The sequence below is a fragment of the Anoplolepis gracilipes genome, unplaced genomic scaffold, assembly GCF_047496725.1.
Source record: "Anoplolepis gracilipes unplaced genomic scaffold, ASM4749672v1 Contig18, whole genome shotgun sequence".
Classification (NCBI taxonomy): Eukaryota; Metazoa; Arthropoda; class Insecta; order Hymenoptera; family Formicidae; genus Anoplolepis; species Anoplolepis gracilipes.
In genome coordinates this window covers 260,651-332,739 of record NW_027328669.1, presented here as the reverse complement: position 1 = coordinate 332,739, position 72,089 = coordinate 260,651, and the positions used below count along the sequence as shown (strand labels likewise).

Below are 72,089 nucleotides of genomic sequence, written 5' to 3'. Positions count from 1 at the left end.
TCTCTTTTTCTCTCTATATTTTAACTTAATTATATGTAATTAAGTGTAAAATATCATTTTACATTTATATTAGCAAAAGTTAAAATTTAACTGTATTGAAATCAAATTATATGCGATTATTTTTCACACATTACAATTTATTAATTATATTTAATTAGAATTGCTTTTGAATTTAAGATACTTATAACAAATATATTGAGCATTGCATATATGTTTCCTTCTTATATCAAAACATCTGTTCTTTTGATGAACTCATAATTAAATACATCAGCGAAAGGATTACGTATTCGAGAAGTGTATTCCGATGTGATTACGTTTCATACGATGACGTCGTTTGCAATGCCTTTACTGGAGATATTTCCATAGTTGTCAAAAGCATCTCCCGACGCAACTCGCGATTATTTACGTTACGCGATCTCAATCGAGTCGAGAAATAATGTCAAGGTCTCGGCATTGCGAATAAAGTTGCTCATTCTTACGTTTTACATTCATAAATGCCTCTCACGTATGTTAAAGGCAAACAGGAATAAAACGTGTACTTCATAAAAGTTTTAAAAATCATGTTTCAAAGATAACGATATATACGAAATAGGCAACATGAAATATTTTTTATATCGTGCTTCCGTTTATTAATATTTCTTACAATTAGTAATATTCATAAAATGAATATCCAACTAAAACTTAAACAGAATAATTTAGTTTTTTTAATAAGAATTAAAAATAAATGCTGTCATATACGTATAGGTAAATTAAAATTGGTAACTGAATTAATTAAATTTTAAATTGAATATTATATATAAATTATTAAAATAAATTATTAAAACTATATTTTATTTAGGTACTTATCAAATTATTTGTATCGAATTTAGCTTGTATTTTATTAAAAAATTTATTAATCAAAAATTAATATGTAATTTATAATATAATGCTATATTATATATTATAATATATTATATTAGAAACACAATATTATATTATAAATATAAAAAAATGTACTAAAGCTTATTAATAAAAATTAATCATAATTTTAATTTAGCAACATACATAAATATTTAATAAACAGAAAAATGCCTTTTAATTCAGAAAAAATTATTTTGTAATTATCGTTATCTTGCCTTAAAGAATGTGGAAATTTTTTTAACTAAAATATGACAGTTTACGTTGTACATTAACATAGGAATGGCGCACCGTATTTGTGTGTGCTAAATATTTTCTTTTGTGTTACAAATCCAACAGAGATTGAATGTTGCAAGCTGTTATGTAATAGCACGCGTAGTATTCGCCAACGCACATGTAAACGTAGTCCGATGCCATCAAGAAGGAAAAAGAACGGAGACGAGAGTTTATTTGCACCTGCTACTGCATTCTCAAGAAAAGCGCATGGAATATTTTATGGAAATATCTTAATAACAGAAGCCCACACAAAGTAAAGTCATTATACGTTCATTATATTGCCGATTTAACATAGATCGTTTAAAAGAATGTTTTATTACTCACATTATTAATTTAATATGATTGCATAAATATATATATATATATACAGGGTGAGGAAAAAGTATAGAAATCCTGAAAAATCTTGAAAAATTTAAGTTTAGTAAAAAGAATGTAAGGCAAGATCTATTTATTTTTTTCATTTATTTCATATTTTATATTAAAAAGTATCATAACAAACTTTAAAGCCTAATCTACAATGTGCTCTTTGCTTCTTGTTTCTATAGAAATTAACCAATTATAGTTGATTTTAAGAAGAATAATCGAACAGGATTGGATTAATTATATTGGATTAATTATATAATAGATTAGGCCTAAAATATCTTAGGAAATTCTTAACCAAAAGACGTTTTATTATAGTGGAATTTTGGAAAGCTCTCAAGGTAAGTTACAAGAATATGCAATTAAAAATAGGGTCCATTCAAAAAATTGAAGGTGATCTTCACGTGACCTTCAAGCAATTATTCAAGGTCGAATCAATGACACCATCTTATGTCCTTCTCGAAACTATATAACATTTGTCTGAAACATTTTTCTAAAACTTTTATTTTTCGAGATTTTTTAGAGTTTCGGTACTTTCTCTTCACCCTATATACAAAGTGTCTCATTTTAAAGGACCCAGCCAAATATTTCAAAAACTATAAGAGTTATAAAAAAACGTTTCAAATAAAAGTTATATGGTTTCGAGAGTGACATAAGTGATATCATTGATTTGACCTTGAATAATTGTTTGAAGGTCACATAAAAGTCACCTTTAATTTCTTAAATGGAATCCTCCATATTTCATTGCACATTTTTGTAACTTACCTCGAGATAGTGATGGGCGATTTTTTAGAAAGAATCAATTTTTGAATCGATCTTGAATCGAAGTAACTAAGATCGATTTCCTAAAAAACGATCTAAAAAATCAAAACTACATAACAAAAACTAAAAAGTCATGATTTTGTAAGATGGATTATATTTGCATAACTATAATAAATTATGTTTTACTTTAAAATAATTTGATTTATAAAATTATTTGACATTAGTTTCGGAGACACTCAAAAATATTTCAAAAAAGAATAAAAATATTTTAAAACATTTTTTTTTTTTTTAATATATTTATTCAATTTTCCATTCGTGTTCAGATTGAAAAGCGCAACTTCTGGCACCACTAAAACGTACGTGTATCAAATCAACAGATTGAAATTCGATTTTCTACAAAAAGAATCGATTCGTATAAGAATCGAACAGAAAAGAATCGATTTAAACAAATCGATTTTTTGAGGAGAAAGATCGATTTTCTGAAAATCGAATGGAGATCGCCTATCACTACCTCGAGAGCTTTCCAAAACACTATAATAAAGTATTTCTTCATTAAGTACTTTTCGAGTTATGAGGCTTAAAAGTTACAATATTTTGATATAAAATACAAAATATCTTGTAAAACATTCAGTTTTCAGTAATCTTATTTTAATACTTATGCATAAAATAATGAGACGAATCAATTAAAGTAAAAAAAATACATAGTTGGCTTAAAAATATAGCTACTTGTTGCAAATTCATATTTTGTTCTTTAAGACAATATATATATATATATATATATAATTTATAAGTAGTATTTTAATTTTTAATTATTATAAGTAAGTTATTATTAGTAAAATATAATGCTCTTTATCTCTATACTATTACAAGATTAAATAGTCACTTTTATAATATTTAAGTAGAAAAATTAGATAAATTATATTATTTACATGTTATACTATTACTTTAGATTCTAACATCTCCGAGTATAGTAACATTCGAGTATTAACCAGAATGGAAATGCCTGCCGATGCGGCAGACAAACTATCTCTTCGTGCGTTTCACTATCACTTTGGCGCGCGTAGGTAGGTGTATATCGCTCATAAAGCGCGGTTAAATCGTCCTTTTATTTCGTTCCACGGAAACGGCGTTTATACTGTCTTCGCTTAATAGTGAACTAATCCTCGGGCAATTACGCTGGCTGTGTAATCCGGTTTGCGAGGGCACTAATTATGGAAAGAATCACATGCGTGCCGGAGGCTGCACGTCGCCGTGTTTCTACAAAAAAAAAAAATATGAACGCAAGCGAACGCCACGAGATATATCCGCATACTATTTTGCGACGTAGTGCATTTACAATAGTTTTTTAGTGTTTATTATAATCGATGATCTCACATTTTACATGCACTTATATTATTTAATATAAAGTATTTTCGCATTAATAAAAGTATCCTTGTAATTTTTTTAAGTCGAATTTTATGCTACGCATAATTGTGATATTTATTAATTAATTTTCTTAGTAAAAAATTTGTCATATTTTATATATAACTCTATACATATATTCTTAAATTTTTATATTATACTATATTACATTATATTATATTATATTTTATATTATTTTAAGTATTATATAATTTATAATATAATTATTAATATAAATTATATTATATAATTATCTTACGTACATACAAGTGTATATACATTCTCCTCGCACAATTTTTGAACCGCTTTCGACAGTTTAAAGAAAAATTTATAAAGTGAATTTTCATTTGCGTCATGCAAGCTACTACAATGCAATAAAAACATGTTGAAAATAATTTTTTTTTGTAGACAAATTAATATCACCTTGAATTTATTAAATAGCACCATGAAATTTTTTCATAATATTATATTATAGAGGACTTCAGGAATTCGCATTATAAGTGTCACTTTTATTGATATTTAATATCAAATTTGCAGCATTATTGTAAATAGCAGTACCTATAGGCTCTGACTAAAAATGAATAAACAGAATTATTGAAACTTGTTTCGGAACATTATAATTACAGAATATTCAACATAGCCTATAATATGCACGAATAGTTTATCTTCAGGATATCTTTGGAAATCGTGTTTAAGTATGAGTATAAATTTTTTTTATAAAAAAATAATTTTTTATCACATTGTACTTTGCATAAAACAAACGAAAATTCACCTTACAAACCTTTCCTTAAACTTTGTCGGAAACATCTGTGACCATTACGTCGAATATCCTATATACAGATTTATACGCAAATATTAAATAGCCACAGTAATTTGACTGTGCTAAGGTAGCATATATATATGTGTGTGTGTGTGTTGTGTGTGTAATTATTTTTCGCGTATATATATATGTATATATATATATATGTGTATATATATACAGGGTGTCTCAGAATGACCGTATCACCTCTCGAGTGCAGGTAGAGCGGGTTAAATGGAATAGAAAAGTCCTGTACCATTTTGCGATTTTCGGAATAATTATTGAAAAATTAATTTACAAAGATCGGCAAATCCGGCGCGAGTATCAGGCCGCTGCAAAAAAGATGGCGAGAAGGACGATCCTAAGGACGGTCGCTAAGCGCGCGCGGCGTAAATAGGCGCCATTGCCTCGCGGTTACCAGGGGTATAGACGAGAAGCGTTGATAAGAACAATAGATTAGCGATTATTATTTAACGACCGGCCTAGCGGTGGACCGTCTTTCTCGCCATCTTTTTTATGGTAGGTCGTCCTTCTCGTCATCTTTCTTGCGGGCTGATACTCGCTCCAGATGTGCCAATCTTTGTAAATTAATTTCTCAATAATTATTCTGAAAATCGCAAAATGGTACAGGACTTTTCTATTCCATTTAACCCGCTCTACCTGCACTCGAGAGAGGTGATACGGTCATTTTGAGACACCCTGTATATATATATATATATATATATACATATATATAACGGATAACGGACTTATACCAGACTTCCCTCGGGATTGCCGGGGGTGTTTTTCAGGTACACCAACCCCTTCCATCCTTCTCTACACCTCCTTCCAAAAACCCTTTCCATTCCCTCTAATATATGACCGCAAAGAGCGTCTTATCTGCAGTCATAAGGACCTACTGTTTAAAGCCGGTTCCGAACGGCCTAAATAGAGGGAGTTCTTTTTGCGGCAAGATACTCTCGGTAGTTTTGCCATTGCCTTTCGAGAGGTGGCGATCAAATAACATCGAATAAAAATTCGATGGTTCTGTTTGGATTTGAATCCGAGATCTTAGACACAGTGAGCAGACGCTCAACTCACTGCGCCAGAACCGCACACATATATGTATACAGGGTGTCCCCGAATTGGCGGATCAACTCTCGTGGGTAGATAGAACGTGTTAAACTCAAGAGAAAAATCTTATATCATTTTGCTAAATTCGCAATAATTAATGAGATATAAATTAATAAAGATCGGCCAATACGTGCCAGGATAAGCGCGCGGCACGAAGAAGCCTCCTACTTGTTACTTGATACTAGGCGCGCGGCGAGACAGTAGGCGGAGCGCTCTACAAAGGACATACAAAGGACGTACAAAGGGCGTACTTAAAAAAACACGTACAGTGCGTTCTGCGTTTACGTCTTGCCGCGCGTCTAGTATCAAGTAACAACTGGGAGGTTTCTTCGCGTCGCACGCTTATACTGGTACAGATTGGCCGATCTTTATTAATTTAAATCTTATTAATTATTGCGAATTTAGCAAAATAATATAAGATTATTTTCCTCAGTTTAACATGCTCTATCTACCGACGAGAGTTGATCCGCCAATTCGGGGACACCCTGTATATGTATAAAGTTATAGAAAATACACATTTATATAAATATGAAAGATTTATATAATATAATATTGCAGTATTTTATTTTCTCAACTTTTACTAAAGTGAAATTGATTGAAATAATTCTTTTTACCAAATTTGGTCAAATCAACTAGAATGAAAATTACTGGTTGATCATGTTGACTTTATGACATTTTATATTCACACGCTTTCGTTCTCGAATAAACCGTTTATCAAAAGGCGAAAGTATTTAATAAATATCAATCACTTATGCACGTCGCTCTAACCGTTAATAATGTTTCCTGCATTACGCTCGCGGATATGACTACACGCTGTCAATCGTATAATGATCGTGACTCGATGCTTAGCATGCGCGCGCTCTCAAAATGAGACAGCGCACGCGTCATAGATTTATATGCCGCAAAGATTAGCGTAGTTAAACAACAACGTGCTCGAGACGTCACTCATGCATCGCTTTTGACACGCCCCTGTGTTACTAAAAATGTTTCTAGCAAAAACTACACGAGACATTGCATCAATAATAAAATGATGAGAGCAAAAAATGCGTATCAAAGTTAACGTTTAAAAATAACGTAAGCAATCGCAAGGTGTCGTGATAATACCGAAAAATTATCTACGTCTATCGTATCCAGAGTATCCGATAACATACTCGCTACATATAAAGAGATATGAGTTGCGATCGGGCATAGCTAGAATATAAATAACGATGCAAGCGTTCATAAATAGACGTTCCGTAACGCCGCGCAATATGCAAATCGGAAATTATTGTGGGTGTCTCTCTGCCTGCGATTCGACACGATAATCATATCGTGACAAACTGCTTACTCTGATATCAGCTCATTTAACCCAAACTAATGCGATAATCAAATGACTTCACGCAATAATATATTATTAAACAATTAATATTACTGGCAAAAGGATATAATAATTTAAATTTGAGATTGTAAATCCGAATTGTAAATATTTAAAACGGATTCTGATTTTTTTGGATGTGGCAAAAACAATGACTTTTATTTTATTACTTTAGTACCTAATGTGAGTGACACGTCTTTTTACATCACATTTCTAAAACATATGTAAAATAAGACATAAGAATACGGCGTTCTTAGTGGTGACTTTTGGTACTAAGGAGTGGCCATTAAAAAATGAAGATCATCATTTTTATATCATGTCCGAAAGGCTCAGAATCCATTGGATACTTAGAATTCGCGTTCCAGGTTGAGACATCCTCTTTGTAAAAAGAAAGAAAATGTTTTTTCATAATAAATTCATCAAAAAATTTGTCAATATTTTTACTAATTGTTTACACGTTTTTATTATAAAAAAAGTTGAAAAAATTGATTCAATATTTCTTAATTAATGAAAAAGAGAATAAAAATGTTAATAGTAAAATTTTATATAATAAAATTTTATAAATAAATTGTTTTTATTATTATAAATATTTTTAAATTTTATTTAAATATTTATTCAATTTTTTAAATTTTATAAATACTATTTTTATTATGTAAAAAAATTATATCATAAAAAAGAAATAATTTTAAAAATGTAACAGTGATATATATCGAAAACTGTGTTATCAGTGCGAGTATGCGGTATAAATATCTCTCATTTCATTGCAACATTAGCATGTTATTCCTAACAAGGGTTTATCATTAAAAAACAATCGACCTTTTATAGTACGGGTTATTGACTCTTTAGTTTGACGTCCAGTAACCGATGCGTTAACAAAGCGCACTACATGCGTGAAATAATTATTCAATTAAATCAATAAACACATGATTAATGAAACTTGTGCTACTGATTACGGAATAATAACACAACTAAAGTCACCATTGATTTCGGATGTATTGCCACAACGAATATGGCTCCGTAACGCCATATTGTTACGTCAAATAATTAATAAACTGTAGATATTGTTTACATTCAAGACTGTCTATAGATTTAATTTAAAATTCTAATCATTTCAGAAATTAATCTAAATTTTTATTGCTGCAGGGATAGCATGCATAAAGTATTTAATGGAAATATTATCTTTTCTCTATATGTAATAAAAATTTACGAAACCTAATATATATATATATATATATATATATATATATATATATATATATACTATAATAAAAATAATTATTTAAAATTTTGTGTATTTAATTTTTAAAAAACATGCTTGTGTATAAGTACAACAAAATATAATTTTTTTTATCGAATATACAAAATTTTAAATAAATAATTATTTTTATTAATTTACATTATTTTTATTATATATGTACATACATATGTATGTATATATAAGTATACATGTATATATATATATATATATATATATATATATATATAAGTAAAATTTTTTTTTGTAAAAAGGCGAGAATAAAATAAATAATAATTAAATAAAGATTTTTATCAATTATATAATATTTATAATTTAATTATCTATTTTATTTTCGTTTTATATATATATATATATATATATATATATATATACCATATATAATATATATTATATATATATATATAGTATATATATAATATATTATATATATGTTGAAATATATTGAAACTGAGAGAGGGAGAGGGGGAGAGAGAGAGGGGAGATAGAGAAAGAGAGAGGGGGAAGAGAGAGAGAGAGAGAAAGAGGGGGGAGGGGAGAGAGAGAGAGAGAGAGAGAGAGAGAGAGAGAGAGAGAGAGAGAAAGAGAGAGAAGAATGGAAATTGCGCGATTAAATACACATGCAACATCTCTATAATAACCATCTCTTTCTTACTCCACGGCTCCTTTGGATAAATTGTTCACATGAACCGATCTGTCTATCTACCTACAAGTACAAAAATGATCCACTAACTTGTCAGCCCTTTAGATTTTCGCGTGTCACCAACCGTGTCATCGCTGAGCCCACAATCAGACCGACACGCGCGCGCGCGCGCGTGCGCGCGTGTATCGTACACTACGACGTTACGCTGATTGATCCTGCACAATCACTGGTGAGATCGCGCGCGACAATTTCCACGTACACTGAACGCCGCACAGACTCGAAGAGGTGACTGGGAGATTCTGAGGACCGACGGTTCTGGTTCACGACTGGTTCTTCTCCTTCCCCTTCGGTCTCCGGCCCCTTCCATCGTGCAGACCGTTCGAGAGACGCGGAAAAAGAGATACGGGTAAACGTGCGGAGGTTCGAAAAGAGAAAGAGAAGACGGAGAGGATGTTGAGGCTCTCAACAGGTTGCCCTGTGTACCTGAGAATAAGACGGACATGATGGGGTAGAAGCTCTCGGACCCAGCTCGCGTTTGCTTGCCGTAGGGGAGTTGATTGTCAGGGACGGATTTTAAGTTTCTGCATAATTCTCTTTCTATGTATTGTTCCATTATATAGGATGAGAAAAAAGTATAGAAGCTCTGAGAAATCTCGAAAACTGTAAGTTTTACCAGAAAAAGAATCTAAGTCAAGACCAAGGAAGGATCCGGCCACCTAAAACAAGATCTATTCATTTTTTTCATTCATTTCATATTTTATATTAAAAAATATCATAACAAACTTCAAAATGCCTCATTCTTAACCAAAAGAAGTTTTATTATAGTGTTTTGGAAACCTCTCGAGGTAAGCTACAAGAATATGCAATTAAAAATAGGGTATTCCATTTAAGAAATTGGAAGTAACCTTCAAGCGATTATTCACGGTCAAATCAATGATATCATCTTATGTTCCCATCAAAACTATACGACTTTTTGTCTGAAACATTTGTCTGTAAAATTTATATTTTTCGAGATTTTTCAGGGTTTCCATACTTTTTCCCAACCTGTATATAACAATATATGTATTTTATATATCTATTATTCATTAATTTTGCGAATTTTATTCATTTATATTAATAAAATATTTTGTTTATTGTAAATTTAATTTCAATGTTATTTACTTTTCTGTTTATGGCAAGAAGTGTAATTTCAGTAATTCTTATATTTTATCTTTGCAATAAATTTGCATTTATCTTCACTATCTTTTAATCACATTAATTAATATGTGTGTGTAAATTTATAGTAGATATTTTGATTTAATGCATATATTCAACTCCACAAAATTTGAATTTACTTCACAAAAAAATTACAAAGTCAGGATTGACATATTATATAGCATTGAAAAAAAATAATAGATACTAAGAAATAGACAAGGAGAAAATAAAAATCTTGTATAAAATTACACACAAGATTTATTACCTTCTTATTATATAGCAGCGAATTAAATGAATAAAAGCTTAAAAAAATTAATTCATTCAATAAATTGTAAATATTATGTATTAGATTTATTTCAAGTATTAATCTATATATACATAGTTGATGTCTTGATCAATCAATTTGATGTAATTAGCTTATTTTTATACTCTTTTGAAAATGATTTGAAACGAAAAGATCCGATAACGCTAAAGTTCTAGTAAGAAAAAAGAATTAAGCATTTAGCCAGCATCTTCGGCCCTGAATAACGCCTTTCAAACTTTACATTGCACTACCTGAACATTGATGCGATTCAACAAAATCCGAGAAGGTCTGTATCTTTGTCTCGCATAAAAAAAGGTCATTAAAAAATCTCAAAAAAAAATTTTTAACTTGTGTTCTAAAGTAAAAATCTTCATCGTTCTATATGTGTAAATCCATTGTTGTAAAATTTTCATAAAAAATTGCATTAAAATTTTTATATAATTTTTTTGTTAATTATTAAGAACACAAATATTTTTTTGTTAATTATTAAGAACACAAATATTTTTTTGTCAAAACATACTAAAATATAATAATTATTGGTTAATTGGTAATACACATTATATAATATGTATTTTTGATAGCAAGATATTAAACACAAATAATACAAAATTACATTGCAAGAAAGCGACGTCAGATTGAACAAATTTTTTAAAAGTTTGTCCAACAATACTGCATTAAAAAAAAATTCTAGCACGATTTAATTATTTGAGTGTTAAAGTGCAGAGTTTTAGCTTTAATTTCTTTTTTTAACGAATGCTCTATAATTTTTTTCGCCGAGATATTCATTATTAAAGTAAAATCGAGCTATTAACTTTGAATTCTTATAACTAGTGAAAAAATAATCGTACAATAATCATTAAAAAAGCAATTTAAAGAAAAAAGTTAGCACTTTAAAATACTCTTATCCTTTTTTCAATCATTCATTGTTAAAGCATAATTGTTACGTAAAAATTGCACTTTTATCTTTTTTTATTTAAACCAATGAAAATTAACAAAAAATGCTAAAATTTTTATGAACTCTACAACATTTACAAGTAAAAAACATTCCAGTTACTAGTATAAAAGGCCGAAGTGTTAAGTTATTTTCTGTACATTTCAAAAACTTAAATTAATGATTATAATGATAACGAAGCGGACTGGAAGTCAAGATGCGATCGTTAACAAAATATCATGTCGTTTAGAGTGCCAAATGATTAAAGTGACGCTTAAGTGTTAGTGCGTTTGAAGATAGTCACAGACGCTCGGCCCCGCCCCCCGTTCTATGTCCACAGTAAGTTCAGGCAACTTTGTAAAGTAAGGCCTATAGTTGTAAGAAGAACTGGTCGATAGATGGATCCAAGAGAAGAGGAGAGCGTCTGTTGTTGGAATGTGAAGCTAGTCAGCTGTTCTTCGCTACCGAAAAGCCTCCTTACGGAATTCGCGCGTAAGGGTTAACCCGCTAGCGACGATACCGTGAGTATCCAATTTTAATTAATCGCAACAGAAAAAAAAATTTTTTTTTATATAATACAATTTTTCAGCAAGCGAATTTATTTTAAGAGCGGACTTGAATTGTTTATTTAAAAAAATATAATATAATTATATAATTTTAAAAATATATATATACATAAGTCCCGTTGGTGGGCGCTTAAATTTGTACAAAGTTTAAAGTGCGGTCAAGGTAAAGGGCTCGATGTCACTTCCCCTTTTCTTTTGCAGGGGGTAACATCGTTATTTTGAGATCGCGTAAGTGAGCTACGGGCGATCCTTCGCTTGCTTCTCTGCGGAGGCACTTTCGCAGCTGACGGGCAGCAAGACCAGCTTCATCACCGGTCGGGTGAACTCCGAGGTGGCAGCGCGTACGGTAACGACCTGGTCGTCATCGCCGGGGTACACGTGAGTGATGCGGGCGAGCGAGAGGACGGAGTGTGCTCGTGCCGGAGAAGACCTACTTCGGCCTACTTCGTAGCCGGACTCCTTGGAGCGCCATTTGGGCCGGTGGGAGCGGGAGTGAAGATACTCCTGGGACCAGCGTTGCCAGAAGTGGTCTCGCATCCGCTGCAGAAGTTGCCATCGTGACAGTCAGTTGAGCGGCTGCTCATTATTTTTAAGGAAGTTACAATTATTTGAAAATTGTCCTTTTTTTATATGGAAAAAAGTGGCTCTTTAATTTTTTGCTTAGTGTATATAAAATTCATAAAATGTGTTCATAAAACATTAGGAACATAAATAAATATGTGTAATACCTAAATATCGTTGACTAATCTTTGAGACAACACAAAAAATAAAAGAGTTTGGTAAGTATAAGTATACCACTTACATACAAAAAATCCAATATACAAAAATTTAATATACAATTTTAAATATAATTGAGAGACAAACTTCAAATTTCAAAAATTGACTTCAAGATTGACTTGACGAAAAAAGCATAAAATGTTTACAACAATAATACGATATTTATAATACGAACAACATAATTACTTCAAATATCGCTTTAGGATTTATTTTATTTGTTTGATAAATTATTATAATTTAAATTTGGTTTAATATTGGCTGAAGAGACAAAAGTAATTGTCGAAACATCCTATATTTTATTGTATGCATTTAACTAATCCATGTATTTGAATATAATAAGTCAGAAAATATCTAAAGTATAAACCTATTATTTCGTTAGTTAAATTTATTAAATACAAGTTTTTATATTAATTAGATAAAAGTAGTAATATCTTGAGACGTAAAATTAATCATCAACGACTTAATATATATAAATATAATAACTTATTTTCGAAGTGCCAAAATCAGTGTAAGATCCAATAAAGCAACTATGCAACAATGGCAATGACCTGGCTGCGTAAGAATCCAAATTCCACAGCTCGATTGGTTCCAGATGGTATATTTATATAGGCAAATGGATTTTCTTTACATCTCAAGTTACTACTTAATCACTATCTTCATCCGTATTTTGCAACACATCCGAATTAAATACATGTTAAGTTTTATTATTATTTAATTAGTCGATATATACAGCGTTAATCATCTGTACATAATAATTTATAAACAATTTATAAAATTACTAGACATTACATATCGCGTGCTATGCGTGCGTCATATATATTTTACTATGTAATATAATTCAAGAAAAAAAATCTCTTTTTTTTTACATGTATATATACACTTTTCGTACTCTAAAAATTGAGCTATTTTCAAATCGCTGCAATTCGACGAAAAATCATCGTAGAAAACTTAAAAAAAGAAAATTTAAAAAAACTTTTTGAATTTACAATTTCAACTTTAATGTTCTATTGATAATTTATAAAAATTTTAAATCAATTATTTAAAAATCCTTTTAACTCTGTACCTTGAAAAAGGACATCCTGTTTTTCTTTAAAATTATGTATTTTTTAACACTCTGCTCAATAGAAAAATTTAAGTCAAGTTCCTTAAATTATAATATTTTAACTATAAAACACTTTTTAAAATTTTTCTATTTTTTTGGCCGAGTTAAGATTTTAAAGATAAACTGTATTTTTTAAAAAGGAAGAAAATAAGCAATTTTTAAAAACAATTGATATAGCATCAAAAAATTGAAGTTTCAAGCTTTAAAATACTTTTTTAATTTTTATCTACAATGATTTTTCGCTAAGTATCAACATTCTAAAAACATAATTTAGATTCAAAGTCGTGTAATTTGATAAACAAATAATAGAAAAATTTAAAAAAAACGTTTTGTAGACGCTTTTTTGAAAACGTAGTTTGTAAAACTTGACTTAAATTTTTCGAGAAAAATTTTTTTATCAAGCTGCAAACTGTCAAAATATATATAATTTTACGGAAAAAACAGTGTCCTTTTTTAATCACGGAATTGAGAAGATAAAAAATGTTTTAAAACTACCGATAGGACGTTAAAGTTAAACCTGTAAGCTTCAAAATGCTTTTTTAATTTTTTAATTTTTTAATTTTTTTGTCTACGATGATTTTTCACTCTTGTAGCAAAATATACGTATATATAACAGAGCCACGTCCAAAAGTATTAAGCACTTGAGTGAGGTGAATTTTTCTGGTTTATCAAACTAACTTCACGTGAAAGGCTGTTCCTTTAGCTTTAATTTCGTTTTTTATTTTTCGATTTTTTCTTGCCAAATTATTCCGCTTTAAACAAAAAAAACTCTTTTTAAACTTTAATAGGCCATATAATAACATACGAGAGAGGGTCTGGAGTCGATAAATATTGTGGAAGTGACGAACTACGGGATCCTAATCTCTCCCCAAGATCAAACCAATGGTACTCTCTTATGTTCCCCATCGAATCTTACAACTTTTATTTGAAATATTTTTCCATATCTTTTATACATTTCGAGATATTTCAGTTTCAAAGTTAAAATGGGACGTCCTATATATATTTGTATATATATATGTATATTAACTTTAATATATACATATATATAAAATTTACATTAAACTTTCATTAAAAATCAATTTATTTCAAATTAAAATCATTATGTTATCATCATCATTCTCAATCTACAGCTTAACAATTTAATTTCTTATTTTAATATTATACTCATATAATCATATTTGTTTTATTGAAATTAAAACTAGATTGTACCTAGGATTCTAAATTAATACTATTCCTTTTTGTCTCAATTTGACTTATCTTTTCGCTTTTATTCCTAATTTAAGAAATAATAAACTTCGAAGATGTTATAAAATTCATAAAACAACTTTCTCTAATGATTAAAGTTTTTTTGAGCAGAGAGATTAACAATAAGTGATATTTTCAATGTTGTCATATATGAGTAAAGATGAATATTAAAGATAGGATGTTACATTCGTTTGAATATCTCAATAACTGATATTACATAAATAATAGTGATTACGCATTACATTATGAAAACAATTTCATCTGCTACAAGATATATGGTACAATAAATACAAATGATTTTTTAACGTAATTTTGAATTATTTAATGCAATTTGAAAGCACTTACGTTATTTTTTTAGATATATTTCCATGTAAAATGTTGAATTCTAATTCATTGCTTAAAAATCTCTTGTCATTATGTATGTACACAAAATAAATTTGTTTACAAGAAGAATTATTTTATTGTAAATAGTTCATCCTCAGAACCGGCAAGCTGTCAAAAAAGCAAATCCGCTTCATCGCTCGTCGTGCATTTCATATGAATTGCTCTAGCTCGCATCGCAAGATCGAGAAATGACCGCGATCATGATCGGAATAAAGCGACAATACATACGTCAATTCACAATAACACAACAATTTCATAAAGTGATTAATTAATATGGATTAAAACAACAATGATGCGATAGTAATATAATAATTTGATAATATAATAATATTACTGATAATAAATGAAAAATCCACACGTATACACATTGTATATAATTTTTATAATAATCAATTTGGAAAAAATTTAATTAAGAATGTTAATAAAAATTATCAATTTTAATATTTTATTAATTGTATAACGTAGTATATATTAATCAGATTTATCATATAATATGATGATAGCTATTTATGTATTAAATCTTCAATTTGCACATGCGAAATATTGTTTTTTTCCCATTCTCTTGTCATTTGGCCGCAGTAAGTCGATTAGGTCCAGCTGGAGCACTCTGCACGCAACAAATAGATCTTGCGCTCGTATCTCACGATGTTACTATCTTCGTGCGTTGAATCGCTGTTCCGTATTTAAAGAGCACGGGTCAAGTACCCGCGTTACATATTCAGACATCATATGATGATACGCAAATAATTATATATATAATTCTTATTTCTTTAATTTTCCAACAGAATATTTGTTAGAATTTTTAGAAATCGAGTAAAATTTATATATGTAACTTATATATTTGTATTTTTATAATATCTTTATAATACAATGTTAAGTTAAGCAAATTTTATTTCAAATAGGAAATTAAAATAAAAAATTATAAATTATAAATAAGACTAAAGAATTTATTTGTAAATAACAAATTTTTATTTGGAAATAAATTGTTTCGTTAGTATAACAAACAAATTTTATTTTTAATTATATATATATATAATAAAACCAATCAGGTATTAACCCGAACGATTATCTATTTAGAGGTACATTGAATACAGAAAATATAATTTGTTTAATAATATGAAAATGATAGAAATATGCACATACACCGAATCGAATATAAACGTGATGAACAGACTAATAAATGACAAAAGATTATATTAGATACAAATGCAATAGAATAGAATTATGTAAATAATCGTGAGCGTGAGAGATTGGATTAATATTTCTAACAAAATTGAGTAAAATTATTTTTATTTCTTATTTTCTTGAGACAATATAATTGTGTAAACTTAAGATAAATGTCACAAATTATAAAATATTTAATTTATTTTTTTGAAAGATCGATTATCGAAATGTCGCATATTATAGATAAAAAATAATACTTTTAAAAAATAATTATTTATTACGTTATATATCTCCTTTTTTCATCAAATTATTCTATGTTCAAAGTTGTGCTCAAAAATATAATGTTCTACAATACAACATATTATTGCCATGTTTACTTACAGTTGAGTGTTTATTTTTATTTGTAGTAATTAATAAAGCAAAAAGACATAGCTAAATCATTTGAGAAAAAAATTTATTTACTTAAGACAAATTTATTGAAAATTAAATAATAATCTAATAATAAAGAAAATTTTTAATACAATAAAGAGTTTTATCAAAATAAAACTCATTTGACAACTTTTTTATTAAATTAAAAAATTAATCATTATTTGAGAATAATATTATTTACATAGGTAAAAAGATTTATATTTTTGAATAATGTATCAAAAACCCTATAATATCTATTGCACTAAATAGCTGTTTTTTTTCTAATTGTAAGATAATATATAGTTATTATTATATAATGATAATACTATTAAATCATCTACACTTTCTTTTAATATATAGATGCATGCCATTCTTTTAAGCTTAATATGAACTGTAGTTGATAGTCACTGACAATGAATAAAAAAAATTTGGAATTCCCAGTGGGTGGACTAGTTCTCCGTCTTTGAAGATTTGTGCACGACTGTCATGTCCTTTCACGGATGGATGTATCGTTTCTTTATGACAAGTTTTACGAAGTGCGTGCAAATTTAATGTTTCTTTTTTTTTTATTTTTCGGAACTTTCTTTGTACATTACTTTCATTTTTATATACCTGTTTCTTTAAAATTATACAGTCAGTTTATACAGATATCTATATATGTAATTGCGTATCTTGCAAAAAAATATTAAAAACTATTAAGAAACAAACTTGTGATTTTTTCTTTAGTTATCTAAAATTTATATTTTAAAAAATAATAGTTTTTAATATGTAATAATTTCTCTATTAGTATTTTTTTAACATATTATGATTATTGTATATTTTAGAACGATACAATGGAATGTAAAATACTGTCGAGGAGTTAATAATTAAGTATCCTATGAAGTATAAGTCACAAATTGTTTTATTTTCAATTGTTTTTATGCACACATCTAACGATCAACTGTGTAACAATATTATTCCTGGCAAAGGAAAGGAGATTCCTTTCTTCCGCGCTCCTGCACCGATATATTCAATTTTCTTTCACTTCCACAATCATAATTCCTTTCTTTTTCGCGATATAAAGTAATCGAGAATTAAATGGCTATCTGTTATACATTATTATTTATATAGAGAATATATCTATGTTTCGTTATCTTATCGTCGCTTCGTAATCAAACGGCGAGCCTCGCCTGCTAACTCGTCGTAATAATACTGTTTGAATAAATATATCGAGGATGCGATCGTGAAACTTTACACTGAAACGCACATCAATAACATCCACGAACATTCTCGATGAAAAAAGGCTTAAGGATACGTTTGTATAATACGTTTGTATAACGTTTATATAAGATTAGTTCGAGCCGCGATGCAGCTTCTATGATAAAAAATCATCTCTTTCTTTAACTTACATATTATAGACTACCTTGGCAATATAAGATTACTACGAGGTCAGATATCAGAAATTTCCTCTTTAACGAGTATTTTCTTTTTTCGTCTCTTAAATATTATAATTAATTGTTATATGTTACATAAAGATTTTCGTGAATAGTGAACGAGACTGCGCTTTGCGGAATATAGGCGAATCTTTTTTACATAGAAATTTTCATTCTTATTGTATTAGAATATTGTATATATAGGATGAGGAAAAAGTTTGGAAATCCTAAAAAAATCTCGAAAAATATAAGTTTACAGAAAAATGTTTCAGACAAAAATTGTATGGTTTCGAGAAGGACATAAGATGGTGTCATTGATTTGACCTTGAATAGTCGCATGAAGTCACCTTTAATTTTTTAACGGAATAGCCTATTTTTAATTGCATATTTTTATAGCTTACCTCGAGAGCTTTCCAAAACCCTATAAAAAAATTTCTTTTGGTTAACAATTTCCTGAGATATTTTAAAGTTTGTCATATGATTTTATAATATAAAATACGAGATAAGTGAAAAAACTGAATAGATGATCTTGCCTTAGATGGTCGCATTCTTCCTCGATTTTTCTTCCTCTGTAGATTCTTTTTCTGTAAAACTTATATTTTTCGAGATTTTTCAGAATTTCCATACTTTTTTCTCACCTTATATACGTATAATGTTTGGAAACTTCTTTTTTTTCTCTTCCCATATTCATATACTTAACTTATTTTCTCTATATGAAAGATATTTATTTTTAACTTTTATGATGGATAGCACCAAGGATTTATATTCATTTTATCTGATCTATATAAAAATTAAAACTGCACTCATCTTTAGCGATTTATACGAATAAAGGAAGTCCTTATAAGATAAAAATATTGCTCTTAAAAATATTTTAGATTATATTCTTGGAACTTGACTGGCTTGCGTACTTTTATATTATCCGAATTTTAAGAAATATTGAAGAAAAATTATAAATAAATATTTACAAAAGCGTAATGCATGATATACTGAAGTACTGAAGCGTATTTACAAAAGCGTAATGCGCGTAATACTGAAGTATGTAATGTACGTATACGGGTGGACTTTTTGACTGTGAGGAGAATCGGTCATTGATGACGCGATGATCGTAGTAGTAGACACGAAACATGTTTATTGTGCAAGCTCTTTCATAATAATGATTAATCCAATATCAATAATAATGATTACGGGAAGGAGAGTCACATGGCAATTTACAAACATGTTAAATACCTGAGAAGAACGTGATCACGAGAGCGCCTCCTGCCCTATTATATCATTCGTATTTTTTTTTCTTTTTTTTACAATGATTCTATCTCTATCTATAAATATATAATCAAAACGTACGTTTATATCTATAAAAATCGAAAACCTTCACGAAGCAGCTACGGCAGAGCCAAGCAAGAACGAGGCGTACGTCTAAAAAAAAGTAAAAGTTCACGCGGATACACTGAACACTCTCTCTCTCTCTCTCTCTCTCTCTCTCTCTCTCTCTCTCTCTCTCTCTCTCTCTCTCTCTCTCTCTCTCTCTCTCTCTCTCTCTCTCTCTCTCTCTCTCTCTCTGTACGTAAGACTGTTTTTAATATATCATAATAACTACATTTTACAGTACTGTTTATTGCATTATCCACAAATCATCGAAAAAATATCGTAAAAGATTTATATAACTTATCTGATAGGATTATTTTCTCTTTATAAAAAAAGAGAGAGAGAGTGTGTGTGTTGAGAAACATCAAGAAACGCGTACATCCAATTTCAAAAGGCGACCGACACTATTTTAGTATCTTTCTAATTTTAAGTTCTTTCCCAAAAGGAAAAGACGCTTGCGGAGCCTAATTGGTGTATGTGTGTGTGTTTTAGAATAATTTTTTTTCGATGTGCGTGACAGTAGCAAAATTGTACACAATAATAGTTACTTTCTTATCGATTTTTTCATTTAAATAATGTAAACAGTATTAATTATATTGTATAAATATTGATGACATTTATACAAACTTATAAACAATAGAATGTAATAATATCGTATAAAATAATTTTTACTTACTGACCTGGTCTTTAGGATGATTTTTTTAGTATTTCTTAACTTTTGGTGTGCAGTCTTTCTATATTATAAGTTTACATAATTTTGTTACGTTAATTTTACTAACGAGTAAATGGAGTAATAAGAGTGTACATATTTTAGTCGATGGCAACGACCTAGACAGTGTATCCCAAAAATAATGTATGCCGACAGTAACGTTCTATCCTCATTCACGAAAGTTTAGAATTAATCTTTACTTAACCAAAATTACGTCATTCATAGATTTTAATTTTGATTATATATCTAATAAAAAATTAAATTTCAATCAAATTTATTTTTATATTAAATTTCTGTTAAAAAACATTAAAATTAAATAATAAATTGAATAATAAGTTTTACATTGAACACTGAATAATAAATTATTGCTACTGACACACACATATTTTTTTTGAAATCTGTTGAAGAATATCTGTAAAACAACTTGTTCATAACTTGTACATAAGAATAAAATTCCAATCTTTTTTTTTAGAAAAAATACATATTAAACATTTTGACATTATATGGATACTATCAATACTTTTAATATAAATAATTAAAATTTGCACATCGATATAATAGATAATGGAATTGTAAAATCTCATATAACTTCAAATATTTGTTAATTATGTATATTAATTTTTTGCATTAATTTTCAAATTATTATTATAATATATGGATAATACGATATAATCATAATAGTTACATTATAATACTTACAATCAGTGATATGCGATAGCAAAAAAGTATATGCAAATTTCTTCTCCCCTAATCTACACTGCAAAAAAATTAAAAGATTACTTTCTTCCATATAAAAAAGGCCAATTTCCAAGTAGTTGCAACTTCCTTAAAAATAATCGGAATATCTAAGATTAATAAAAAAACATTTCAAAGCTTGAAGCTTTTAGTTTTAGAATCTTTAAATGAATTTCAATTCTTTCTTCTCATTACAAAATTACATTGTAAGAAAGCGACGTCAGATTGAACAAATTTTTCAAAAGTTTGTCCAAGAATATCGAATTAAATAAAAATCCTAGCACGATTTCATTAATTGGGTGGCAAAGAGCAGAGTTCTAGTTTTAATTTCTTTTTTTAACGAACTTTTTTTGTTCTATAATTTTTTTCGCCGAGATATTCATTAGTAAAGCAAAATCATGCTATTGACTTTGAACACGTATAACTAGTGAAAGATATAATGGGTGTCTCTTAATTGGCGTCCACTATTTATATAGCGATATTCCTCGTGGAAACCTGAGCCGAAAAATCCTCTACCATTTTGCGATTTGCGCAATAATTATTAAACTATTAATTAAAAACGCTCAGCAAACAATACCCAGGTAGAACATAAAACTCATAATGACATCATTATGACGTCACCTAAAAGTCATTTTAGAAAAATCATAATGATCTCATTTGATATACTTTTGGCAATGTTTTGGTGACTTATTTTTGATATTATAATATCATTTTTTATATATATATTACGCAATTACTTGTTTATTTAATTATTCATGTATATTTTAATTATATTTAACCAACATAATCTTTTTAACATTATATATGCCATTATTGAACTTAAAAACTTATGATTCTTTTTGTTATTTTTAACTCATTTTTTAATCATTTTTGTTTAGGTAACTTTTAAGTGATAAATAAAATCATGATGATGTCATAATGATATCATTATGAGTTTCATGTTCTACCTAGGTATTATATATGTATATGTATATACAAAGTGTCCGGTAATAATCGCTCCACCTCTCTAGGGCTGATAGAGCAAGTCAAACTGAACATAAAAGTCCTCTACCATTTTGCGATTTTCGCAATAATTATTAAAATATTAATTTAAAATGTTCAGCATATGCTGAATGCTATATACGGCGCGCGCTCATACGCTGAGCGTTTTTAATTAATATTTTAATCATTATTGCGCAAATCGCAAAATGGTAGAGGACTTTTATGTTCAGTTTGACCTGCTCTATCAGCCCTAGAGAGGTGGGGCGATTATTACCAGACACTTTGTATATATATATATATATATATATATAAACTTTAATTAATGATTATTATGATTAGGACGATCATTTTTTCACCAGTTATAAGCGTTCAAAGTCAATAGCATGATTTTGCTTTACTAATGAATATCTCGACAAAAAAAATCATAAAGCATTCGTTAAAAAAAGAAATTAAAGCTAAAACTCTGCTCTTTAACACCCCATTAATGAAAACGTGCTGGGATTTTTTTTAATTTGGTATTCTTGGACAAACTTTTAAAAAAATTTGTTTAATCGGCGGACGTCGCTTTCTTACACTGTGATTTTGTAACAAAAAAAATGAATTGAAATTTATTTAAAGATTCTAAAACTAGAAACTTCATGCTTTGAGACGCTTTTTTATTGATCTTATTCCGATTTTTAATAGAAGTTGCAACTACTTGAATATTGGTATTTTATGTGGAAGAAAGTGGCCCTTTAATTTTTTTGCGTAGTGTACATATCTTCCTGATTCTTATACAAAAATTCGTTAATTTATTTGCATATAAGTATGGAGACAAAAGAAAATAAACGGGTAAGGTAAGCGGACAAATAAAAATATCGATTTACACAAATAAATATAAAACATATATTTAAATTAAATGCCACAAAATATCTTGCGCTTTGTAATAAATCTGAAGCCGGGGATTGTTCTCTTTTTCAGCTCCTCTATGTAAATTACAGTGCCAAAGAGCAACCATTCATTCTATCACGGTAACACGTGCATACGTTTCAACATGATATGAAACAATAAATATATATATATATATATATATATATATATATATATACACCACTGATACACTCTTGGGGAATTAAGTGTGAACATTATACCTGCTATTTGAAGAAAAAGAATCTATACAAAAAAAATTCGCTAAGTCATCGATAATCTAATTCGTTGGACGAGTCCCTCCCCGTCTCATTGATATATTCAGTCTTAATCGATTTATCAATCTACCGTACATATCTTTCCACTGCACCACAGTTTTACGCACTGACAGAATTAATTAAAATACTAGTCGTTTCATTAGCGCACTAATGAGGCAAGAAGAAATCGAGTCGAAAAAAATTATCGCTTTTCTCTTTCTCTTTTCCTATCTTCTCGCTCTTTTTTTCTTAGAATAAAATAAAAATCTTTTTATATAATAAAGTAGTTTAGTATTTTTACACAAATACATTTTTTTCTCTCGGTAAAAAGAAATGATCGATTTAAAAAAGATTTATAGAAATCTTTCGGAATCAGTTTAAAATTGTCATTTCTTTAGCTTTTTCTATTGTGTCAGCAATATACAGGGTGTTTCAAAATATTACAAGATATTTTCTCTCTGGAAAACCTATAAATTTTGTCTGCAAATTTTTTTATACGACATCAAGTTTCGAAGGAAACATCTTGTAACATTTTGTGTGAAATATCCTGTATATGGAGTAGAAAAAGATTTAATATTTTACTAAAAAATATTTATTATTTTCACTAAAAATGTATAGGAATATTATTTTAATAACGGAATATTTAAAAAAATTTCTACAACTCTTAATTTTTTTCAAAATTTTTTCGGAAATTTTTAATCACGCAAAATAAAAATTTTTTACGAATCCCTTTCGATTGACTTCTTTTGTACAAAATCGCTTTAAAGAAATTGCAGCACCGCGATCAACATTCTCTGTGCTTTATCGACGATAATAAGAGCGTGAAAACTACTGGAAAATGCGCCTTCTTAGTGTCTTACAGTTAATGAAATAATTATTGCTACCAATTCGCTTAGTTGTGGACCATACTATATTATTGCTCTCGGGACAGTTGTGGACAATGACGTGAAAAAATCTATAGCTTTGATTGGTCGAGCCAATTCTTAAACTGGGAAAAGCAGATTCTTTGTAACGGCGCTCGTTATCGGTGTCGCATCGTTTCTCGAGATTTATCGGTACAATCGTCTTGCGCCGAGCAATGAACACTAAATGTGGTACACATACACGGGGTAGTTTCTTTTTTCAGGGAAACGGGAAAACGATTGTTTGCAAAGCTGCCTATTCATCGTCTCGCACATTAACTTATTGTTAGAGGAAAAAAAATTAAGTTTTGAATCAAGAAAGCGGCATTAAATATTGTTGCATAATTTTCATCGTTGGCGCGATTTTTGTATCGTGTAGATGTAGCTCTAAGGGATCGAGAGGACCATATTTAATATTAAATGCGACATTATATATATATGCGGAATATTCGCATACATGATGCGCACAAAATTACGTAGGCGAGATGCTCGTCAGAGCTCGTCGGAATTTTAATGACTACGAGTTTCAATAGAGATCTCTTCCCCCTTTCCCCTTTCTTTTTGAATGCATCTGCATAGATATACATATGTATACATGTGTCTGTTATACATGTATAAAGTTTTACATAACTATGCGATTAATTGATATAGGTACATGAATAATTAATCGTTTACACGATTTATATACAAGTTATCACGATTTCAGGTAGCCGAGAGGATCAGTGACGATGATGTGAAACATCGCTTTATACTGTGCGGTATATTGAAGAATATTCAGCATTTTTTTATAACTTAACGCACACACAAACATACAATGTTCCTCTTCTTCTTCATTCTGCAAATATTCGCACAAATTGGCCTAATTTTTATCATTTCCTAATTTTTTTCCATTTATATTAAGTTAAAGGAATCTATTTAATAATGCAAGTACGCGACTAAAGAACAACGCGATTAATATTTTTTCTTATTCTTTTTCTTCTTCTTCTTTTAACAAGGCGAGAAAACGAGAAAAGCGCCTCTTATGGCGAAGAAAAGAAGAACGCACTACGTTTCTGCTGTCGAACACAATATAAAGACGCATGTACAATTATATGTAATCCTACTAATCATTAATAAAATCAAATATCACAATCTATGATAAGAAATACGCATATCCTGCCGCATTACTGATTAGCTTTGCGCGCTTTTCACTCGGTATCAGAGAACTGCAGTGCGCAAGAATGCAAATTATAACGAGTACATACAAATATAAATAATCATCTTAGGTAAAAATACAGCGGGATCATATAGCTCACTAATCTGTCTGTCTAAATCCGCGGACAAACCTATACAGTGACTTATGATTTATTTAATCAACTGGTCACGCAGAGCACTAAAAATCAAATAAACTTATGTACGTCATAAAGATGAGATTTTTGTAGAATAGCGAAAAAAGAAAATTTGGAAAATTTTTAATAATTTGTATTGCATTTATATTATACTGTATTTAAACAATTTGTGTCTATTGATTTACAATATGCTAGGCATAAAGGCATCTTGTTATAGTACATTTGAATACTATAACTATTGCCCTAAAATATTAAATTATGTATAGTTATATATGAGGAAAATTATGTCGACTTTTTGAGCAATATAATATTTAATTCAAATTGTTAGCAAACTCGCTATCATTGAAAAAGCAAACAAAGTAGATTTTTTTATAAAGATTCATTTTTAAATATAAATTATTATTTGTCACAAGTAAATGTTATTGCCTCAGAATAATTAGAAATTATATTATTTTGTGATATTATTATACATATATCAATATCGATAAAATTTTAAATTTTCATCTACATCACTGGTTTCTCCAATTTGTATATTCACAATTTATTAAAGAAAAAAAAAATATCACTCAATATGTTTTTAATTATAATATTTACATCGCGACCTGATCTCGTCTTGCCATGAAACTCACTCAGTAATTTAAAATGAAATTAAGTTAAAAGAGAAAATCGTAACTCGGAACTACGATTTTGCTATTATAACCTTATGGCAGACAATGATAAAAAAGAAACAAGAATATGTTTGTTTGTTGGGTGTGTGTGTGTATACAGGGTGTCCCATAAATCTTAGTTAATACTTCGAAGAATGAAAGTGGAATTTTTCGATTTTGGAAAAGGAATTTTTTATTCAAAATTACCTTTTCAGACCATTATTTACCGAGTAATAAAATAAATAAACAAAATAATAAGAATAAAAAATAATCAGAAATTAAATACATTTCTAACTGTATTTATTCCTCTTTATTTATTTATTCATTTATTTATTTATCTATCAATTTATTGATTTATTTACTATTTAATCAAAAAATTAAAATAGAATTTTAACCGAGGAAATGTACAGTAAGAGTGAGGAGCATATTGCGTTCCTGCGCATATTCAACCTTTAAAATAACTAATAGTTATGGGACACCCTGTGTGCTGTGTGTGTGTGTGTGTGTGTGTGTGTGTGTGCGTGTGTGTGTGTGCGTGTGTGTGTGTGTGTGTATAATGTTGAACAATGACGTTCTTCTCATGTTCGTAGAATACACACAAGAAAGATAAAAGATCATAATCGATAAAAAAAATATCTATACATATAAACTATATGTGCAATTTGCACGCCATTCATTTTTTTATGAGAGGAAATAAATTGAAACTCTTTTTATCTCTACGCAAAAACTGTATATATGCCGACGCTAAACATTTTCCTATATACAATATGAGACAATAATTTGCAATCTATTTACAAAATTCCTGCACAATTTGATAAAAAATGCACAATGCATATGATGGTATTTTGTAAAAATGACTGTGCTTATAATTTTATCGATCAATAAAATGCTATATGCAATTGTTAATTTTTAATTTAATGAAAAAATTTAGCAACATATTCAATAATTTACTAGGAAAAAATATGTTGGAATTACATTTCAAGATGTAAAAATAAAGATATTTCATAAATCATGATACACCGAAAAGAAATTCTTAAATAATTTTGAGTTTAAAAAAAAAACTCTCCAAACTTTTCAGATTGTTAACTGTCGGTTACTGTTATATTGTCAACAACTCTAGTATTGGCAACATAACAATAATATGATTAATCATGCTTAGTTATCTGGGTCAATATGATGACCAAAATAATAAAAATAATTCGTGATTCGCGGCCTGATAATCCCAATTTCAACTACTAAAAAAATCACGAATAAATACACGTCGGCATACACATGATTATCAATTGTTTTTGGCAAAAAGATTCAACATTTAAATCGCAATGTCGCTTGATTTATATCTCACCGAGATATAAAACGCAAACTCTTATATCTGTCTCTTACTCTTACATCTTGAAGAGTATCTAGAAATAAAATAATCGCAGGCCTGATGATTATTGTGAGATAGTCATAATGCGTATAACTAAGAGAAAAGGATTGACGGAATGTTTTACGATACAAGCGGTATAAGAAATACACAACAAACGGTACATTGTGTAGGAAATTCTGTGTAGAAATTTTACGCGATGTCGCGATATTATTAATTATTCAATGTTCAGCTTCTCCTGTCTATTTATCTTATACGTTAAAAATTTAGCAAATAAACAATAGTGGAATACATACATCTGTTCCTTCTCTTCATGGAGTAAGAGTTCAGATATACGTCTAGATAGGCAATCGTATGATGGATCGTTTGGAAATCCTTTCTCGATATTCTACAGCATTTGACATACTCGTGATTTGATGCTGAAAACTTCGTGTATATCGCGCACGAAAGCGGAAGATTATCGCGTATTGGAGGCTCGTGCTGGGAGCATTATCCAAGCCATTTCAGATTTTTTTTTTTGCGATTGATTGCGCAAAATACTCACATTTTCTATAGCGATGAATGACGAAAACAAGAGCCCTTCTCTCTCTCTCCCCCCCCCCCTCCCCTTTTGATAGGCTGTGGACGCGACATCGACTGTGGCAGCAACGACTAGGGTGACGACAACGACATGGCCGACGACGAAGAAAGAGAGGGTGGTGTCGCGAAGGAAAGGAGGTAGACAAACGATGCCCGCGACGCACAGTCCTCAGCCCGGGGTGGGTGGGGTCTTGTGTCAGTGAATATTGAAATTGTACTGTTTACGGTTGGACGAGATACGAAGCCACCGGCTGACCGCCAATGGTTCCGGATGACAGTTCGACCAGGAGATATCGCCAAAGTGCGGATATGGCGACGATGTAGTCGTCGCCTCGACCTGGATCGATGCAGACGTCGAGTAGTCCTGCGACGATTGACACGACAGTTGCTCGTGGTGCGATTTGCCGTGCCTTTTCTGCTGTCGCGATGATATCGGATTCGTATGATTTAGTCTCTTGCCGTTAATTTGACTTGCATGCTGTTGCTCCAGCTGTTCCACCGGCTCGAATAAGTTCAAGCTTGGCATAGAGGCCTGTATTTGCTGATAGTTCCTGACTGAAATGGGCGACTGTGACGAATGACTATTCGGTCGTGATTGTATCTGCATCACTAGCTGTGACTTGGCGTCCTTGGTTGCGGTATAAATGGGAGAGTACATAGATATAGTCTCGGCATCGATGTCCACGGGTGTCTCGCCTTCAAGCACTGTCGCGACCACCGTGGGCGGCTGCACGCAAGTAGTTGGCAGTGGCATCGATATAACCGGTGTCGCGGCAGGCGTCGTAGTGCTCGGTATTAGAGTGGCCACTCCTGGCGATCCTTCGTTGTTCGCGCCCGGTAGCGGGGACAGCGACGGCAGCATCACAGATATCGGTCCCATCATTGATTCCGATTGTTGCTGCAACGCACTGCCACTGCCACCGCCACCGCCACCACCGCCACCGTTGCCGCTGCTGCCGCTGTTGTCAGTTGCGATGGTGGAGTTGACCACCAGTGTGGACTCTAGACTTCGCAGCTCCTCCGCATTGGCAAAGTCTTCTTCAAGTTTAGTCTAAAAAAAAGAATGGTTGGCGACTCGTAGAGTAAGAATTGTAGATCCCATAAGAGAAGGTGGCGTTTAAATGCCCAAAAGAAACCATGCCTTACAGGTTTAGTGGAGCCATGCGGGGACCGCAGACACCGATAAAGCAAATCAACAGCCTGCAATAACAAAAACAGAAAACAAGTATCAACCGACACCCTCTGTCTGCTTTTAACGCGAAGTAGTTCATTGTCGCGTCTCGATTGGGTCGATCGATCCGTATTTGTTAGCAAAATTGAACAATTTTTCTTCGTTTCTTTGTCTAAATAAACTTACCAAAATGGATAACATTTATCTTTTCAGTGAAAGTATTAAAGAGATTTATATATATAGCTTTATAAATGTTGCAAATTAAAAATATTATATTTTAATTTACCTTTCAAAACGGTTTTGATTTTCTGTTATTCTGTCATTTATTTTAAAAAAACTGTGCTTTGTAAACATTTGTGATATGATTTTTAGTTTAACTTAACAAGAAAATATATATTATTTAATATTATTTTGCTAGAAACTAGAAGTATGCTATCATGAGAGAATATACGCGCACGTGCGTACTTATTATCAGGTAAATTTATATAAATATTAAAAATAATCTGTGAAAATATAAAATCGAAAACACAATATCAAAGTTGTATAATACAAGTTTAAGAAAATCATTATATATAATATTGGATTCATTCCTTTAGAAAGTATGTAGAAACTATATTTTTTTCTAATATTTATCATTTTGTTTAATTTTGAACATGCCTTCTCTTAATTCTGACTCAATAATCATTAAAATTTTTAATATTCTTGAAAAAATAATAAAAGATAACATCTGATACATAATCATTTTTATCTCTACATTTTGCGGACTAAAATCCTAAATGATATATATATATATACAGGGTGTCCCATTTTAATTTCTCCAGTCGTATATTTCGAAAAACCAAGCCTGGGAGAGAAAAATGTTTCAGGCAAAAGTTGTATGGTTTCGAGGCGACCATAAGATGATACCATTGGTCTGACTTTGAAGAGTCGCATGAAGGTCACCTCAATTTTTTTAAATGGCACCCCTTATTTTTTGTTACATATTCTTGTAGCTGACTTCGAAAGCTTTCCAAAACACTATGATAAAATGTTTTTTCATTTCAAGAAAAAATGTGTAACTGCTAGTTGCAAATTCAGATTTTTCCTTAAAGATAACTATGTGTTTTCTGTACACAATTGATTTGTCTCATTATTCTATATATAAAAGTATTAGGGTAAGATAATCGAAAAATGAATATTTTACGAGATATCTTGTATTTTATGTCAAAATATTGCAACTTTCAAGTCTCATAAAATACTTAAAAAATACTCAAAAAATAACTCAAAATATACTTAATGAAAAATACTTTATCATAAGTGTTTTGGAAAGCTCTCGAGATAAGCTACAAGAATATGCAATAATATATAGGGTGTCTCATTTAAAAAATTCAAGGTGACCTTTACATGACCTTCAAACAACTATTCAAGGTCAAACCAATGGTACCATCTTATGGCCTCCTCAAAATCGTACAACTTTTGTCTGAAACATTTTTTCGAATTTTCTATATTTTTCGAGATATTTCACTGGAGGAATTAAAATGGGACACCCTGTATATATATGTGTGAGTGTATAAACTGCACGAAGGACGCTTCTGGTCTTTGAGATGCACAATCATTTTTTACTAGTCCTTGTTTATGGGACTCACTTTCAATGATTTTAATATTATTATAATACATAAGACCTAATCCTTAATAATTTAATTTTCAATAGAGTTTAGAGCTGTCGCATTCATTGTTTATACTTAAAAAAGTATTATATTTATAAACACTTAAAAAACCTAAATGAAAAATGTGCTTTCTAGAAATTTCGACAATGTATCATTAAAGATAAAAAGTGAATTCGAGGATGAAAAAGGCATCCGCATTCCAAAAATTTGTTAATCTCAACTTCAGATTAGATTGAAACAATCTAAAATTGAGTTCACAGAAGGAAAGTTTCCGCCTCCAATCTTTATGAGTCAATATAATAAACAACTACTGAACCTCATTAAAAATAAAACATAGACTTAATGTATACAAAAATATTTATTATTTGTTTAAATTTGTTGTTACTTTTTCTGTTTACTTAGAAAACGGTTTTAATATAACTGACAACAAATTTGATTTCTTTTTGCCAGTTATTAAGGATCGAAAGACATTGTGGAGACCTTTGTCGGCTGGAGGTTTGGTTTTCTGCATATTTCAACCAAAATATGCATAAAAAAACATTATAATTATGATATTCGTAGTCAGCATTAATTCTTTGAAGCTAAAACTCGATTTTTTTCGATAAATGATCAAAAAAGAAAAATCATAATTCGATAGACAGCGGTGTGGTTAGTTACGGTTCAAAGTATATGACCATGAGATCATTTTTTATTTATTATAAATTTTTAAAAGCCAAATTGCTCTCTTGGACTTAAAATTGGGCTCTTTAGCACCAATTCTAAATTAATAAAAAATAATGTAGTATCAATTTTAGATTTACAAAAAAAATGTATAAAGATATATTGTTTTTATTCGAAGTGAAATATGCAGAAAACGAATGATCGGTTTTTGCATTGCTAAAAGTATAGAATGTAAATCAGCGAGTGTACAATTTATTATAAATTTTTAACAGTCAAATTACAAAATCCAGCTCTTTAGCACCAATTCTAATAAAATAAGAAATACGTCAAAACAAAGTTCACGGAAAAATATAAATTTTTTAAAACATAGTTTTGACGAATATGATTGTCTATATTTAAAAAGCGCAGAAGGGCGATAGATTATATGGATAACACCGTGAGACATGACAAGAAAAGACAATAATGTCGTCTTTGTTTCTCTTGCAATGCAATGGTGTTTATGCATATACAGAGTGTTTGATAACTAATAAGCCAACGCTCGTGAGTGGGTAGAGTAAACTAAACAAAAAAGTATTAAGTCATTTTGCGATTTTCATAATAATTATTAAAATATTAATTAAAAACGCTTAGCGAACAATATTATACATATCTACAAGATGTCCGGTAATAATCGCCCCAACTCTCTAGGACAGGTAGAGCAGGTAAAACTGAACATAAAAGTCCTGTATCATTTTGCGATTAGCGCAATAATTATTAAACTATTAATTAAAAACGCTCAGGATATGCTGAACGTTATATGCGGTGCGCGTTCATGAGCGTTTTTAATTAATATTTTAATAAATATTGCGAAAATCGGAAAATGATACAGGACTTTTATGTTCAGTTTGACCTGCTCTATCAGCCCTAGAGAGATGGGGCGATTATTACCGGACATCTTGTACATATGTATAATATTGTTCGCTAAGCGTTTTTAATTAATATTTTAATAATTATTGCGAAAATCGCAAAATGACCTAAAACTTTTTTGTTCAATTCACTGTATTCTATCCGTTCACGAGCGTTGGCTCGTTAGTTATGAGACACCCTGTATATTAACATACATCTAATGAAAGTTTATTTCTTAATGTTATAGCTATAACGCCGGAGTTTGCCCGTCATTCCTTTCGATCCTCTCAAGCAATTTATGATACTTTTTAGTATCGTGACAAAACATTATCTCCATTTCAGAAAAAAAAAATATAAAAAATAAAATATTATCTATATGTAACACTTATGTTTATCACATCATTTTCTCCATTTCAAATTTTCAAATTAAATGTAAAAAAATAGAACAATAATTGAAAGTGATATCTAAAAAATCAGAAGTTTCCCTATAGTTCAAAGTGCAAATAATTTAAGATTTTATCTTGCAAAATATATGTCAAAATAAAAGTAATCCATCAGATGTTACTCTTTATAAATATTTATTAAATAATTTAAGCTAGTTGACTTGACCTACTAATAAGTAGAACAAATCTATTTTTTGTTCAAAAAATACTTCTACATTACTTTCTTTAAACCTATTTTTGAATGTTTGACATTTATAAGAGTATGCAGAAATGAAAGTTTTTTTCAAGCGAAATACAATATAAGAGAACCAACATCATGCACAATGTCTCAAACTTATTGAAAGCTACAATAATTTTGACAGAAAAGTAAAAAAAAGCCACATATTTTTATCGCCTGCATCTTCAAATGCGTTGAGAGTAATAACATTCAACACAAAAGAAAAACTATATTTATACACAGATTCGCCTCAACCACATTGATCAAATTGAAACTTTCATTTCGTCGGCTGCGTTAGCAATCTTATTCTTAACAAAGATTGCTCGCGCAGAGAAGATTGATCATAATAACACGGCGTGGCGAATGAAGAAAAGTCACACCGAGGACACTACAGAAACAAGATAATCATGGGGAGAGAAATGTGTATAAGAGAAAGTCTTAAATACAAAATATTGCGAGGGAAGAAAAAAAAGCACGGTTCGCTTACCTTTGGCAGTGGATATGTGTCTGGCAGCGATAGTACAGGCGGCGAACTCGGCGCTTCCGGCTCAGCAATAGATATTGGGGTGTTGGGAGTAAAGGGGGTGTTCAGGCTAGATGCCGCGACGGCGGCAGCGACGGTAGCGGTCGAAGATACGGTGACGGTGCCAGAGACCGTCATCTTCGTCGTTTGCCGGCTGCTGCCGCTGTTCGGCTGCTCCTTTGCAGCTCGATGCTCCGCGAGGAGCTTGTCGAAAGTCTTGCTGCGACCAAGAACCGTTCGGCGCAGCGAGACGGTGTGAGCCTTGCATGTGAGAGACCTGGTGCAGGGCTTGCCGGTCTCCTCGTTCCAGACACCGCAGTGTCGATCGGGATCGTATTCGCGATCTTTGAGCAGCGAGCGGTCCGTTTTGAGTCTCTTCCGGCGAGGTTGACCACCACCACCACTACCTCCAGCACCAGCACCACCAGCAGCAGCACCACCACCGACACCGCCACCGCTGCCGCTGCCGCTGCCACCGCCGCTGCTGCTGCTGCTGCTGCTGCCGCCGGTACCGGGACTTTTTCCTGGACTGCTACCGCTGGTTGTTGACACACCGACGAGATTCGATGGGCCAGCCACGTTAGGAGAGGTAGTTTGCACTGAGATCGACTCGAGGGGTGATCGGGGCGATGAGGAGATCGGCAGCGAGCCACTCGCAGACAAATTCGCTTGGTCCGCAGTACGCTTGACGATCGTATGGTTCAGCTTGGTGCCGCCAGCAGTAGGAATCGAAGATGAAGGAGTTGGTAGTTGGATAGTTTTCTTCAGTTTGGACACCTTACAGAAGGGGGTTTTCACAGACGATTTCACGATCGGATTCGGAGGAGGCGGAAAACTCGCCGTGCCAGAAGGATGGCGACACTCTGTGGCAAAATAAAAGGTATAAAAGGTATGTGTTTACAATTCTTATACCTGCAAATACATATATAAGCCGCTAATGAAATGCGAGCTGAGAATTTTTGTAATTTGATGAACTATACACGCAAAGTAGCATAAATAAAAAATTATTGTATACATAGATTTTAAACAATATAACTTTATTTTTGTTTAATTTATATTTTCATCTAATATTATGTATATTAAATTTTAGAAATTCATTAAAATTATAAATATATAAGTTGATAGATATTTTATGTTAATGCTTTAGAAATAGATAAAAATGTACTTTTTTTATTTTAAATTACGTTTTATAACTTTAAATTTTACTACATTGCTATTAATTGCTTGTATATATATGTGTGTATATGTATATATATGTATATATACATATATAACTAATGTAAAATATATATCAATTTATGTATTTTACATATCTATAATACTACAATAATAATTACATATCTAATTTTATTAATACAGATATCTCTTAATATATATAAGATGTACCGTAAAAAAATCTTAGTGATTTATTATTATTATTAATTTGTGATTGTAGTAGAATGTATAATATATACATATATATATATATATATATATATATATATATAATTAAAATAATTAAAATTGATATATATATATATATATATATATATATATATATATATCAATTTTAATTATTTAATAGAGAAAAACATCAAACAATTTGACTCTTATTTTGAGATAAAATATATATATAACATTCTATTACAATCACAAATTAATAATAATAATAATAAATAACTAAGATTTTTTTACTGTAATACATCTTATAATTATTAAGAGATATCTGTATTAATAAAATTAAATATTTAATTATTATTGTAGTATTATAGATATGTAAAATATATGAATTGATAGATATTTTATATTAATACTTTAGAAATAGATAAAATATACTTTTCTATTTTAAATTACATTTTATAACTTTATATTTATATTACTAACATACCATTAATTACTTATATATTTATATATATATATAGAATATATATATATATATATTTTATTAGAATCACAAATTTAGAGTCAAATTGTTTAATATTTATCTCTATTAAACAATTAAGATTCTTTACTGTAATACATTTTATAGTTATTCAGAGACATCTATATTTCTGTATTTCTCTTTTGCAGAAACATAATTATAAATATTACAAATTCATACAATTATATCATATTAAAGAAGAACTGAATCAGTTATGGCAAAAATTATTAATAAATCTAATACATTTCGAATTAATATAATAAAAATTAATTATTAATTTATATTTATAAAGGCTAAAGTGCTTTGCGCAAAATCAAATTCAGAAATTTGATATTGCACAAAGCACTTTTAGCCTTTTAAAATATAAATTAATAATTAATTTGTCAGTTACAAATTTTGGGATATAATTTAATCTCCAAATCATAAATATTATCTTGTATCAAACTAATTTTTTTATAGTGATTGTTTACAAAAATTCATGAATATAAAAATTTTATATTTTAAAAGTTTGAAAGTATTTTGCACAATGTTAAATTCATGAACGCCCAAAATATAGCAGATTTATTAACTTTTGATGTAGATGATTCATTCAATTCTTCCTTAAACTGATATAACAATCAATGAAGTGAAAATACGTACCCATATGTTGAATAAAGGCTTGTGGTTTCACTATCGCATTGCATATTTCACATACCACTCCATAAAAATCATCTCTTTCTGGGCAGAAGCCATATAAATCAATATCTAAAGAAACATTTCATTAAATTAATATTGGTAAATATATAAGATTGAAAAAACACAAACTATATTATATACATATATATATATATTATTTTAAGAAAACAATATTAGAATAAGTCAACAATTACCTTCTGAAGAAAGACGTGTAACTGAGCTTGACGGCTGGACTTCAGTTTCTTCATCACCTAAAATATGCATATATTTTTATAATAGCATATTAATCAACATAAAATTTATCTGTACACTCTAAAAGAAAGAACACAATAAGATCTTTATTTTTTAAATATTTTATATGATATAAAATATATATTTCATTATGCAACAAATTAAAGATATTTCTTTATTTATTGTAATCATGTTGCAAAGTGAAAAGATTTGTTGCACAGAGATAGAGAGATTTATACTTTAATATGGATTAATTCAAATATTCATGTACTAATATTGTTTATCATATATATTGTCTATACATAAAATATCTATTAAGAAATCGCATACAATATATATGTTCCATTTCCTATTATAATTATATGTATATATATATGACAATTATATGTATATTCATATACACATACATGTGTGTATATATATATATATATATATATATATATATATGTATCTATATAAAATATTTAATCATAATCTGACATTTTTTTAGACTAATTCTAACCCAACATTTGAACAGAAATGTGAAATAAAGAACACAATTTTGTGATAAGTTTTATATTTTTATTTACATCTCGCATACATGCACAATTGTGGCTGCTGGAGGATTCATTATTAAATCTGCGAAAAAAATGCCATTTTTTTTTTTTTTTTTTTTTAATAGCAGTATCTCTCGTCCAGAGACGTCTATTGAATCTATTCAATATAATTATATTCTCATCAGCGGATTATCATCACGCTCACTCTCGCAAATTACATAAATTATCAGTCCTGAAAAATCATTCGCGTAGATTTACGTTGACAGCGGGGGGCGCGACACGCATCGAGAAAAAAAAAACGGCGTGCCCGTCGCGTTACGTCCCCCGATGTCGTTGACAAAGGAGCGTCGAAGTGAGGTTAGGGTACACGCGCCTCCGACGCCCGTCGCCGTTGACGTAAAGCATGACCGCGGGCGTACGGGCGCGGGCGTCAGAGGATGGACAGATTGAGCGCACTTACTCAGCGGCTTGTCCCGTCCGATTCTTTCGATCCAGCTGGACCAGGGCTGGCCGTGAAAGAATGTTGGGCTGTCACTTCCCGACATTGCCAATGGCGCTCGCGTTCCGAATGAAACACGGCGCGGTCCACGCGTAAGTAGTACGTACGTAAAGCGTGGTGAGAAGCGTTTTTTTTTCTCTTTTTTTTTTTTAAACTAACATATCGCGCATGATGCTATCCGTCATCACGCGATCAAGATGTTTCTTGTCGTGGCCGCGTTTCCGCGTGGCTTTCTCTCTTCAGCACCAAATAACACATATATACATGTTATATATATACACTCACACACGTTTCTGCTCAACGCACGCACAGACGCACACTGCACGCACAGCGAGCACTGGCAGCGACGCGATAGTATTGGCTGACCGTGGCCTGACGTCACAAGCACGTCATTACATGCGCGAATATTAGCCAACGACGACGAGCATATACGGCGCTGCGCGTGGTGTTTATTAGTGTGCCGACGTCTTTTGCATAGTGAATCGCGCGTGTTGTACGTCTCTCCAGCGTTTTAGCCCGCTGTCATTCACATGCATGACTTCATTGATAAATTTGTGTTGAGTGAAAATCACGTGATGTCTTGCGTAAACTGTCGATAAATTAATTTACTTTCTCTTTATGGAAGAGAATCAAATATATTGTTATATATGTTATTAAATATATAATTACATTCATGTATATAATAATATATGTAATATTTAATATTTTAATTATATATATATATATATATATATATATTTATTATTTTGAATTACGCTAAGAAATATATCTTTAAAATTAATTATTATTTTTTCTCGCAAATCTTTCGCTTTAAGAAAATACATTATATATAGTATTTTTAAAATAATAAATTATTTCGTATTACCTTTTAGTCTCAGTAAACACAAATTCCCAGTAATTTATCATTTATGATAATGTGTACAAATATTTATATAGTGCGAGAACGTACGTGCATATTTTACATACATATCTCTCTCTCTCTCTCTCTCTCTCTCTCTCTCTCTCTCTCTCTCTCTCTCTCTCTCTCTCTCTCTCTCCCTCTCCCTCTCTCTCTCTCTCCCCTCTCTCCCACTCTCTCTCTCTCTCTCTCTCTCTCTCTCTCTCTCTCTCTCTCTCTCTCTCTCTCTCTCTCTCTCTCTGCGCGCGCGTGCGTATGTGTCCAGTAAACAAAAAAATCATATTACTTTAATGTTATTATAACAATATTCACTAAAAATAAACTAACGACATACGGTATGATTTTTTAATTGCACTTTTGTTATTTAATTTATTACGTCCTGTCTAGCGAGGTACACTTTGTGTGTTCAAATCATAAGATGACGTTTAACGTATATAGTATATGTATATGTATATAGTTAGCCAGGTATATAGTTTTAATGTTGTATACAATATTACATTATAAACATACTTAACACAGATTAAGATAAGGTTTTGATAATATTAAAATAATATTAAAATAACAAATCCTATGTAATAAAATTAATATTATATTTATGTTTTTTTAACTTTGTAATAATGTTTTCCATAAAAAAAAATTAATAATAACTCTATAAACAAAAAATCATTAATGTAATGTTATTACAATGATATAAGTTCAATATAATGTTTCTCAGGATATTCTTTTCTAAATAAAGAATAAATAATGCAATATGTGATTAAATAAAAAAATAATATAAAAAATAATTTTAATAATAATTAAATTTAATTAACAAAAATTCAAGCTAAGTGAGTTTTTGTTTTTGAATTAAATTACATTTATATCAATCATGAAATCAATCTTTTGTTTTAAATTGATGCAACAATTACTAAACTTTTAATTGTAAAAGTTTCAGGATTTACTGTTGGTGATAAAATTTGAAAACAGGAAAATTTAAAAGATAATATAGGTATCACATAGTATAATGAGTGGAAGATCATCTAATGTTAATATTCAATGTTAAAAATAATTATATTGTATAAATATTAAATAACATATTGCATAATATAAATATTAAATAATATTACATAGACATTAAAAACATTATTCAAAAAATATTTAAAATAATATTTCTTAAGGGTTGACAGAAAGCACTGTGGAGACTCCTGTCGACCTGTTATGAACTATAGTTTCGAAATATTATTACAGCCAAACTATAAAGAGAATCATAATAAAATCGTGATATTCGTAATCAGTATGAGATTGTCTGTATATTAAGTTGCTACAGAGCGAATTTGTTGGAAAAAAGATCAAAATAAAATTTCAAGCAACGTGTAGCTAGACGCGGGTCAGGTGCAGTTAGGTACAAGTCCGCGTATTTCATTTATTATAAATTTTTCAAAGCCAAAATAAAAATTCAGGCTCTGTAGCGACTTGCATTATAATATAAAGAATATTTAAAAAAGTTTCATGAAGAAATATCACTTCTCTATGAGCTAAATACTATCGATATGGATATCGCTATATGCACCTAAATACAGCTAATGGATCAATGTTGGTAACACCGCTTGATAAGGAGAAACAATAACGTGGTCTTTGTTTCTCTTGAAATACAATGATATTTGTGTGTGTACACTGTGTATAGACATTTATCAAGCTCCGTAAAGTTAGCCGAACCACTTTAATTTTTTTATAATTAAAATTAACTAATCGTTTGAAAATCGTTTGGAGATTATTGGAAGTTTAATTAAAACGTTTGGAGGTTCATCGTTTTTTTTAAATTAAATAATTAAAATTTCGATGTAAAGTTAGCCGAACATTTTTATTTTTCGTCCAATCGAGTTAAACAAGAGTTTATTCGATGCAGAATAGTTAGGTGGTCACGAATAAATTCCTTAAACGTTTGTAGGTCCATAATTTATCCGAAAAATAAAAAAAATTATGTGTGGTAAAATTCCAAATTCTTTTAAGGCTGATTCACATTTTGGCAGAAAAGCAGGTAAATGTGAAGATGAGCGGTCCTCCTCACCGATTTTATTGAAAATTTGTTTAGTAATAGATTTTGGCTCGAAACGAACGAATCTGGCATATCATATATCATATATCATATATCAATACATTGAATACGATTTCTTAATGTTGGTGACAATGACGCTGGAATTTTCTTATCATTCTTGTCAACCCTTTAACATTTTATAAATATATAATAGATAAGATCTGTAATAATAATTATATGTTGTAATAATAATGATAAATGTTTATAAAATGCACAATCAATATTTCAAAATATTTATTTCTCTAACGCAGTATCACATTTAAACACATCCTTTTCAAAAGATGATGTTTACATAAGAGATCCATAGAATGTTAAAATATATTGTAACATCTTATTATGGATCTCTTGTAAACATCTGTGTGTTGTTAGAGTTTACATTTCTTGTTTATATACTGGATTTATACTGGATATATAGATACATACAAGTGTATATATATATATATATATATATATATATATATATATATATTTAATATTATATATATTATATAATATTGTTTTTATAATATTTCAAATTTGCGTATCTCGGAACCAAAAGACAGCGTTACAAAATTCTAAGTTCGTATTTTACTTCGAAATGTACCCCTTATCACATGAAATGAAAATTAAAATGATCACAGTTATACATATACATATATATATATTTAGAATTATTCTGTATATGTGCGTGCATGTAATACATGTATGTATGTACGTGTAAATAAAATAGTACTCTTTTATAAAGTAACAATATATTTTTCTTTTCTTTCTTATTGTAGGATACAATAGTGCATTTTATTCAGAATTGTAAGTCACAGGTCACACTTTTTTTACTTTGTTTTTATGGTAACATATGTATGTATTGTCGCAATTTTAAAAAATCTACAAAAATTTATATATATATCTTGACATCTTTAATAAAATAATCATATACAATAAAAATTAAGAAATAAGTTTTTAATATTTTTTTTATTAATTTTATTCTATTATTAAAATATCGATAGGATGAAAATGATCCATATGTGAGAGACTAATAAGTCAAAGAAAAATTTTAAAAATAACTACAAAGTAAATAGAATAAATGTTAGTTATTAATACATTATTTTATCTAAACGATTCAGAACAATAGGAATATATGTATATTTTAAAATTTATCTTTTTTGAAATTATTAATTTTTAAAGTTATAATTATAAGATACATATATATATATATATATATATATATATATATATATATATATATATATATATATACACACACACACACATATGCATATATGTACTTATGTATATGTTTATATATTATATATATATATATATATATATGTAAATGTTATTTTCTATTTTTTTTATATAAAAATTTACTGACTAATTATACTGACTTATTTATTAAATAATACATATTATAAAAACATGCTAATTATATGAACTTATGCAATCACAACATTTATTCAATTTTTCATCATCAAGAAACTGGATTGATATAATAATTTTGATTAATGATTCTTTGAAAACCGTGAATTCGCATCTCTCTAAAGAGTCTACTTTGACTAGGAATAACCACTGTCGTCAGTGGCCATAAATATCAATGATCGCGTTTTTATTCTCTAGTGCTAAACATAAATGCTCAATTTTACAGTCTTGTTCGATATATGTTCAATTTTAGAATTCATGATCCGCTTTCTTAACCAGCGAAGAACGATATTGGATTCGGTTGCAACTGGACAGGTTGGGCGCTGTTATTCACATCACCGCGATGGGCCTGGATCGCCTGCCAGTTGATATACCAGAAGGGTTGCTTGTCTCTCGGCCAGGTTTTGATCCTATTCACCAAATCGACATCGCCATGAGCGTCCACAGGTAAATCAAGTGGGATTGTTGTTGTGGTCGTGCTCAAAGCTGGTGCAGCTGCAGCTGCAACCGTAGCACCACCGATTCGATTTCCGAGCAAGTCTGTTCCAACTGCCTGAATCCCTTGGCCTCCTTGACTCGCTGGACTCGTTTGACTTACTGAATTCGTTTGATTCACTGGACCCACTTGATTTGCTGGGTTCGTCTGCGCTGTTTGCTGCTCCGCCGCTATTCTCTCATCGATATATTGAGGTAGAACTTGAGGCAGACGATTGTTGTTATTGCCAGCATGCCATGGTCGTTGCGATTGCACTGAGCAAAACACAATGCTGAGAAGTACGACGTACTTTAGCTACAACAGAGAACAATACAATTTAGAAGAATAAAGAAATTTATGAATGTTTCAATTATATTATTTAATAAAAAAATAGGTATAAAAAATAAGTGATGATAAAAGCCTCAATTAGACCCAATTGTATTTGTTTTTGTTTTAAATTTATAGTCTTACTAGTAACATTAATCAATGTATTATAAATTATTTACTTAACAAACTCAGATATGATAATGATGTAGTAATGATAATCTCTATTAGATAATATTACGAACTTGATAAACAATAATTAAAAAATGACTCAAAGGTTAAATAAGATACCAACAATTTCTTTAAAAGAGAGCGATTAAGATCCAAACACGAATGGTTATGCGTCAGTTTCGCAGAAATTAAATTTTTCTGCAAAACTGATTGGTGCATAGGGCACGAATTTTTCTACTTGGGGTATCGCTCTCTTTCAAAGTAGTTGTTTGTAAACATTAAAAGAGTCTTATCAATCTCAATAATTTATTAAATAAAATAACTTGTCTCTTCAAATAATATTCGCAGCAAAACATAAAGAGTATATCTTGTACACGGATGGTTGTGAGTGTGAGATAAATTTTGTTTAAGTTCATTTTTTTACTACCTGTGCATTTCCCCTATCAGCACACACGTTTAAAAGATGTTTATAAAAGATTCACAGGATATTAAAATATGTTTTAACATTCTATGGATTTCTTAAAAACATCTTTTGAACATATGTGCTGTTAGGGTCAGTACAACTACCAATTTTATACATATACATTTTATACATGTATGTTGTGTCTTAGGTAGTCATACTACGTGTCTAAAAATCTTTGCAGTACACGAATGCGTTCTATGAAAAAAATTACAACCAAATATTTAAAAAAAAAATATAATTTTTTACATTCAGATTTAAATTCAAGACGTATAGATCTTAATGGTTATGATATTGAAATAAAAAAAAATTTTTTAATATTTTCTTTAAAAACTTTATCTTTTATATTTACTAACAAGATATAAAAGAAAATCGAATTTACATATTTTAACAAAAGGTTTATTTTGGAGACTTATCATCCTCTAAATATAAAGTTATGAAATCAATGTAAATTAGTCAATATGAAAATATTAGAGTAAAATAAATACTATCAAATAATAATATCCTAAATTAATTCTAATTTAATTTTAATAATAAATGTTATATATATATAATCTTATAAATAATTTTCTTAATTATAAAAAAAATTAATTTTTTTGACAATACTTAATAAAAATGGTCATAAATGTTTATTATCTAATTATATAATTATATAATATTTATGTTAGTAATAAATAAATAAATAAATATATTTATATATACATATATATATATATATATATATCAAAACAATAATAAATTTAATTATCAAAAAAATGAATAAATCTTTATTCAAAGAAATATCTTTAAAAATATTTTACTAAAATGTTATCTAAAATTATTCAATTAATAGAATATTCATTACACAGAATATAAAATATTGAAAAAATCTATTTACCATGATTGTTGAATGTGTCGAAGTGTCTAATCACCAACTTGGTAAATATATTATAGTTTCACCAGTACTACCTAATTTGGTATCAGAAAACAACGATCGTAATAACGGGTATTCGTACGGTTTCGCCGTTCAAACTTGAAATGCTGGCGTGGCAAGTATTTCTTCTCCTATATAAATCGCTCGATCACTCTGTGTCCCCCACTACGAAGTCGACCAGTCATGCATCTGTTGGGAAACTTCGTTGTAACTTCCCGCTCATCGAATTTACGATTTGCAGGATGCAAGAGTCCTTCCGAGATAACAAATTTCGGATAAGAAAATATTCTCCGAAGGCACGTCTGGGATAAACCAAATTTCGTCGAGAAGATGAACTTGCAATTTGTTGATGATAATTTATGCGATATGATAATGATAATTAAGATGTATCTTATGTTATTGTGAACTCGTTTTATTCACATCTGTAAATTCGAGAATGAGAGAATTTGCTCAATTTAATTTGATATGAGACTAATTTTTACTACGCAAATGCTAAACAGAAAACAAGGGAGAAGATAAAAAAAGTTCTAAAAGATAAAAAATCCTATTTTATATATTCTAGTTTTGCATATTAATAAACATATAAATATATATATATATATATATTATAATATATATATATATATTAATATAAATATATATATATATATATATATATAAATATATAAATATAGTAATATAGTGTAACATTTATAAAAAGCTATTAAATTATTTTCACATACATTATTTATATTTATAGATAATTTGTAGACTATTTGTTGTGATAAATTATGCAATTGCATGAAAGACATTTCTTTTATTAATAACATTAATAATACATTTATATATCAATAATGTATTATTAATCCTATTATTACTAAACTAAAAAAAAATATTACATAAAGATTTATGCAATTTTAAATATAAATTAATAACAATTTATGAAATATTATGAAACAAATACACACATATATATATATATATATATATATATATATATATATATATATATATATATATATATATATATATATATGTATGTGTATATATAAAGCAAGTCATACATATGGAGATCCATATATGTTTACCAAAAGGTGACAAACATATGTGGACAAGAGAGCAGTATACGTGTTTGCAGTTCAAAGGATCGATTTTATTTTAGCATTGCAGAATTCGTAGGTACCTATATTTATAATAATTCGAATAAATAAGGCTCCAATATTTATACATTTTATTTCAAAGATTTTCAAATAATAAATCATCATTGTTAACAAATGCAATAATACAAATGCAATATTAACAAATACAGAATATTGTTCAATTTTTTAGCTATCCTATTTTTTAATATTATACCGTTTAAGAGTTTTAAAGGTTTATAAAGATACATTAACATTTATTTTAATAAACAGCATTAATGTTTTGTGCAACTATTACTATAAGTTTTTTGTTAAGGAAATTTGATTTATTTTTCCGTAGATGAACTGTTCTTCCGCTAATTGTTAATTTAATAATAATCAAGTACAAACATTAATATTATTTCTCAGATGTATTCGAAAAATGATGATTACCATGTTTGAATAGCTGTATATCGGATTGTATATATATATATATATATATATATATTACGTGTATATATATATATATATATATATATTACGTGTATATATATATATATATATATATATATATATATATATATATATACACGTATATATTATAACGAACGAATAAAACTGCAAAGTCAGCGTTGCCGATGAATTTCATTCTTTCTTGGCTTTGCCAACATATTACGTCTGCATTTATATTTATCACATGTTTCATTGTGGTTTTAAGAAGAAATTACATAAATGAGGTTTTTAATTAAGTTGATAAATCGCTCGGTTTGAATGCACCGATATTGATTCCCTTCGAAAGGATAGAGATATAATTTTTTTGTTTATACATTATCATCTTTATGAAATAATAATACTTATAAAAATCTGCGACTTAGAAACGATCGTTTAATGAGAAATACCAATTAAAAAGTGTTATCTAAAACGATGCCGTAACCTTTCATGAAGACCTTTGGAAATCGTCAATTTTTCCAAATATAATTGTGCATTTTCAGTATGCGCTGACTCTTTATCGATTCTTGCCTCATTAATATTTAAAAGATAAGCCAGAATAAATTTTAAAAAATCGAACGTGCATTTAACAATTTATATAGTAATAAATCTTTTTTTATCATTTATATATAAAATAATGTATAAAAAATCTGGAAGATAAAAATTATTTTATAATGTATCCAAAAAAATTATTAGATTACAAAATTTTAAATAAGATTTCTTATTTTATCTATTAAAAATTTCATTTAATTAGAACACAGAATATGTGTATATATGTATATGGTCCGTTCTTATATTTAAGTTCGTCTTAAGTAAGATCTTCGACTCAGATTTAATTTGTTAAATGAAATTTTTACAATTTAAAACCAAACTTAAAATGATCTTAAATATAAGAATAAACTATGAATATCGGCCATTGAAACTAAATTTTTTCGTGTCTGCTGTTTAGATCATTATCGATATATATATATGTATATACCTTGACATTTATAAAATTTATAAACGACGAAATCTTGTATGAACTTTATGATTTGCAATTATATAGATATATTTTTTAAAAATAGATGTAAAAATATAGATTTTTTAAAAAATAATAACTGTTTGCGCAATTAATTTTTAAATACTACTTCGGCAGAATTATAATAATATAGCGAATAATCTTAGCAGTATATTTGCAAAATTAAATTTAGGAGAAAATTGTTCAATAATTAAGAAATTTCAGTTATTATTCTCTCTATTAGGTTTATTATATAGCTATTATGTTTAAATATATATAATTATAATTGTACATGAAGGAGTCAAATTAATCTACATATTATATACATATATATATATATATATATATATAATGTATCTAATTAAATATTTAAAAAAATTATATATATATATATTCATATATATATATATAAAATAACATATTAATTATATGTATATGCACATGTGTGTATATATAATATTAATATGTATGTATATGTTTACCTATATCTATTATGTATTATGTATTTACTAGCTTTCCGCGCTTCGCGCGGGCCGCAAAACCTTTATCCAATACTGACCTCGCTAATATTAGTTCTCACACAATTTATAATTCTTCAATTTTCAATACCTCTCTATATAATATTTTTCATAAAAAATTTTAGATTTCACTTAATAAGATATCTTTGATTGCTCATTTCTTCAATCTATTTATACATTTATATTTTTTAATTATAGGAGGTTATGTTTTCGCGAAAAAATGTTTTTCCAGGTTTCTCTGCCAATTAACAATTTTTTTTCAAAAAAACTTCTTTAATTTCTACATTTGTGAACCGATTCCTACGAAATTGGTACCAAAATGTTGCAAATTTTTCAGGAATGGCTGCTATGTGGTTTTTTTTTTAATTTTATTTACTTAATTTTTTTTGTTTACGTCTAATTTATCTACCGTTAACCCGCCATTATTAGCTGTCATACAATTTTTTTAATTTATCAATTTACAAAATTTCTCTGTATATTATATTTTTTGTAAAACATTTTTCACTTCCTTCAATTAGATGTCCTTGATTATGAATTCATCAATCTTAATTTTTACACTTTTGGTTGCTCTAGAAAATGCCACATAAAGTTGACCATGAGCAAATACAGGATTTAACAAATATCATATTATCAAGGTTACGTGGGTAGACAAAACCTAAAAAAAGCACATAGCAGTTTTTTCCGAAAAATTTGCGAAATTTTGATACCAATTTCGTGAAAATTGGTCCATAAATGCGCATGCGCGTGGACGGATGTGTGGGTGCATGCGTGGGTGGGTAAAACCTAAAAAAACCCACATAGCAGCTTTTCCGAAAAATTTCTGAAATTTTGATACCAATTTCTTGAAAATCGGTAGATAAATACTCGCGCGTGTGGACGGGTGCGTGGGTGGATGCGTAGGTGAGATAAAACTTAAAAAAAATCACCTAGTAATCATCTCCTAAAAAATTGCGAAATTTTGATACCAATTTCATGAAAATCGGTCCATAAATGCGCAAGCGCGTGAATGGATGCGTGGGTGGGTGAAACTTAAAAAAAACAACATAACAGCCTTTTCCGAAAAATTTGCAACATTTTGGTACCTATTTCACGAAAATCGGTCCACAAATGTGGAAGGAGTTCGCGATCATACATACAGACAGACAATACTTATATATATAGATAGTAGTATACATATATATATACTACTATAAATACATAATAAATATATTTATATAAATATAGCACTTAAAATAATTTTGATCACAGTGATAACTCACTTGGTATGTATTAGTAACTTAATGTATATTTTTATTTAAAAAATGGTTCCTTTATTTTATATTGTCTGTGACTAAATGTTTTTTCCTTGTACACATATTTTTTCACCGCTTTTTTTTCGACTTCTTAACAGATACTTCCCCTTTATGATAGAGTAATCTAAAAAGTATTTTTAAATGAAACTATATAACATTGCAGTGTTATCTCGAAAAGACGAAAAATAGATTTAACGTATTTTTATTAATTATTATATATTAATATAATTATTAATTATGTTTGTTAATTAATTTTCTGAGAAGAAAACGTAGCTTCAATCATATTTTGAATTATTCGAAATGCCAGCAAGATATCTTTCAAAGAGATTAAGTATGTAAGTCTACATTCTCTTGCGAGTTACTTATATCTTCGTGCTTGCGCATTTATAATCGCACGAGTATTTTTACAGTTTTTCTCTATTCTTGCAAAAAAGAACTGGGATGAAATATTTACTCTTTCTCTCTCGCTTGGCTGTGACGAGATTGGTTGTGTCAAGTAGGTAGAGATTAAAGATTGATGTTAAATGGTTAATGCTATGCGGGCTTATGGAAATACTGTCTGGAACTGGGTTTTTCCCAACCTGTTTAAAACCATCAAGCATGATAAATTGCATAGCCGTAATTCCCGTTAATATGATAAAGCAAAATATCGCTTTTACCGCAGTTTTGTTTTGTTATCGTTGTATATACGACGAAATTACTCGATTACGAGTGTAAACTTTCAAGAAGATTATTTCTTGTGAAAAACATAAATTACTAGAAAGAATGTTTTAAGATAACTTTTACAATGATCTTAAGTGAGAGACTGCAATAGTTTTAAAAGTGCATATAATTTTATTTTTATTCTTTATTTTAAATCATATGAGATATATTTTAATTCAGGTTTTCTCAATAATCAAGCCAATATACACATATTTGTTATTCTAATTGTGAGATATATAAAAAAAACACCACAATCCAATAGTAAGATTCATAATAAAAACATTAAAAGTAATACAGTAGATATTTACATATCTTACTGTAACAATAAGAAAATATATTTGTATTGATAATAAGAGAGAAAAATAAGAAAAGATACACATCGCATTTCTTTCTAAAATATTGTTACAAAATAAGAAAAATATTATTGCAAAGTATTCTACAGAGAGAGATTACATTGTTTTCGTACACCCATAATTATATATATCACTATTGAAAAAATAAAGCACGCAAATATGACAAAAATTCTTTTTGAACAATTGTTTTAAAAAAAAGAGATATGAAGAAAGTTTTTTAATTTATTATAACTAAATCAATATTTTTTAATATTTAGAGAAAGAGATTCTTAATATTAATTAAAGATTATAAATATTGTATATACATACATATATATTTATTTATTTATTCAGTCATAATAATAATAAAATATTAAATTAATTGCATTCAAATTTGTCAAGTTGCACAAGATTATTGTGTCAGGATGTGTGAACAATGATAAAAGAATGTTACTTTTTTCTCATAAATATGTAATGGCTTCGAATATGAGTAATTTTTGAATAAAAAATTTATTCCTTTTCATATCTATATTATCGATAGACTTATTATTGTGTTATTGTATATTGTATATCATTTTGTAAATGAGAGGATCAACATTCTCGCCACGCTTGAAAACTTGTCATTTATAATATAAGGAATCGGCGAATAAAATTTCGAATCGTCTACGGTCTACGTCATTGGAATAATATCTGCGCGTCAACTGCGACACTGAATTGCTCGTTTAAGTATCCAAACGAAAAACGTTGATCTTTGATATGTGGATCAATGTGAAGTAAATAATGACGTAAATTGGATGCTGTACTTAATGATTGAAAATTATAATTCTTTAGGATGAGCGTGGAAATACCAATTATATATAAATAATATTATAGTAATATACAAACATTAATTATTATTTATATTTTATTTATAATTTATTTTTAAATATATAATTAAATTATATGTATATTTTAGAAAATAATTATGTTTTAAATTATATTAATATTTTAGTGTACATTATATATATATATATATATATATATTATATATATATATATATATATAATAAGTTTGGAAACACCCTATATTTTACAGATAAACAGTTGTACGACAGTGATCTATGTAAGTTTTGGATATAAATATATATCATACGACAACAAATATTTCCACTTAGGACACTTGGAACATTTATACATGCCGAAAATATATCAGTGATTATTTCGTAATACCGGAGCGCTCGAAGTTGAATTTCACGTGCTGATCTGTTACAGCACGTATTCTGCTATAACTAGAGCTAGTACAACATATTAGACGTAGTAGCGCCTGTAATGTGTGCGCGAATTATAACTACACGTCAGAGTGATAAGAAGTCATTTGTAAGTGCAATTTAATTTAAGTTTTTGTAAAATTGATAAAATTAATCACAATCACTGAAAATGACAATGACGCACCAGATACCGTATGAATCAGACTCAAGTTAATTAATATAATTAGTAAATAAACATTTACAAACAAAAATAAATCGATTTTATTATATATTTTCTTTACATTAAAAATTTTTATAGGGTGTTTCCAAACTTATGGAGGGTAGTGTGTATATATATATATTAATTTTAATGTATTCCGTGTGATACGATAATAACTTAATTTTTTATAACTTATTTTAAATAACGAATTAATTAATTACACATTAAAATAAATTTTAAATTTCTTTTGTACCCGATTAAACAGATAAATATTTTCTCAACACGTTACTGTGATACACAGACTAAAATTTTAACGAATAGTTTATAAAAATAAGTGCTTACAATGCGCATTTTTCTCTTATCACTGAATAAAACTTGCGTCGCAGAATCATTGATAAAAAAACCAGTTTAAGCGTAGTGTCTTTAGTTAAATAATATGATAATTTATCGTTTTCGATTTAGCAATAGTTGTTCACTTTAATAAATCAAAGTTTATCGCGTGTATATATGCAGATAATACGGATATAAAAAGTATAACATATGATTAGTTATATATTATATATTACAATTATATACTACCCGAAAAAAAAGTCCATATAAAATTGGCCATATATGGATTTTGTCAATATCTGAGCATATCTTGCCAAATATAGTTATATATGATAATAAGATAATTAAATAAAATCATATATAATATCATATGATTTTATTTATCATATAATATCATATATGACTATACTTGGTAAGACATGATCAGATATTGACAAAATCCATATATGGCTAACTTTTTTTCCCGGATATATATTAATATGTAATTAATTGAAATAAAGAATTGTTCTCTTTTAATTAGAGAAAATCTCGAAAAGACTTTTCATAATTAATATGTTATAATGTATTGTGATAAAATAGGTACGCTATTTTCGAATTAATAAATATACAAATTAGAAAGACGTATAATAAATATATAATGATTCTTCAAATGTTAAGATGTGTGTATGTGATGTAATAAAACTAGTCGCAATATGTTACGTAAGAATCATTATTTAACAATCATTTATCAATTTAAGTTTTTTATTAAGTCTTAAATTACACATTACTTCTAAATGATAGATGTTATATGTAAAATTATTAAATAATTTCTATATCTATTAAAAGTTGCAAAAGATTTACTAATAATTTTTACATAAAATTATTTTCACATGCCAAAGTGTTCTTTTTTACTAACCGCAACAATTATTTATTTGCGATTCTAAAGTCTTCTATATTACCGACTATATATTTGCTGGGAATGCTAAACCGTCCTGTATTATCGATATTTTTATTATACCAAAATATTTTTATTGGTTGTATAGAATAATCAATTCTTCTCTACGATAAAAGTATACATCGAAACCTTCTGGGAACCTATGCAATCTTATATGTTAATAAAGAAAAAAATTTAAAAATTACAATTTTTTTATCGGCTTCTGGAGCCAGGTTGTAAACAATAATTGTTTGATATGAACATTTTGTAGTTTGCATCAATAAAATAAGATATAGGTTCCAGATATAAATTGCATGAAAGAATTTTAGTGAACTTTTAGATAATAATTAGATAAGGCTTAGAAACCTAGATAAAAAACATTTTGAAGGAAATGTTGTGCAGCAAAATGTTTTTACTATACTTCTAAACTCATTTCGAAAAGTTCACAAATATTCCTTCATGCAATTCTTACAATGGGAACACGATTTTATTTTATGTATATAATCGAGTTACTATTCTCTATATCTAATTACGAAAAAATACTTCCTAGTTTGGCAATCACTGAGTATTCTTAGATGACTGATAAACGTTATTATTATTTTTTTATATGTATATACAATCGGACCTCTTATCCTACGACATTTTCGGTCCGGAATCTTCCCCTTAAATCTCTGATCCTACGACAAAAATTTGAGAGTGGGGGTATAATTCCCCTTTCGCGGTCGTAGCATGAGAGAATTTTTTGTCGTAGGATAAGAGGTTCGACTGTACCATTTTTGCGACTAATTATTTTACCGAGGTCAGTTTATGTTTTTTAACGACTAATATATTACCACCGATACCGAATCAATATTATATTTATTTGCGCTGAAGAAGACTCAAAGAGTGAGCTCGAAACGTCCGTTATTATAATTTCATTTCTATTTATAATTTGATTATTGATTTTATGAATTTGTATTAAATTATGTAGTTCATTATATCTAAATTTTTTAATTTATTCTTAGATCTATATTACCTTCAGTTACATCATAAGTTTTGCGATATATTCTTTTGCTCTCTACTACCATTATTATTAATTTATTTTATGTATATAAATTGCAACTTTTATATTAAACAAATATATTATCATGAGGTTATATTTTGTCGGTAATATAAAACAGCTAAAGGGCCTGAGCACAGAGATTGTCGTAACCGTTACCGGCAGAGTCGTAAACGTAAGCCGGAGACGTAAGTTATCGCACAATAATTTTACGTAAACGTATTTAATGCACTATTGTATTACAGTCGAATCTCTTATCCTACGACATTTTTCGGTTCGGAATCTTCCCCTTAAACCTCTGATCCTACGACAAAAATTTGAGAGTGGGGGTATAAATCCCCTTTCGCGGTCGTAGCATGAGAGGATTTTTTGTCGTAGGATAAGAAGTTTCATAGCATAAGAGGGTCGTAGGATAAAAGGTCCGACTGTACTTCAATTCTGTGATTATAATATAAAGAGATTTATAAAGTTATTATAAACCTTAAAAAATTTTACAATCTTAATAAAAATTTTTTATATAAATATATAACTATATAAATATACATAAATATAGAAATATATAATTATATAAATATATAAATATATAAATATATAAATATGTAAATATATAAATATGTAAATATATAAATATGTAAATATGTAAATATGTAAATATGTAAATATGTAAATATGTAAATATGTAAATATGTAAATATGTAAATATGTAAATATGTAAATATATAAATATATAAATATATAAATATATAAATATATAAATATATAAATATATAAATATATGTATAAGTATATATAAACACGTAATTATCAACTTGGCAATGAGAGCCATACGCGGATGTTAATGCGTGAATTTCTTTAGAAATTAATTCTTTCCGCGAAATTTGAATCGTACACACAGGGCACATATTTTACTTGGCGTATTTTACCAAAAAATAGATTCTCATTTTTGAGAATTCTATAATCCCTCTTTACTCCCCCTAAAGAGATGTAGACGAAAAAAATTTTTTCGTTTTACAGTTTATACGAAATATTATAAGATAGATTTCCGCTAGAAATTGCATGAAGGAATATTTGTGAACTTGTGGAAATAAGCTAAAAGTGTTAAAAAATATTTTAGTTTATAAATTATAAATTTAGTTTTACTCTAAATTTATTTCTACTTTAATTTTAGAAAATATTTATTATTTAGTTCAACCAGAGAGAAAAATAAGAAGGGTCATGCCACCGTTTTTTAGGGAACGCTTTTTCCCCGCTGTACAGTGGCGCTAACTGGATCCACAATTGAGTTTTCGGAACTACCTGGCTGGATCCACTTTCTAGTGCCACGGTAAAACGACCGATTGATTCGAGTCCGTGCTAGATCCACAAATTGTGGTTCGTGTCCGTGCTAGATCCATAATCGTGGATCTCAAAAGTACGAAACATATAATAGATTTATTAATATGTTTTATTAGATATTATTAGCTGCGTGATCTTTTTCCACTTTAGCATATATTATGAAGTAATATATACGTATATATAGAATTAAAATGCATATTTTATTTCACATAAAATTTAATGTTTTAATAATTTCAATAAAAAAGTATTTTAATAAAATATATATGTGTATATTATTTCAATAAATATTACCAAAATAAAAAATACCAAATCGAAAGACCACGTACAATAACACAAAATTTCCTTAAAATTCCAGATTCTCTTAATTGAGAGAGACGTAATCGAAATTTATTAATAATTCTTTTGGTCGTGATAGACTATCCAGCTACGTTTGATCTAAAAGCTTCTAATAAATTTTATATTGGACATAGGTATATTGGATATTTTCGTGTAATAAATTATTTTGTACATTATTAAATTTCAAATTATATGTTGTAATAAATTGTGTATTCTATTTTGTGAAATATAATTATAAATATATTGTAAAATATATAATTAATTTTATGTGTAGTATAAAATTACTTATATAATATATATTTTGTAACACATTTTATAATATACTCTCTTGTTAAATGTTTTATATTAAATTTTATATCATATTTTGTAATATATATTTATAACATAATTAATTCTATGTGTAACACACATATAATACATATTTATATAATACATATTTGTGTATATAAATGTATTACAAAATATAAGGTTTCTCCTCAGAAAATGCACTTTGAGAAACATACACCGAAAAAATTGTATTCTCTATTTTAGAAGAATTCCTTCTAAAGCTTTCCTCCAATAAAATATTCTAAAAAATTCAAAATATTCCCCTCTAATGATCTTTTGTTAAGATTAGTATATGAAATAAAGAAAATATTCTTAAATATCATATTTTATTACTTTCCGTATTATTTTATTAAAAATTTTATACATTTTGTTGTGGAGATCTCCTCTCTCCTCTCCAAATTTTTGACGTCTTCAATAAATCAATCTTATTTCCATATATTACAATGTACCCTCCCTTACTAAAGCACGTCGAATCATACCTTATTACTTTCCGTTCTATTTTATTAAAAATTTTATACATTTTGTTGTGGAGACTATCTCCTCTCCAAATTTTTGACGTATTCAATAAATCCATCTTACTTCTATTTATTACAATAATGTACCTTCCCTTATTAAAGCACGTCGAATCATACCTTATTACTTTCCGTTCTATTTTATTAAAAATTTTATATATTTTGTTGTGGATATATCGTTTGGCTACTCTTCTGCCAGGCTTTGAATTGGTATATAACTAGTGCCGTGGAATCTAGAAAAATATCGTCCTATCTCTACATTACCAATCTGCGGATTATTCAATGGATAAAATTGACATATCGATATGTCATCTAAAATAAAACAGATTTTTTATGTTGTACGGATTAAAGATAATATAAGAAAAAAACTTATAATGCATAAGGATGCTACTAATATTCGTACCGTGTGCTATGTAACATATTTTATCATCCTCAGTGAGAATTATGTAATGCGCTTGATCTAATTTTCTACATTCTGAACAAATGTGCTGATCTTCTTCACGGCCTTCGGCCAGATATGGAGCTATATAACCCAATGATTCTTTTATAAACGTAGCTTTATATTTAAAATGCCAACCTATTATTACGCCAAAGTGACTTGCTTCAATCCAAGCCTCACGTGGCGATATATTTCTGCGACAATGTATTACAATCATACCAATCGCAAATTTGATTTCTTGATTTCTTATTTTTAGTTTTGTCCTTACAATGGCAGATCTAACCTGCGTGCGTGTGCGTGCGTGCGTGTTCGTGTGCGTGCGTGTGTGTGTCGTGTGCGTGCGTGTGTGTGTCGTGTGCGTGCGTGTGTGTGTCGTGTGCGTGCGTGCGTGCGTGTGTGTGTCGTGTGCGTGCACGTGTGCATATGTGTGTGTGTGCGTGTGTGTGTGCGTGTGTGCATGCGTATGCATGTGCGTATCGTATGTGTGTGGAAAATGTAATAGCAGAATATAATCAATATTTTGTTCAGTTGTTTGTAAATTAATTAATTAATATACAACTCAAGTTGTACATTTCGGTATAAAAAAAAAAGTGATACAGAAAAATAGGAAAAATTTATGAAATTTTAAACACTCATAACACAGTTAATACCTATTGTATCGAAGCGATTCAAACATGAAAATGAAATTTGGACTTTGTATTTCAAGAAACTTTTAACGTTGATTTTGTGATTAACTTCAATTAATTTTTTAATAGCGGATGATAAAATAAGAAATTGATCAATGGAAAATCCACTTTAGTGTGTTGCGTGAATTAATTGAGCTCAATGGGATACAAAACGCATCAAAGTTCAAATTCTTCCTTTCGAAATGCGTTATCGCAAAACTTGTATATGTAATTTTTCCCTAAGTTATGTTAATCTGAAAAAGTATTAATTTTATTGGGTCATCCGTCATTGAAAAACTAATCATTCTACGTAGTCGACAAAAATTTCTCAAAACATAGACTTGAAACTTTATTTTTATTTTTTGATCAGTTGATATGATAATTTTTAATTGTGTTTTAACATTTAAAATCGTTATTTAATTTAAAATTCGTATTCTCTTTAAATTAACGTAACTCGTTGAAAAATAACCATATCAAGTTCTGCGATGACGCATTTTGAAGAGAAAAATTTCAACTTTCAAGCACTTGTTATTCTATTATATATAGCTCAATTGATTCACCATGCAACTCATTCCCTAAACTTTCTCAATCAATTTTGCAGGTCTTCATTGTGACATCCGCCATTAAAAAACTAATTATCTCACCCGATCGACATTTTTCTCAATGTACACACTTCAAGCTTCATTTTCGGTTTTTAATCACGATGCGATTATTGCCTATGTTATAAGCATTTAAAATTTCATAAATTTTTCCTATTTGTCCACTTTTTTAGCGGAGAATATAGATAACTATAATTTGTATAATTTTTTTACATATTATTATATGACTATTAGTTTATATTATGAGATGCTCGATAAATTACCTTTATTGGTGCTGTAATATTAATATCTTCATTTTTTAGTATTTTTCTCATAATATTTAATTTCCACGGGTTTTTTTCCTCATTAGGTATTACTTGAAAGATAAGATCAGTTATTATCCAAGTTATTATCTAGAAAAACATAACAAAATTTTAATTATAAATATAAAAATACTTTACTCATTGCTTATAAAATATATAGAGTCCTTTAGTAAAAATAATTTTATAACAATTTACGTATTTTTACGAAAAATTAAAATTTTCATCAACAAATTACAAATTTGTAAAAATGATATAATTTCACAATAAGTTTAATAAAATTGTAGTAAGTTATAAATAATAACATTTAAAATTTTTACAAGTCTCCAAAGCTTTTTACGAACATTTTTATAAGTAATAAAGTAAATAGAATATTATCATAAAAAGTACAACTATTCTGAACTTTCTAAGTTAATTTATGAAAAACTACATGGTTCAAATTTTAGACTCTAAACATAAAAATTATATGTTTCGTACATAAAAATTATATGTAGAAATAATCTAAAAAGTTGCAGTTAAAATAAAAAAATGAAAAAAAAATATAGTTAGAATAATAATTATAGTTCTTTTTAGAATTTTTGCGTCAAAAATTACAAAATATTTCTACTATGGTCATGGATTTAACGTATCATTTAGATCAAGATCGATAATTGATTGTTATTTTAATTATTAACTAAAATTAATAAAAATACGTATAAAAAACTATATGTAAAAAATTGCCAAACTGTACATCACTAAATAGATCTTCACAAGATAAAGAATTATATCTTCCTCTGACAATGACAAAAGGTAAATTCTCGAAATAATCGATTTCGTGGTCTCTGATATTTTTGATTATCATAAAATACTCTGCATGAAACCAATATTTTTCAATATCACTGAAAATAATAAAAAATATACGTGTGTATATGTATTATATATATATATATATACACACACAATATACAAGGTGTCCAAAAATGAATGATGGGGGTTCAGTCGATTTTATAAATACAAACTCAATATTAATATGAAATTTTTAGTAATAATCAACTAAAACAGTTTTTCTACCTATTCAGTAAATCTCGATATGTCCTATTAATGGCATGACACATCTTATAATTTCAACACTTTTCATATTCTATACTAAATCCGAATGCTAAAAATCAGAATATCTACTTCTTACAATTGTTTTTATGATTCTATCCTTGAGATCACGTAAATTTATGATGTTTCACACTGTACATAACATTTCTCAGGTGTCTTTATAAGAAAACCCTCTAAACTGTTGTTAGGTAAAGTTAATTACATCTTATCATTAAACAAACACAAATCTATGACTCTCGTTCAACGAGGATAAAAAATGTGAAAATCAGAGATTTATGCTATCTCAAAAATAAAATCATAGAAACAATTGCAACAAGAATTACACAATATGTTCTGCATATAATATAAAATATGAAAAGCGTTGAAACTAGCACATATCAAAATACTAAATACATAATAAAACTGTTTGAGTTGCTGATTATGACTAAAATAAAATTATGCCAATCTTGAAAACAAGAAAGTTTAACAAATTTTTCAATTAAAATTATACGTACTATTTTGGCTTCCATATGATGGCAATACTTTGTTTTTTTCTGTAAATCAAATCATATGGTATTTTTTCCATCTTCAGAACGCAGCGTATGCCAAGCCTTCTGGCTACGTGGTAACATATAAGAGGTCGCAAATACTTATCACAGCGTTCTATAAACTATATTAAAATATAAATATATAAATGTTAAAAAATTTTATTATCATATTTTATTAATCATATTTTTTTGTTTTATAAGATATAAAAAACATAGGGTAAATGTGTCAATTATTGTGGGCCAACTAGTTACTGTGCCCTTAATTTATTTTCCTGCATAATAAAATCAAATATTATGAAATTATGGATATTAATTTTTTTTTTAATTCAATTTTTATGTAGGTTAGGTATATATTAAAATCATATGACATATTTATATTTTTTAAATACTGAAAATAATAATTAAAATTTTTGATACCTGATGTAGCTTGTTGCTCATGTTAATCTTGTTCAAAAGCTTAAGAAACAGCAATATATTTGCGTCGATATGTAATAGATTAACATACATCAGAACGTAAAAAATTAAATATTACATTATTAAAACCTATATAGATTATGAATAAATAACAGTTTAATTAATTTTTGAAATATATAACTTTATTTTTAATGAATCCAATAATTAGTAAGAATTCCGTACTTGTTTCAATTACTGCGTGTCTAGTAATTGAACAATTTTTTTGTTGATGTGGTAATTATTGTGCTCTCTCGCAGTACGATTGTTCACAGTATTTGAAGCACCGTATTTGGGAAGAGGGCACAGTATATCAGACACAATAATTCATTTTTGCGATTTTTAGGTGTCTAGTAACTGACTCAAATCTTTTTTAATTTATTTTAATTATTTTTCAGTTTTTTTTAAATATTTTAATTACAAAAAAATTTATAATATTAAGAAACCATTGAATTATGAAATGAATATTTTGAGAAGTAAAAAAAATTAGGAAAACTCTTTAAATTAATAAAAATCATCGAGCATCAGCTTAAGGAGCACAGTAATTGGCACACTTACCCTAGTTATGCTCGCACATCGCTTAACAAACTATAATTATAATATTTAACATAATCTAAATTCACTCAAAAAAATATTTTGCCAATGTAAATAGATTTCTAGACGTCTCAATTAAAATTTATTGGTATTTTTTGCGTCTGTTAGTGTTAGAATATTGTTTGTCACGTATAGAATTTATAGCAGCAATAGTCTAGCAATATCTCTAGACAATTTAGATCCTATTGCTAAATATTAATCACAAATATAATTGTTCTTGTCAATAGGTCTTAAAGATAGACACCACAGAAAATATTTTTGTCTAAAACACTAATAGTACAGATATAGATTCTGTCTTTGTCATTTAAATTGATTAAGTGCAAAATATATGCAATATCATAATATTCGCTAATAATTTATCTGTTTCAGTTAAATTTTTACATCTAGAAAATTTTTATTGAAGTTGCAAGATCATTTTTTTGAGTGAAATAACTTACATCACATATATGCCATTGAATCCCGTTCTGTTATCAATAGTTGCAATAATGTATAATTATCCAATTCGGAAGTTATAAATTTTTGGAGAATCCAAATAATCTGTTTAGCTTCTGTCTCATTCTAGAAATTGTCGTTGATATTATTGTTTCTCCAATCAAAAAATTGATCAGAAAATATCGAGAATTTTGGATGCGCAGGATATTTTGTTTTAAGGTGAAATAACACTTCTTCCGTAATATTATCTAAATACTTTTCTATAACGGAAAAGGATATATGTGGTCGATAGTATTGTACTATAATAGTAAGTAGCCGTTCTAAAAGCTGCTTTTTTTCTGACATATTTATTAATTTGTTTCGCTTGTATATTAATCGATATTGTTTTAGACATCGAATAATCATGTCAAAGTTAAATGCACTTATTAAATTGCAATCGAATTTCCTAAAATTAAATATATTTACACATTTAGAATGTACAATTGCATTAATATTTATAATACTATTTAATTTATTAAATTTTACCGTGACGATTGTGTAGCAACGATTCTATTTCATGTACAACAAAAGCTCATGTACAACAAAATGATAAATATAAGATTTCGAATTTTCGGCTATGGAACGGAGAAGACATTCCAATTCTTTTTTGTCATCATGCCATAAGCCATCTTCTGTCATTAAAGACACATAATACTGTAAGCGTTCGACATATTTTACACCTGCTTTTATTTGTTGTTTAAAATTTGAATTGTCAAAAATTTTTCCCATTTATTTGTATTATACTTTACTTTTAGAGAAGAACATCTACAATTACGATAAAAATGGTCAAATATTACACAAAACAACTCCACATTATCAGTAATAAACTAAGAACAATATATTTTTAAAGTAGAAATATGAATTTTTTAACTACATTAATATTTGGGACAAATTAAAAACATAAATATAACATCAATTTTTTATTTAATAAAGATAAAAAAATATAATGTGTTACTATTATTAACCAAATTGTACAATTATAAATAATTGCAATAATCATAGCAACACACAAACATACACACACATTCAAAGATGTATTGTTAAAGTAAAATATTACCTGTACAATATATTATTAAAGTAAATTAAACTTTTAAATATATATATATACTTAATTAAAATTAATATTAACTTAAATTAATTAAACTTGAATTAAACTTAAATCAGTATTTATTTTATTTAAAATTTGCAATCAACTTAACGTCTCAAAATGTTCAATAAATTAAAATTAACTATTGTTGACAAAAAATAAACATCATGGACCTTATTTACTGAAAATTTTTACATTATTTGTAATGTAAAAAAAGGAGTAAAAAAATTTATTTTGTTTTGTTATAACTAATCTTATTAATACATTTTTTTATCAATCTATTTTTAATTTTTAAAAAGTTACTATGGTATATACCGCTTAAATAAAGAATGTAAGTATAATTTTAAGAAATATGAAATAAAAAATACACTAACAGGTGTGTGACGCTGGCGTCTTACTTTGTAGAAACGTAGTAATTGTTGAGACTTTTTACCTTATTTTTAATAGTTTTAAGCCTACGACACACAATGCTTATTGCATACTGAATCGTATTCCAAGCATCGACAATTTAACATTTCTTTTATACCGAAATTATAGTTGGTCCATTATGGTGTGATTTAGCACGAAAACAAGTTTACGTGTTTTATAGGCTGTGTTTCAAAATTCACTGCCAGCATATTATTATCTTCGTCTAGTATTTAGTGAACAACAAGGTTGTTTGATTGACGATATGCTGGCAGTACTGACAGTGAATTTTGAAACACAGCCATAGTTTTATGTTATCTTAATCTATGATTAAACACAAATAGTTGACCACTAAATAAAAAAAAACCTGAGACAATGCAAGTTTAATTGCCTCTCACTTTGTTTTCCGATAATTTTTTAACTTTTTTAATCAAATTTTAAAAGTTTAAGAGTTTTACAATAGTTTTTACAAAAACTTCTACGCAAAAAATTATTAAAATATTTATTTAAAAAATTAAATCGCATGAGACGCCAGACGCATATAAGTACAGAAATAAAGATCGTATTTCGATATTTCTATTAATAATAATTTTCATATGTATAGAATTTTTTCAAAATTATAATTAATCGCCAATAATTATAAAATTTTATTTGAAAGTCTATAAATTATCAAAATATGACCAGCTTCTGTACTTATAATGTCTCGAGAGCGATTTAATTTGTTTAATAAATATTCTAAAAGTTTTGGAAATTAAAAACAATCTATCGAATAAAAAAAATGACTGCAAATAAGACTCTTAGGTCCGATTGCATCAACATTATTTTAGCTTTAAACAAGGCTTAAATATATGTCTGTCTTTATTCATTTAGAAAGAAAGATAAAGATAGACATATGTTTAAGTCTCACTTAAATTCAAAATAATGTTCTCAGGGTATGCTGAGCGTTATATGCGTCGCGCGCTTATACGCTGAGCGTTTTTAATTAATATTTTAATAATTATTGCAAAATAATACTTTTATGTTCAGTTTGATCTGCTCTATCTGCCCTAGAGAGTTGGGACGATTATTACCGGACATCTTGTAGATATGTATACTATTGTTCGCTAAGCGTTTTTAATTAATATTTTAATAATTATTGCGAAAATCGCAAAATGGTAGAGAACTTTTATATTCAGTTTGACTTGCTCTATCTGCCCTTGAGCTATGGGGCGGTCGCGACCGGACATCCTGTATATATACATATATATATATAATATGAAAAAGCAATTTAACTGGCGCGGATCAACCCGATACGGCGTGATCGGAAAGTTATCGGAATGCGCAAATCCACAGACCGTTGAATGATCTTCGCGCAAAGAAGCAGGGCTGTATGGAGTCGCACCCCCAAGAAACGCCCTGCGGACTTTTTTTGGCGAAGAAGTTGGCGTATCACGACTGGCTATGATCATCGACGATGGATCCTAATAATATTTCTGATCGAGATAGAAAATTCCGATCTTAGCAAAAAGCCCTTCGAAAGAATTTCGACATATTTGGCGTGTCGTAATCAGGGGTGCGTATACTATCGATACTTTCTTGAGCGCGCGGCTCGCCAGCGAGACGGCGTGTCGCTACGTAATTGGCCATAATTACGCACCCCGTGTGCGCAGGATTGATCGGGCTATCGATCCGGGATAGAAGGATCCGCGCTCAGTCTGGTGCTAGCACTTGAAGAATCCAAGAGACCCCATCGAGCAAAGACAACGAATCTCAAGAACAGGACGGAGATATCGGACTCCAGGACTCGTGAACGTGTATTGTGCCGGTGAGTTATCTGCACAGATTTGTATATATTACTAACTACTAACTCCTTAAGATAAATATTTAATTATTAATAATATAATTAGATAATTTTATAAATTTTTTGAAATTTTTATTTGCGACAGAAAAAGACTTTTAAGAGATGAAATTACTTTCGGTATATAAAGTGGTTTTTACGAGAAAAAGCTTTGTATAAAACATTTTTTGATATCTCTAATAATTTTCGAGATATAGCGAGAAAAGGAAAAAGCCGTTTTATATGTATATGAGGAATGATGTCATCTCTTAAAAATGCTTTTCCGTCGCAACTAAAATTTGTAAATCCATTTATTTGTTCATTTTCTAAACTTTTTAAAAAAATTTTAATAGTTTTTTATATACCTTTTTTCGTGTCTCAAATTTGTTTTAGTCTTATATAACACCGATGACAAATGTTATCTTAAAAAACCAGAGAAAATAACTACTACTTATTTTATATACAGCACTTATATTAAACTACTATTAAAATTTAATTTATTATTAATCATAATAACATTTTTTTACGATTAAAATTGTACAAAAAGTGACATTTTTAATTAAATATAAATTAGAAAAAAATTATTAAATGTCAAAATAATATTTAAACTTTACATGTGTGAACATAATACTTTAATATGCAATAGTTATTACAAATTGTTGTGTAATAATGGAATTACTGCAAATTTATCATTTATTGGTAAAATTAGAATTTCTTAAAAAAACACAGTTATTTTGTTTGAGCTAGTGATATTGTAAAATTTTCAAAAGACATTTTTTAATAATATCTATAATATCTAAATTTTTCCATTTTTATTAATTATTAAAGAATTGTCATTTTTTTCACGTAAATGTGGGCAACTCAATATTGAAAACAGAGTATCAGAAAATATAAAATTATGATAACGGAATTGTGTCTTCGTGTCGCGCTTGTTTCAGATGAAAAATAAGGTCATCGCGTTATTGTTCGGTTTCGTTGTCTTTGGTTTTTCTTGCATTCCGTTGACTTCGCAAGGTATTCTCGCTTTCATGTTTACGATTTGTATAACTTTGAGAAGCTATATCCCCGAATTCAGGAATAATAAAGTCTATTCACATTAAATTCGGAGGCTCACAAAAAATACGAAATATTGACCTAAATAACTTTCATTTAATTTAGTATTAATTATGTGCTAATTTGTAAGCTATATAAATTAAATAAAACTCTATTTTGCTATAAATGATTATAATTTTTTAACAATTTTTCTTGACTTATTTTCATTGGAAAACATGGCCTTTCATTGTAATTAGTATATTTATAATTTGCATTTTTATAGAACTGGATTTCACCTGAATGAGGGAGTGCGAGAAACTCATACGGATAACGAGCAGAGAAAGCCAATGAATTCAGAAACAGGACGGATAAGTCGAACTCCAGGACTCTCGGGAACGTGTATTGTACCGGTGAGTTATCTGCATAGATTTCTATATTACTAACTGCTAACTCCTTAAGATAAATATTTAATCATTAATATAATTAGATAATTTTATAAATTTAGAAATTTTTATTTGCGACAGAAAAAGACTTTTAAGAGATGAAATTACTCTCGATATAAAAAGCCGTTTTTACGAAAAAAAGCTTTGTATAAAACATTTTTTGATATTTCTAATAATTTTCGAGATATAGCGAGAAAAGGAAAAAGCCGTTTTATGTATATGAGGAATGATGTACTTTAACATGTAATAGATATTACAAATTGTTGTGTAATAATGGAATTACTGCAAATTTATCATTCATTGGTAAAATTAAACATTATATTTTTATATGTTTACAATCAAATGTTGCTGTATTTGATGTTTCATGTATATCAACGACTTTTATAGCTAAACTAAATGAAGGCTTTTCTATGAAATTTGATATATTTTGAAAAATTTTTCCAGTTATTTTTATGTCATTACTTTCATTTTTATAAATATTTGAAATAAGCATATAAGTAGAATTTCTTAAAAGAACACAGTTATTTTCTTTGAGTTAATAATATTGTAAAATTTTCAAAAGACATTTTTTTATAATATCTATAAATTTTTCCATTTTCATTAATTATTAAAGAGTTGTCATCTTTTTCACGTAAATTAAACTTGTTAGCAGATGTTAGCTTTCTATCTTCAACAACTCTATTATATATTTATTGTAAGAGATACTGTGCATTCTTCATTTTTTCTTTTTATCTGACTCATATAACTTTTGAATTTAAATGCACTAAAATTATCAAGTTTTCCAAATAATAATACATCATCGCAAAGATTATGCACGTTATATGTTTCTTATCATATATTTTTTTACTTTTCAATAAAATATCGAATTAAAGATTTTGCATATGCATTAAGCCTAATACACTCTGATGAACTGGTAAAATTCTTATAGCGATGTGTAAGCATAAAAAATGTTTATATTGAATATTAGGCAATTTTCCTTGCAATGCAACAAGATCTGTATATAAGAGAAATTATCTAAATTCTGTTGTTTTCCAATGTTCTACATCTTCTTTAGCTCTTGATAGATGATAAAACTCCTGAGAGATATATTTTCGGAAAATTTTCATAGTTTTTGATATTGAATTTATATCATGATCATTTAATTTTAATTTCCTTTTTTCCAGTCCAAAACAATATAAGTGTTTTCATAATACCAAGGCATACTAAATGCATATAATCGAGAGGCACATTACTAACTAAACCAATATCTTTTCTAAAGGAGTAAAACCTTTATGATGTTCTTGTGAATGTAAAGCAAAATTTTTATTAGTTCTTAATGTGACATCAAGTTATGGAAATGTCATTTTGTCTAAGATATTTACGTAAGATATTTACGTACTTAAGATATTTACCTTTTGCGTACATTTATTGCAACCAAAATACCCTGTATGAGATTTTATTGATAGAACAAATGCAGGTGCCTCACAAATAATTTTTTTAAATATTGGCCTAACAACTTTATTCTTTATAGTAATACCATTTTCTCTTAAAAACAAATATTCTTCCACAAATAAATTTAAAAAATCCATTGCCGATTCTGGTTTTTTAATGATAAATACCATGATAAATACGGACAATAAAAAGTTCTGAAACTTCTAATAAATTAATTGACATTAAAATAGGTCAAAATTGACTCTTTGATGATTTGCTCAATGGTAAGTCATCAATATTAATTGTTAACCGTAAAATTTCTAAATTCTCTGTTAATGTATTTTTCATCTTTTCAATTATGCCTTTTTCAATACTTAAATGTATATCTACACCAGGTGACATATTTACAATATTACATAATGAAGGAGTTTTTTGCAATGTTCTACAATCTTTTGGAACAAGCAAGTTTTCTGATTTCATTATTAATAATAATTTATTTGCAGAATTATGCGAGATATTATTTTTAATAATCCAATGAGCAATTTTATCTGTTAATGTAATTTTATTCTGCGACTAATATTTTTATACCCATCGATATTACTTTTGTTTGCGTTTAAAATATTTTCATTAAAATTTCTGTCGGTTCCATAAATTATGCAACTGTGTGAGCAACAGTTGTGCTTTAGTCTATTTGAAAAATAAAATTATGAATTTATAAGTGGTGAATATATCATTGAAATAAGACTATGGGCTTTCGATTCAATTCTGCTAAAATTCTAATAAAATACAATAAAAATAAAGGATATAAAATAATTAAATATCAAATATAAATTTGATACTTATAAAGAATGACTTGATTTTCAGTGTAAAAATAGAAAGGAGACTTGTTATCCTTCTCATTCGTATCGAGTTGTACATTCATTTACTGTCCTCGTCATTTTCATGGCGATAGTGTCCCATGTCTCTCCACTTTTTCGAAAATCTTCCAGTAGTTTGTCTTGTTCTGAACTCCATGATCTTATTTTATAAATTGTTAATCTTTTCCAGTGCCTCATGCAGTCGTAGGGTGATTTTTTAATTTCTGACCAATATGGACCCACTTATTTCGAGAATTCCTAAATGAGGAATAAACTTCTTTAGACAAAGACCTCCATATAAATCGAATCTGTCGAACTAACTGCTTGACGGTCCACATCTTTCCTCGGAGCTTAAACTTCATAAGCGCCCAAACATTTTCTATTGATTTGCATCTGGCGACTGTGAAGGCCAATCCAGTACGTCAACGTCATTTTCTTGTTTCCACGCAGTACAAAGTCTACTCCGATGTTCTAGATCATTCTCCTCTTGCAGTAGCCAATTTTCATTTTTCCTTGTAAACCACCTTTGGGCAGATGGTAATAAAGCCCTCTCATATATTTTGACTATTTTGGCAGCGTCCAAATTTTCTGTGAAGATGTGCAAGTTGCCAAATTCCTGCTTTGAGAAACAGTCCCTCAAGCAGGCAGGTCATCAACGTTTTTGACGTCGTCATAGCGTTTCATCCACTTACAAATGCCTTAGACTTTTTCATGTACTTAGCAGCCGCTCCGTACGACATTTTTGGTCCTTTCGGATGCAAACATAGAAACACAGCTTCGTAACGTGATACATACTTGACACTCATGTTGAGATATGTGCTTCTGTGACCAAGGTCAAACGATAACTAAAGATTTCTATACAAAGCATCTTGGGAGAAGGGTCCCGCTATCAGCTTACGTTCAAATATCCCCTCTAACGATTTCTAGAAAAAAGTTTTGCCGTACACGCTCTTATCAAACAGACTGTACATTCATTTACTGTCCTTATCATTTTCTTAGCGATAATGTCCCACGTCTCTTCACTTTTTTGTAGATCTTCAAGTAGCCTGTCTTGTCCATGATCTTATTTTATAAATCGTTAATCTCTCCCAGCGCCTTTTACAGTCGTAGGGTGATTTTTTAATTCCTGACTAATATGGATCCACTTATTTCGAGAATTTCTAAATGAGGAATAAAATGTTTTCAGAGTTTCATCCTAAAAGCAAAAATTTTTTTCTTTAATAAAATTATTTAAAATATCGTGTATATACATATATCATTACCTTAATCTTACTTCAACATATGTCCATTTTAATTGCGGAAGTTTGATTTCTATTTTCGAAATTTGATCTGCGACTGCCCGCTCTTCTTCAATTCAATCTTCAGTTACCGACTACCAGAATATTTGCTTGTTTCCAAGCTTAGCTTGCCCTTGTTAGCCTGGATTAAGTAATGCTCAATATATGGTCCTTTCTTAGCTGGTAATCTCACCGAGAGAACCAATGTGTCACTCTGACTCGATTGTCGAATATACGACATCAATTGACGCGCCCGCCTCCCCGAACCACCCTTTTGCCCAGCTACATCTATCACCTCCGTAGATCAGGGATAAAATTCCCGCAGGAATCTGGATAAGATTTTTTTTTCTCATAACGTCCTTATATATAGTCACCTTGTAAAATATTTTTTATCTAGACTTCGATAAGAATTGCTCGTGCAGAAAGGCCGTCGCGCTCTATTTTCGATCGAACATTCGGTTTTGCATGCTTATAAAGTCATTTAGTTATTTTGTACTTCGAAACAGCAACTTCATAAAATAAGTTAAAAATATTTCAAAAATCACTTAATATAATATGTTACGTCCAGACTCGGAAAGGATGAGTTAAAAGAAAGCAGCGTAACAGCAAGCTCTCGAAACCGTGCGGGTCAGGATGTAGGTTTCGAGTCGAACGAATTATCAGGTCCAAAAACAAGTAACGATAATGAATATCGCTTACTTCTTGTTTCGGATATTCGTCGAAAGGTCCTTTTTGGTAAAGGAAATTAATCCTTATTTCGCGAGATAAGACCAAGTGCGATCTTTCAACTGATTGAGGAGTAAAAAATCACTGAGAGAATTGAGTTTAATTTTACATAAATTTATTCATAGTTTTTAAAAGTATATTACATAAAATTATTGCTAAGTTTGGTTATAAATATGTGTATATAATATACATGTGCTTACATGTGTTTGTTATTAATTTACAATCATTTTCTATTTTATGTCGCGTGAGTACGTGTGGTGTGTGTTTTAATCGCGAGTGTTACATTAGTGCGGAGGACGTCAATCAGAATAGAGAGGGGAGAGAGATTCTACTATTAAATTTTAATTCTGATTGGAAGTTTACAATGATCTTATTAAAATAAAGAAAAGAAATGCAAAATGAAGAAGTGTACAAGTGTGTGTATAGGCGAAGGAGACATTGGAGATTCTTTAAGGGTATGTCGGAAGGTGAAAGTCTTCGAATACTTTCGTGATGATATTCCAGAGGTCTTCTGAGGATATGGATGTTAATGATGGCAAACATTGGAGTGATGGAGGTTGCGAAGGAGAAGATGTTTGACGGGGAATTTTCCGTATTCGCGGGCTGAAGGGTTCCGATTTATTAGTCCTTTTTGATAGTTTGACAAGTCAGGGGGAACGACGCCTGGGCAGTACTGACTGCTTCCAACGGTTTAAGTATTTTCGCCCCTTAAGGCGTAACGATCGGCGAATTATTGGTTTGGGCACTGTGCAATTTAAATACACGTAATAATAAGTAAATGAGAGAAGAGAAAAAGAAACAGAGCGGAACAAGAGGAAGAGTAAATAATATGGAAAATCCTCCGTGGTCCAATTACTGTCGGAGTGTTGCTGTGGATTTGCCGGTCCTGGTGGTTCACTGTTAAACTTTTGTCGTTCACTTCACAGAATGACTGGTTAATGTAGACTGGTGAAAGAACTTGTGTGTTTTCTTCCAAAACCTCTCTTTTATATGGTTTTTGGAGCAAGATTATCGCTCATGTAGTTCTGAATCATATTATTTTCTATGTTCTCTGCTGATAATTCTATCGGTTAGAAACTCTTCTAACGTTGTCAGGAACCCGTTTCCTGTTTTTAAGTGCTTCTGGTGCATTTGGAAATCATATGGAAAAGGATGTCTTTCATGATTTTGTGAGAGGACTTAGACTTAGGTATTAAGTGCATTATTATCATTTCCCAATAGATTAGAGTCGTACTGCCTTTTTCCGTTTTTTATGATAACAAGTTGTTATCGCACGCTCATGATTTTGTGAGAGGACTTGGACTTTGATATTAAGTGTATTATTATAATTTTCTAATAGATTAGAGTCGTACTGTCCTTTTCCGTTTTTTATGATAACAAATTGTTATCGCACTTTCAGTTGTTACCACGACTCCGCGAGAGTCGTTGAGACAGTATGCCCTAGTGAATGTCGCAGTATAGACAGTTAGTGTTAAAGTTCCGTGGAAGGAAAGAATCGTGCAGTCGAGATGACGTAACAAATACATTGAAAATTTTTCTTGAAATTTTATAAAAAATATTTTAGAAATTTTTCAAAAATATTTCTGTACTTTGAAAAAAGTAAATTAAAAATTTTTACAACATGGGTTATGAAATAAGATATTTTACTAACTACAAACATAAAAAGCTTAAGCATGCATTTTTTCTTACGGTTACGTATAATATATGTATTTGCTATATGTTATAAGCGCCTGAAGCAAGAAATAAGCATGTATGTTATATATATTATATTATACAGCTCGCATTAATATGCGGCAGAAGCGGCAAAGTTTGTGTATTTTTTGGCTGATTTTGCTTAACAGTCACTGGATTTTTTAGCTCAACTATAAATGGTATATACATATATACATATATATAGAACTTTGGATTGTTACGTGTTGTTTTAGTATATTGAGAAAATATATTCAAAATTAATATTATAAAATTATTAATATTAAAATGATAATAACATTTACAAAAATTCAACTACCTCAATTATAATTTATCAACTCGCAAT

At 28.8% G+C, this 72,089-nt stretch overlaps 4 protein-coding genes across 9 annotated transcripts in view; 1 reads left to right on the top strand and 3 right to left on the bottom strand.

The window, feature by feature from the left end:
- The window catches only part of LOC140675699 (uncharacterized), a 57,055-nt gene extending 47,891 nt beyond the window's left edge, over window positions 1-9,164 (bottom strand). For 2 of the 3 annotated variants that reach the window (XM_072910320.1, XM_072910318.1), the window contains exon 1: window positions 8,951-9,164. The gene's annotated coding sequence lies outside the window, so the exon portion shown is untranslated. Of the gene's footprint in view, window positions 1-8,858; window positions 8,878-8,950 lie in introns of those variants that run through there. The other variant, XM_072910321.1, reaches the window with a different exon arrangement.
- A 17,717-nt stretch (window positions 9,165-26,881) lies between these two features.
- On the bottom strand, window positions 26,882-37,854 carry LOC140675720 (uncharacterized). Of its 2 annotated transcripts, XM_072910345.1 has the most exons (6): window positions 37,464-37,854; window positions 36,431-36,487; window positions 36,201-36,305; window positions 33,626-34,524; window positions 29,263-29,316; window positions 26,882-29,167 (listed from the first exon to the last, which is right to left on the bottom strand). In XM_072910345.1, exons 1-6 carry the CDS (start codon window positions 37,546-37,548, stop codon window positions 28,313-28,315), a joined length of 2,055 nt encoding a protein of 684 aa, XP_072766446.1. In that variant the 5' UTR covers window positions 37,549-37,854; the 3' UTR covers window positions 26,882-28,312. The 2 variants fall into 2 exon arrangements, with proteins under 2 accessions (XP_072766446.1, XP_072766447.1); XM_072910346.1 differs by lacking the exon at window positions 29,263-29,316.
- Window positions 37,855-41,791: 3,937 nt separating this feature from the next.
- Window positions 41,792-44,333, bottom strand: LOC140675746 (uncharacterized). The gene is made up of 2 exons (XM_072910368.1): window positions 44,174-44,333; window positions 41,792-42,656 (listed from the first exon to the last, which is right to left on the bottom strand). The coding sequence occupies exons 1-2, from the start codon at window positions 44,174-44,176 to the stop codon at window positions 42,138-42,140; spliced, it is 522 nt and encodes a 173-aa protein (XP_072766469.1). The 5' UTR covers window positions 44,177-44,333; the 3' UTR covers window positions 41,792-42,137.
- A 19,836-nt stretch (window positions 44,334-64,169) lies between these two features.
- The window catches only part of LOC140675724 (uncharacterized), a 77,394-nt gene continuing 69,474 nt past the window's right edge, over window positions 64,170-72,089 (top strand). For all 3 annotated transcript variants that reach the window (XR_012048440.1, XR_012048441.1, XR_012048439.1), the window contains exons 1-2: window positions 64,170-64,297; window positions 65,625-65,751. The gene's annotated coding sequence lies outside the window, so the exon portion shown is untranslated. The remainder of the gene's footprint in view (window positions 64,298-65,624; window positions 65,752-72,089) is intronic.

What these genes read in the sequence shown, in the direction of transcription:
- LOC140675720 (XM_072910345.1), bottom strand. Translation starts at nt 37,548, where the DNA reads ATGTCGGGAAGTGACAGCCCAACATTCTTTCACGGCCAGCCCTGGTCC. An exon ending in CGGACGGGACAAGCCGCTGA is followed by an intron (nt 36,488 to 37,463) that starts GTAAGTGCGCTC and finishes TGCATATTTTAG; the next exon opens with GTGATGAAGAAACTGAAGTC. An exon ending in AGCCTTTATTCAACATATGG is followed by an intron (nt 34,525 to 36,200) that starts GTACGTATTTTC and finishes ATTTTGCCACAG; the next exon opens with AGTGTCGCCATCCTTCTGGC.